The sequence below is a fragment of the Camellia sinensis genome, chromosome 1, assembly GCF_055761805.1.
Source record: "Camellia sinensis isolate YWXY chromosome 1, ASM5576180v1, whole genome shotgun sequence".
NCBI lineage: Eukaryota > Viridiplantae > Streptophyta > Magnoliopsida > Ericales > Theaceae > Camellia > Camellia sinensis.
In genome coordinates, this window is record NC_138961.1 from 118,556,966 (window position 1) to 118,629,054 (window position 72,089).

General features: G+C 34.5%; 1 protein-coding gene and 1 long non-coding RNA gene across 16 annotated transcripts; one reads left to right on the forward strand and one right to left on the reverse strand.

Annotated features, from left to right (window-relative positions):
• Positions 1-9,441: 9,441 nt before the first annotated feature.
• Positions 9,442-52,420, forward strand: LOC114289079 (arginine--tRNA ligase, chloroplastic/mitochondrial). 12 transcript variants are annotated; one of them, XM_082883146.1, is made up of 19 exons: positions 9,442-9,580; positions 33,526-33,893; positions 38,618-38,688; positions 38,974-39,110; positions 39,191-39,266; positions 39,408-39,509; positions 39,623-39,838; positions 40,285-40,365; positions 40,623-40,706; positions 40,960-41,064; positions 42,526-42,704; positions 43,076-43,160; positions 43,274-43,460; positions 43,622-43,691; positions 44,048-44,117; positions 48,922-49,011; positions 49,662-49,730; positions 49,862-49,960; positions 52,073-52,420. In XM_082883146.1, the coding sequence occupies exons 2-19, from the start codon at positions 33,776-33,778 to the stop codon at positions 52,181-52,183; spliced, it is 1,950 nt and encodes a 649-aa protein (XP_082739272.1). In that variant the 5' UTR covers positions 9,442-9,580; positions 33,526-33,775; the 3' UTR covers positions 52,184-52,420. The 12 variants fall into 12 exon arrangements, 11 of the variants coding, with proteins under 11 accessions (XP_082739272.1, XP_082739308.1, XP_082739312.1 ...); XM_082883168.1 differs by lacking the exon at positions 9,442-9,580 and adding an exon at positions 17,008-17,434 and having other exon boundaries at positions 33,526-33,954; positions 38,599-38,688; XM_082883169.1 differs by lacking the exon at positions 9,442-9,580 and adding an exon at positions 17,008-17,434 and having other exon boundaries at positions 33,526-33,954; positions 38,614-38,688.
• A 14,399-nt stretch (positions 52,421-66,819) lies between these two features.
• LOC114289078 (uncharacterized) lies at positions 66,820-71,334 on the reverse strand. 4 transcript variants are annotated; one of them, XR_014338039.1, is made up of 5 exons: positions 70,916-71,334; positions 69,222-69,536; positions 68,656-68,791; positions 67,314-67,418; positions 66,820-67,127 (listed from the first exon to the last, which is right to left on the reverse strand). It is a non-coding gene; the product is annotated as an uncharacterized LOC114289078 (long non-coding RNA). The 4 variants fall into 4 exon arrangements; XR_014338038.1 differs by having other exon boundaries at positions 67,275-67,418; XR_014338036.1 differs by having other exon boundaries at positions 69,198-69,536.
• Between the last annotated feature and the right edge of the window lie 755 nt (positions 71,335-72,089).

Consider the following 72,089-nt stretch of genomic DNA (forward strand, 5'->3'; position numbering starts at 1 on the left):
GTGATATAAAATGATACTATATGTAACTTACAGTATCAAAATGACATTTATAGTAATTTGACAATAATTTGCACATATAATAATTGTGTTATATACAATTATATAAGAAGTATCCGTTGAAAAGTATCTGACACATATCTCATACCCTTGTCCGACTCTCAGGTGTTCGACACGGGTATTTGATCTATTTTGAAGAGTTCGTGTAACACAGATTGTTTCTAAACATAAGTTCCAACAATATAAAATCACCGAGTACTACAAAATTGAAAGCAGAATTCAACCGAGTGTGCTAGCCATTGCGGAATCAAGATTAGTCATTGTTTGTTTATCGAGTTTCTTATTTTTGCTTTTTTGGGTACTCTAAAAAAAAAATTGTTTTTCCCGTGCCAACATTACACAAATTTTTTTTTAAGTCTTCTTTGGTTATATATAACCTAACAAGTTGGCCATGTAAATGCAGAACACCCTTTATGCTTGTTGCTAACTACTATGATACCTATGTTCAACTTGCAGCACTGATAGCAAAGGGAGACTTCCTATTCGAAAGGGAGAAAATACAAAAATCGAGTACAGAACAGTTCCTATTGGGTCGATTTCGGGTAGCAGAGAGAAGAGTTCCTATTCGAATAGCACAAAATACCAAAATGGAGCACAGAACAGTTCCTATTGGGTTGATTTCGGGTTGGGTGTGAAGGTATATGTGAATGAAAGAAGACAAACAAGGAGACAGAGAAAGAGAGAGCACGAACTAAAGGAAATACCAACTGGAGCAACAAACCAACGGTGGTGCTCGATTAACCCTTGCGGTTGTGCTCCAATGACAAAAATCAACTTCAAAAAAGAATTTATGCATCCACTTCCATGGCTAGCCTTCCCAAGAACTTAAATGATTGATGTTCGCCAAACTCTAGTAAATAAGCTTTGTTCTTTCAATATGATTTTTGCCCTCAAATATTTTTCTCTGTAAAACCCTATAGCTATGGGGAAATGGAACAACGGAGAGACGGGGAGAGAGAAAGACAAACAAAGAGAAAGGGTTCGAGATGGCAGAAAGACGGACGGGCCGAGGGAACTTACGCCTTTTCTGAACACTTATGGCATTTTTGAAAATTTTATACTTTTTCTGACAACTTACACCTTTTCTGACTTCACTTACACCTTTTTATGAAAAGTTACATCATTTATAAATTAATTTTGTTCGTAAAAGTTACACCTTGGAACTTACACTTTTTGTAAAAACAAAACTTACACATTTTCTGATGTCCCTTAAATCTTTTGTGGAAAAACATACGCCTTTTGTGGAAAAACATATGCCTTTTGTGAAAACTTGAATTACACGTTTTGTGAAGTGACTTACACCTTTTGTGAAAAAACATACACCTTTTCAGAAAATTTACACCTTTTATGAAAGAAATTTTTCATACAATTTACACATTTTTAAAACATTCACCTTTTCTGAAAACTTATATGTTGTAGTGAAATTATTTGCACCATTCCTCAAAAGTTATACCTTTTGTAAAATATTTTTATTACAAAAATTTACATCTTTTGTTCGAGCTTACACATTTTCTGAAAATGAATCTTACACATTTTGCCAATTTACTTCCATTTTTTGTGGAAAAACTTACACAATTTCTCAAAAATTACACCTTCTGTGAAATACTTTCTTTCTAAAAATATACATCTCTTGTTCAAACTTACACATTTTCTTAAATCTTACACCTTTTGCTGAAAATAGTTACACCTTCTCTGAAAAGTTACTTCTTTTGTGAAATAAACTTTGCATAAAATTTACACATTTTGTGAATCGAAGACTTAGACTATTTTTGAAATCATATACACATTTTGTGAAAAACATAAACCTTTTTTGAAAAGTTACACCTTTTGTAAAATAAATTTTTTCATAAAATTTACACATTTTGCTAAAAACATACACTTTTTCTAAAAGTTTACACCTTTTGGTGCAAATACCTACACCTTTTTCTGAAAAGTTACTTCATTTGTGAGTTAATATTTTCCATAAAATTTACACCTTCTATTGGAAGTCACACATTTTCTGAAAATAAAATTTACACCTTCTGTGACATTACTTGCATATTTTGTGAAAACATTTACACGTTATTTGAAAATTTACACCTTTTATGGAAAATTTGGTTTCATAAAATTTATACCTTTTGTGAATCCTTACACCTTGTCTGAAAGTTTAAACCTTTCAGTGGAAGTACTTACACCATTTCTGAAAAGGTGTAAATATTTTCCCCAAAAGGTGTACACTTTCAGAAAAAATGTAAGTTTTTTACAAAAGGTGTAAACTTTATGAAAACATATTTTCATAAAAAAGTGTAAATTTTCAAAAACTGTGTAACTGTTTTCACAAAAGATGTAAGTTATGTCACCAAATGTGTAACTTTTGTTTTTAGAAAAGTTGTAAGTCATAATAAAAGGTATTTCACAACATGAGTAACTTCTCAGAATGGGTGTAAGTTTTTAACAAAAGGTGAAAATTTTCAAAAAATATGTAACTGTTTTCACAAAGGATGTAAGTTCTGTCACAGAAGGTGTAACTTTGTTTTCAGAAAAGGTGTAAGTTCTAATAAGAGGTGTAAATGTTATGGAAAAAATTATTTCACAAATGGAGTAACTTTTCAGATAACGTGTAAGTATTTCCAACAAAAGGTGTAAACTTTAAGAAAATGTGTAAGTTTTTAACAAAATGTGTATATTTTATGAAATGTAGTTTTCCATAAAAGGTGTAAATTTTTTCACAAAAGATGTATGTTATTTGACAAAAGATGTATGTTCTGTTTTCAGAATGGTGTAACTTCAAATAAAAGGTGTAAATTTTTGTAATGAAATTATTTTACAAAAAGAGATAACTTTTCCGAAAAGGTGTAAGTATTTGAACGAAAATGTGTAAATTTCCAAAATAAATTATTTCACAAAAAATTGTAACCTTCTAGAAATACTGTAAGTGTTTTCACAAAAGATGAAATTAACTTCACAAAAGGTGTAAGTTACGTTTTTTCGCAGAACGAGTAAGTTGCTAGAACCCAATCAAACTGTATTTGTGTTGTTCATGGTTCGATATCGATATAGACAGACAGAGACGAAGGGAGGGAGAGAGACAGACCGATATCGATAGACAGAGACCGAGATAGACATGGTTCGACAGAGAGAGACGGACCTAGATCGACACAGACAAACCAAGATCGATACAGACAGAGATCGGCAGACGGAGAGAGAGAGAGACTGACATCGACAGAGAAGAGCCCGAGATGGACAAAGAGAGGCCAAGATTGATAGAGACAGAAAAATCCTTTGATTTGCACCAGCGGCGGTGGCGGTAGCAATGTCAGTCGACGGTGGGCAACAGTGGCCCGCGACAGTTGGGTGGTCGGTGGTGATAAAATTTTCAACGTATAAGTCGTCGATAAAATTTAGAGCTTCTTTGGGAACTTATATTTTTTGTAAAAACAAAACATTCAGCTTGATTCTCTCACAAAGTTTACACCTATTCCTAAATTTTACACCTTTTTAAAAATTTTCACCTTTTCGTGGAAATATTTACAACTTTTTTGAAAAATTACACATTTTGTGGAAAAACTTTTTTCATAAAATTTACACTTATTATTTGAAGTTACACCTTTAGTGAAAAACAAAACTTACATATTTTCTGAGGTCATTTACACCTTCTTCGGAAAAACATACACCATATTTGAAAAGGTTATACTTTTTGTCAAATAATTTCTTTTAACAAACTTTATCAAAGCATATTTTTCATAAAACGTGTAAATTTTCAAAAAATGTGTAATTGTCTTCACCAAAGATGTAACTCATATTAAAAGGTGTAAATTTTTTAAAAATTTTTGTTTCACAAAAGGAGTATCTTTTCAGAAGAGGTGTAAGTTTTTAAAATAAGGTGTAAACTTGATGAAAACATATTTTCCATAGAAGGTGTAAATTTTTAAAAAAGGTGTAAGTTTTGTTGGCAGAAAAGGTGTAATATCCCATAAAAGTGTAAATTTTATGGAAAAAGTTATTCACAAAATCAGTAACCATTCAGAAAAGGTGTAAATATTCCAACAAAAAGGTGTAACCATTCAGAAAAGGTTTATGTTTTAACAAAAGGTATAAATTTTATGCAAATATTTTTTCCATGAAAGGTGTATATTTTCAAAAACTTGTATGTGGTTTCACAAAAGATGGAAGTTATGTCACAAATGGTGTAAGTTTTTTTTTCACAAAAGGTGTAACTTCCCATTAAAGGTGTAAATTTTATGGAAAATATAATTCGTATAACTTTAAGAATTTCCCCCAAAGGTGTAAACTTTATTCAATCAGATTTCCATAAAAGGTGTAAACATTTTCAGAAAAGATGTAAGTTATGTCACAAAAGGTGTAACTTCTAACAGAAGATGTAAATTTCCTGAAAAAAATTGTTTCACAATCAGAGTAACCTTTTAGAAAAGGTGTAAACTTTCAGTAGAGGTGTAAGTTCTTGACAAATGGTGTAAACTTTATGAAAGCATATTCTCCATAGAAGGTGTAACTTTTCATAAAACATGTAAATGTTTGCAAAAATATGTAAGTTATGTGACAAAATGTGTTAGTTTTGTTTTCAGAAAAGGTGTAAGTTACAATAAAAGGTATAAATTTTATGAAAAAATATTTTCACAAAAGAAGTAATTTTTCAAAAAACGTGTAAGTATTTCCCCCAATGGTGTAAACTTTCAGCAAATGTGTAGTTTTTAACAAAAGGTGTAAACTTTATTCAAAAATATTTTCCATAAGGGGTGTAAATATTTTTACAAAAAATGTAAGTTATGTTACAAAAGGTGTAAATTTTCTAATTCACAAAAGGTGTCCACTAAGAGGTGTAAACTTTATGCAAACATATTTTCCATAGAAGGTGTAAATTTTTTCACACAAGATGTAAGTTATTTGACAAAAACTGTAAGTTATGTTCTCAGAAAAGGTGTAACCTCCAATAAAAGGTGTAAATTTTTTTAATAAAATTGTTTACAAAAGTAGTAACTTTTCACAAAAGGTGTAAGTATTTCAACAAAAAGATGTAAATTTTACAAAATAAATTATTTCACAATGTGGAACATTCCACAAATAGTATAAGTGTTTTCACAAGAGATGTAAGTAACTTTGCAAAAGGTGTAAGTTTCGTTTTTTCAAAAAACGTGTAAGTTCCTAAAATCCAATCGTTCAAATATTGGCAATGTCGGAGAGAAGCGGCGTTTTGGAGGGCTTGGTTTTTCTCTCAGTAGGAGTTCGTTTCAGAAGACCAGTTTGGGAGGGCTTGGAATACCGACTCCAATTCCAAATCCAACCAAGTATGTCAATGTTAAACAGAACCATTTTTAATATAGAGGAAGGGACAGAGAGAGAGAGAGACAGACAGACAGACCAAGATCGACAGACAGAGAGACCGAGATGGACCATCGACAGAGACAGCCAGATCGAGATAGACAGAGAAGAGACCGAGATGGACAGAGACAGACCACGATCGCTGGAGACAAACCGACATAGACAGGGATCGATAGCGAAAAACCGACATCGACGAAGAAGAGACCGACATCGACAGAGAGAGACCAAGATCGATAGAGACAGAGAAAAAAACCTTTCATTTGCGGCAGTGGAGGTGGCGGTGGCGGTGGCAATAACGATCGTCGTGGCAGTGGCGATGTCAGATGGCGGTAAGCACCAGAGGCCACTGACGCTTGCATGGTCAGCGGGGGTCAGGATTGGTGGTGACTATTCTCTGTGTGTGTGAAAGAGAACAAAGAAAGGGGTGGTGGGAAACAGAGAAGAAGCGGGCCGATGGTAATAAGATTTTCAATCTTTAGCGACTAAACTGTGATTTGTCAATAAAATTTATACTAAACTAAATTTTACACCCTTTTTTTGAAACGTTACACCTTTTTTGAAAAGTTTCTAAACTTATACCTTTTCATCAAAATACTTACACCATTTTCTGAAAGTTTATATCTTTTCGTCAAAACACTTACACCATTTGAAATTATTAATATATTATATTATTTAATTAATTTACCTGCCAAGTGACCCGTTTAGCAGGTCACCAATGTGTAAACTTTCAATAAAATGTCCTATAACCCAATACATAAAACGTGTAAGTGCAAAGTACTAAGGGTGTAAATGCCTTGCATACCATATGTAAGGCACACCTAAGAAAGGTCCTTTGGAAAATTACGTCTTACCATTGAGGCTTTCAATCACATAATAAATCAAACTTTTTATTCAAATTTAAAATCAAATTAAAAGAAAAAATTGATGAAGGGTTAGAAATGCTTAGTGTTGTTAAATTGAGGAGACTACCCATTCCTCTTTATTTCCTATTCCTTCCTAAACATTCTTAGCTGCTTCAATTATGTGACATTTTTTTCTCTATTTCAACATTTTGTCTTTTATGTTAGTATTATTATTCAAATTCGTTGTGTTACAATTGAACATTGTAAAAATGCTTAAATCATATTATTCTATAAAATTAAATTTAAAAATATAATTTGGATATAGCACGGGTAGAAAACTAGTTAAGATCCATATACAAGTGAAAATATTTGACCCACGAAACTCTTAGTGGAACGTACTTAGAAATGGCCACGGGATAGGTTTGTTGTTCCTCGCCCTCGCCCCATATCATTTGGGGGATGACCACGGGTAGGGGTGGGCAACGGTTTATCCGAACCGCTCAAACCACCCAACCCGCATATAAATGAGCGGTTTCGCAAACATAATGCGGGCAAATGCGGTTTGAAATATGACAAATTTACGGGTTGCGGGGGGGTCACGGGTTAAACCCGCAACTCGCAAAAACCGCCCGCACTTTAATTATTATTATTATTTTTTATATACCAATTTTGTAACTTTAACAGGAGTACCATTATGTTCTCTATGACACTAGGATCCTTATTTTTAAGTATTTCTCAACTTTCTTAATGCCGTAGAATTATCAATTCTTAAACTTGGTTTCTTATATGATTTTCATTGGTGACTCATCCACTTTTTTTTAATAAAATTTTTCTTCTGGTGGTTGATGGAACTTCTAGTTTGATTATTGATTATTGATTATTGAACTGGCAATTCTAATTGAGTACAACCTTTAATACATTGATAGACATTTTTTACTGCATTGATATACATTTTTTTTCATGGCAAAAATGCTAGTGTAGGGTCTCTTTGTTTTGGATACTTTCATTTAATGCATTGATATTCAATTTTTATTTGTAAACTCATCAGAAAATTATTGTCAAATGATCACAAATATATAAAATGAATTTGATGCCTAAATTCAATGGGGGAAAAAAAACTCAAAAATTAATTTTTAAAGAAAAAAGTGTAAACCGCAAGCTGCCCGCACATCTGCAAACCCTATCTGCACAAACTGCAAACCGCACTGCGGGCGGTTGCGAGTTGACTTTTTCCCAGACCGCATAGATGTGGGCAGGTCAAAACTGAACCGCAAACCACACAAAACTGATCTGCGAGCACCTCTAACCACGGGATAATGATTTATAATTAATGGAAGTTAAAAGATGTAAGATGAGAAATAAATTAGTGAAAATAATTATTAAATGTAACATTTTTAGCTTTAATTTTATCATATTCAAAAGATAAAAAAATATAATATATATACATATAAATATATGTAGTAAATATAATCGAGGCAGGGGCTATGGTGGGGCGAAGGCGGGGGAAGCAAAACCTAACCCTGCTCCACTTCGTCATTGGGGTGGGAAAATCCCATGCAGACGTAGACGGGCGATGCAAGAGCAAAGCAGAGTGGGGAACACATGCCAATCCCAATGCACCTTCTTAGAAAATAAATTTATTCTAGACAATTTATAAGTTCAATATGTTTCTCTTTCTCTTTCTCATTTTCTCTAATAGCATATTTTAAATACTTTTTTAATATAACTTTGAATTAAATTAATGAATTGATGTTTTCATATATATATTAATTATTAGAATACATTTTTTAATAATTAAAAGTTGAGTAATCCTACGAATCATGAAACTAATCTAAGGATGATTGCATAACATATAATAAAATACTACAAACTAATTTAAGAGTAGAAAATATTCATGATATTTCGTTCATAATATCTAGAATTATTATTAAAAGTTCAATCATTTAAAAACATTAGAAATATGTATGTAATTAGATATACACAATCACATTATATGATAAAAATTAAATTACATAATGATCGTATTAAAAATAACTTGTATATTATTTGTGTATTTCTAAAATAAATCTCTCAAACTATTTAATAATACAATACATTAAAATAAAACATTAATACCATTGAAATATAACGATGTGTGTCTTTGTGATGGTCTCACACTTTGATTTCTCAACCAAAGATTTGGACTAGTCCCCATGCACCCCCACCTACACAAACATTAATAGTAAGTTTTGTACAATTTTGTCGGGCTTCAAGTAATAGAAAATTCAAGAGAATTCAAACCCTAACACATTGCAATGTGGGTCTAGATAAGACAACAACTGCTTCCGAATTTTTTCAATCACTCACCCATGTTCATGGCAAGTGCACGAGAGAGCCATTGATCGAAGATAGCTTTAGCGATCCAAGTCTTTTTCAACCATCTCAGCGTCGAGCCTTTTGATTTAACTCAAATTTTTTTATTTTATTTTATTTATTTATTATTTTTTATTTTGTGTCTGCACGCGTGTGGAGTAGGATTTTGCTTTTGTTGATTGCATCACTACAAGAAATAACACTTTTGGCGACCAAATTTAGCTACTAAAAACAATTTGGTTGCCAAAAGCTATTGAATTAGCGACCAAATATTTTATTAGTCGGCAAAAGTAAAAGATTTAGCTACTAAAGCTTTTTAGTCATTGTAAATTGCTTATCGGCGACTAAAAAAAATTTAGTCGCTAATTATCAAACAATTAGCGACTATAATATTATTTAGTCACTAAAAATTGAATAATTGGCGACAAAATTAAATTTTAGTCGTTGTACAGTGACTTTTGGCTACTAAAATTATTTAGTCGCTGAAAGATGTAGCTGATAAATTTTTTTAATCGACAAATATAGTTTATCGGCGACCAAAAAATATTTTTGTCGCTAAATATTCCATCATTGGCTACTAAAAGAAATTTTAGTTGGCGATAGTATATATTTTAGGCTACCAAATTATTTTTGGTCGGCGTATTATACCTTTTGCCGACAACATAATATTTGGTCGCCAAATGTCGGAATATGTATTGAAAAGTTTTTAACGACCAGCAAAAATTAAGTTGCTGTATATGTTTTTTAACTCCTTATATTATTATATATTAACATTTCCCGACAAATACAACATTTAGTCGCTAAAGATCTAAATTTTTTAGAGGGATTTATTTTATATTCGCGCCTCACACATTTTGACTCACATTTTGCCTTTGTGTACCGCCACCGCCGCTCTCTCACACAGATCCTCTCTTTCACACAGATCAATAACCAGCAAACCTCACCACCGCGCATCCTCAGCACCGTCTTCCCCGTTCGCCTCAAATCAGCACCGCCACCGCAGCTAACAGGTTCGGTCTCTTTCTCACTCCCTTTCGGTCTCTTACTCTGTCGGTCTCTGTCTCGGTCGCACTCTCTCTCTCTCTCTCTCTCTCTCTCTCTCTCTCTCTTCCCATCTGGTTTTGCTCTAGGGTTGTTTATTCTACCCATTCAATTTAATTTTTTGTTCATTTCTGCAATGGGTTTGTTTGAAGTGGTTTCATTACTAGAGTTTTACGGGGTTCATGTTGTAAATGGGTTTGATGCCTTTTCCCCTCTTTTTCCTTTCTCTCTCATTATTTTCAAAGCCCTAATCCATTGATTATTTTCATTGAAATTTTCTGTCTTGTATTCTACTTGTCATTATTTTCTAAATCTGTTTATGTAAATCTGTGTATGAAATTTACATACACAGATTATCTGTGTATGTATTCTGAGATTGAGATTGAGATTGAGGTATTTGAATTTAAAATACTAGAAATTGAACCATTTTAGTTGATGTTGAGAATTGAGAAATAAAAGTAGTTTCTTAGGGCAATTTGGGATTGGAGAAAACATTGACACAACTTCACCTTTTGATTCACACCAAATAGGTGTTCTGGCTGAAATAAATCTTGATATAGATAAAGAAAATGTATAGAATATGATCATGAATACTTTGCTAGATTTTTGAGATTGGCATGTCAAGTCTCTAAATAGTTCAAATTAGTTTTGTTATAACTTTCGGTGACTAATATTTTGGTTGCCAAAAATATCACTTTTGCCGACTAACCCAACTTTAGTAGCCAAACGTTGATGTTTGGCGACCAGTAATTTAGTAGCCAAATATTTACCTTTTGCCGACCAACTAAAATTTAGTAGCTAAAAATTATCTTTTTGGCGACTACTTTCTTTGTTGCCAAAAGGTAACATTGCCGACTAAAAAAAATAGTAGCCAAATATTTCACTTTCAGTGACCAAACACACGTTTAGTCGCTAAAACTATTGCTGACAGGGTTTAGGCAACTAACTTGGCGACAAAAAAATTTAGTCGCTAAATGGTATCAGCGACTAAAAATGCGACCTTTGGCGACTAATATTTTGGTCGGCGAAACTATTATTTCTTGTAGTGCATGTTCTGCTAATGGTGAGATTGCTGGTAGTGGTCATGATCTTGTTTCTTTGTAGTTGACTCCTTTCCAATATGTTATTGGATTGGAGAGTATTGTTGTGTCATTTTGGGCCTTAATTCGGTCCCATCTCAATAATCCAAACTGTTCAATGTGTAGAACTCATCAATCACATAATTCCTGTAAAAAATGACAGTGATCTGATATCGAAAGCCACTTGATCAAATCATATTTCTATCACAATTTATTTTGAAAATTATGCATGCCATGGACAGAGTAATGTGATATAATGAAATATCTATCGACATTCGATCAGCGTAATATTTTACAAGAATAATGTACTTGACAAGCTCTATAGATTGAACAGTTCAAATTATTGAAATGGACTCGGATCACAACCCACAACAATTGAACAGCGCTCTCCAATCCGATAACAAACTAGAGAGAAGCTAATTCCTTTTAAAATTTCTTCCCGCACAACACAGAGGTCACAAGTAGCCATTGGATTGGTGTTTTTTTTTGTTTGTATTAGGTTCTTTCTTGTGTTTTGGTTATGTTATGTTAGTGTTTACTGTATTCCAAATATTTGTAATCTACTTTTCTTTTGAAGGAAAAATATACGGGCAATCATATTATCTAATGCGGAAATGGTTTGGATTAGATGCTTGAATTACGAGCCTCGTCTGAACAATCCCCCGTCAATTGAGAAGCTACTAGAGTTTCTCAATATTTATCCACACTCCAAATTCCTAGGCTTTCAAGATGGTAGCCTCAAAATAGATGAATAGAGAGAGAATTTATTGTTTTTGGTGTGTCTACACAACGTTGAGCATGAGCCCTTATATAGGTATATATGGCAAACCATGTGTACCTCATGGTTAGGCCACACCATGTGTACCCCATGTCCAAGGCCATGTGTCCCTCATGGTTTCTAAGACCATGTGTTCTTCATGGTTAGGACATGTGTGGATGGACCATGTGTACCATGTGGCCTTCAATGTTAGGTCACACCATGTGTACCACATGGTTTCTAACATCTTTCACTCATCCACACATCCACATCATGTGTTAGATGCTCATTTCTCAATCTCTCATTCAATCCACCCCTCATACAGAATAATGAAGTGTGCAACCTAACGAGAAGGTATAAGGTAAGAGTGCTATATTAAGTCACCATAAACTACCATAGCACGTCACTTAAAATATCTCATCTACACCCTAGATTCATTGGATCACACCAAATCAAACATTTTAAAACCCCTCACGAGTCACGAGTCATAACTCATAAACATGTTTGACCTCAACACTATATATGTACTGATGATTATATCGTGATCTCAAATCTGACACAATCACCTACGCAATGAGCTACAATACAAGAATATGATTTCCAACAATCTTCCCTAGCCACTCATGTCAATTCACTCAAATTTGACCGCTTTCTTAGACATGGTCCTCCGGATCGTATTCATCATGACCCTTGGATGACATACCATCAAGTCATCACTTCATGACATAGTTCCAAGTTCAAGGGTATAAAGTTGGCTTAACAGGGCTCACATAATGCTAGAGCAAGGATTCATCTAGCCACTCCCTTGAGTGGTCGACGGTAGCACATATAATATGATATGTATTCTACAGCAGAGCTCCCACTAAATTGGGTCTGTCGCTCTCTAACGCAGTGCGAATCTTAGTCTAGTCGCTATACAAGCGCCTAACCTGAGTTTCTTAACATATTCACTCATCAAGTGCTTATCTAATATCTCACATTCGGCTATATTCAGGCTTCATAAAGTTGTGAAAGTCTCATCTTAGCCAATGCTAAGGCGACATCTTATAATGATAAATCAGTTTGTTCACTTCTCAAGTTACAAAACATTTACCTCACTCGCTCTACCAGCGCTAGGGTGATCGCCAGTGTGAGAAGGCCGAGCTAAGCCTGGTGACAACATATACAATGTATGCTAATAGTATCAGTTACGCCATAAAACCACATGGATAGATAATTATGCATAAGATACACAAAAATACCTAATAAAGTCAATGAGATATCCACAAAAACATCAAATCCTACGAAGTCCTAAACTCCTAACATGAGTTTGGGAAACGTCTCTAGCAGTGGCTTTAGTAAGTGGATTAGCCACCATCCTGCTAGTAGAGATATGCTGTAGAACTACCTCTCATCGTGCAATCACATCTCGAATAAAGTGAAATTGAATGTCGATGTGTTTGGGTCTGCAATGATACTTAGGACCCTTAGAATATGCCAAAGCTTCCATTCTGTCAACATAGATTGTAATGGCTTTATCTGCAAAAGCTATGATCCCAAGGCATTGAAAGAATCTCCTCAACCAAACACCTCTTGTACTACTGTTGAATAAGCAACGTACTCTGACTCCATCGTGGATAAAGCAATGCATGATTGCTTAGTCGCTCCACTAAGTAGGAACAAATAACCAGTGGTAGACTTGCGCTCATTTTTATCAGCAACCCAGCCTGCGTCACTATATCCATTTAGGTCTCAAATCTCCACCCTGATAGCAAAGAATAAGATCTATCGTCCCCCAAATATAGCAAAAAATCCTCTTCACTGCTTGCCAGTGAACAAGTCCTGGGCTACTTTGGTAACAACTAACCAATCCCACTGCAAAACATATGTCTGGTCGATACACATCATAGCATACATCAAACTACCAACTGCACTCGCATAGGGAACTTTTGCCATGTGTTTCTTTTCCTCATCTGTCTTAGGGCAAGAGTCAATGGTCAGATTACGTCCCTTCTCAATTGGATTGTCAATGGGTCTGAAATAGTGCATACGAAACCGTTCCAATATCCTGTTAATGTAAGTCTCTTGAGACAAATCAAGAAGCCTCTTAGAGCGAACTCTCAGGATCTTAACTCCGAGCACATAATTTGCCTCTCCCATATCCTTCATTTCAAAAATAGAGGACATCCATTCTTGAGTGGTGACAATCATCTCCATGCCATTTCCAGCTAACAAAATGTCATCAACATACAACGATAGAACAAGGAAACTCTTTCCTGATCGTTTGACATACACACAATGGTCTTCCTCCATCATCTTAAACCTAGTTGAAATGATGGTTTTATGAAATTTAAAGTACCATTGTCTAGATGATTGCTTTAAGCCATAAATGGAACGTTTAAGGCGGCATACTTTGTGCTCTTGTCCATTGACCTCAAAGATTACTGGTTGGTCCATATAGATCTCCTCATCTAGTTCTCCATTGAGAATTGCAGTCTTAACATCCATTTGGAAAAGTTCCAAATTCAAATGCGTGACAATAGCTAGAATTAGGCGAATAGAGGCAAATCTCACTACTAGGGAGAATGTCTTATCATAATCTATACCCTCTCTTTGAAAATGTTCTTCCTTTTTGATCTCAAGTTCTTTCATCTTCTACAATGCTTGAACCCTTTTTACTTTCAATTTTTTTTTTCATTTCCTTCTCAGCAAGGTATTGGTTAAATGTCTCCAACAAATTGTTAAATTTGTGAACTTCAGCTTCAATAGCTTGACTTTTCCGAAGCAATTCTTTTGTAGATTTTCTACCCATAAGCCTTTTACTCCTTGCAGAGACACTACCTTCACCAATTGGATTATTACCAAGAGTTGGATTGTTACCAATACTTGGACTGTTATCGTTTTCAAGAGAAATGCAGTTATCCATAAGGGACTCGGGGGCTGAATCAAGAAAAAATGGTATATGTATCATTGACTTCACTGTGTTTATAGAAGCTAAATCTTGCTACCTGATATTGTTTTGCAAGACTAGCCAACAATGTTCAAAAGCAAAATGCTTGTTTGCATCTTGATGGTATAAAAGTTTTGCTTAAAGCATCTGTATCAATAAAATATTAAATTAATTAATTAGTTAATTTTTATATGAGACCAAAAAAAAAAAAAAACCTAACATAATAAATGAAAATGAAATTTTACTATATCAACTTGAGACGTCCCACTTGGATGTAGATTTTCGACTTGCACTAAGTACTCACGAAATTTGTTGCAACATTTCATGATTATACCCCATTGAAACGAGATAGACACTTATGTTCTTGAGCGATCATTCTGCAGTGAGCAATAATTTTCAAAAATTTCTCCCAAAAAATGAGCATGAGATTGTGAATTCCCAACAATTGGGTCTTTAGTAATGTGACACCAAGTTCTATAAATTGCCATATCTTCATTAATGCTAAATGATTTTCCTCTCTTTGTTTTTTATGAACCTTCTATAGTGATTGTGTGAAAAATAAAAAATAAAAATATAATTTAAGATGTTTTGCTGTGAACTCAAATTGAATTAAGGTGTTTGAATTTATACCACTACAAAAACATGACCCTTTTTTATAACTGTTTAATTTATAGCTGTTGGTGTCTTATATGTTTGAAAAAATAGCCTCTTTTTTTTTCTTTTTCTTTTTTTTACAAGATTGAAATAGAGCCGTTGGGCTTATGTTTAGCATTCCAAGACACATCTCACCGTTGGATCTTTACATAATCTATGAGATTTAGTTTAGATTTCTTGCGATTTGTTGAAATTGTTTAATTGCTTGTTGAGATTTATTGAAATTGTTTTGCTGAATCTGAGATTTGTTGAAATTGTTTGAGATTTTGTTGAGATCTATTGATTGTTGTTGACTGATTTTATAAAAAAAAAAACTTTGCTGAATTTGGGTAAATTAAAAAAAAAAAATTGTAAATTTTTTTGGTGAATTCTGATAAAAAAAAAAAAAAATGGTGAAACAAGTTTGTGTCAAATTTGTTTTGTTGGGAGGGAGGGAGGGAGGGATGGAAATGGCTGGTTTTGGCTGAGTTGTCACAATTAGCAGCTGCCAAAGCTTGTGACAAATCATTGGAGATACTCTAAGTAAACCCCACCAAGACTTAACAATACTTTTCAATCCAATATGAATTAGAGAGAAATAGCTCTCTTTGGCCATATTTGTTTGGCTCTATATAAGATGGAGGAGATTAAGAGTACGATGAGATTGAGTGAATAGATTATTAGTGTGGTGGCATTAGGTTAGAGATGTAAGGTAAAAAGTGTTTATTTGTATACCACCGGATTAATACTACTATAGATAGTATTAATATATAAAATTAATATTTTTTAATTTTTAGTATTTTTTTAATATTATAAATATATATATATATATATTTTAAAAAATATAAATTTTGCTTAAAAATTATTCAAAAATTCATTTATTCTCTCACTCAATTTCTAATTCTAACGCCTCTATGGAATTTGTAATCCTACCAATGAGGGGATTACTAGCTCAAAATGAATAGCTAATCCTCTCACTTGTCTCTCTAACTAAATACTTTTTAGGTAGATTGTACATGGGGGTGTTTGGCAAGAGTTTTTTTTTGGCTTTTTAGACTAAAATCTACAAAAAGACAAAATATCATATCAAACCCATAATCATTTCACTTTTTTTCTCACAAAAATCACATCTAACTACAAAAAATCTAACTATCTTCCCAAACACAAAAATTTTAGCCTACTAAAATAACCAAAAACTAAAATAGCCTATTAAAATAGCAACTTCCCAAACACCTACATACTATTAACTCGGGGAAAGTTTTGGCATCTGAAATTAAAAGTCAACTTTTTAATTTTTATGATTTTTTTGAAATTATAGCACCTTTTTATTTATATATATATATATATTTTAAAAAAATATTTTTAAAAATTAAAAAAATTAATTTTTAACTTAGGTTTTGTTTGACAAGTGGAGATTTTAGTCATAAAGTCACTAAAAAAAATCAAAAAGCGAACAACCTATACTAAAAAGTCAAAGATTCTCTTTTCTCTCTACTTTTTGCACATCTTTTCGTAAAAAACTAAAAAGTCATCCCAAACATACTCCCTCTGTCCCAAAATAATTGTCTCTTTTGGGGAATCTAACTTTTTTTTAATAGTACAATTATTGTACTTTTAAAAAAGTTAATTTTTTAAAATTACCCTTTGATAATACATTTTTTGAGAAATATTAATGCCATAATTGTACTTTTTATGTTATTAATGAATTTAAAAGAAGGGTAAAATAGGAAATTTATATTATTTTTGTACTTGATTTTTGAAAATGAACTAATATTTTGGGACAATAAAAAATGAAATAAGGGACTAATATTTTGAGATGAAGAGAGTACAAATTTTTTTATTTAAAATTACTAAAAATTCCTGTTCCAAACCTTAATTCTTAAATCTTTCTCGCAAAAAAAAGCCAAACAAACATGGCGTTTATTTGTTTAGTTGGTGGTGGCGGCGTATGCGAGGAGGGGATATATATATTGCGCAAACAGACATGTTTTGCTATACATGCATTTATAAGTTGCGGAATCGGGACACTTCCCATTAAACTCCCTTCCATAAACCAATTTCAAGTCCGCTCCCAACATAGCTGACACACCCCGTCTCTCTCTCTCTGCCACAGACAAAAAAAACACCCCTAGCTTCTCTCTCTCTCTAGCCACTCTCTCGAGCTGTGATCTGACACTGGTTTTCACTGTGAACCATTTAAAGAGAGAAAGAGTGTAGTACTTGTACTGTAGAGTGAGAGAGAGTGAGAGAGACGTTGTAATAGAAAAAAAGAAAGAAAAAGAACGTTGCAAAAGAGTAAAGTAAAGAGAGCAACAAATAAGTAGAGATAGAGCAGAGAAGGAGAAGAAGGCGAAGAGGCTTTGGACAGCAATGGCGAGAGGGTTCAGACTCAAATTTGCGACTTCTCTTCTCCTAATGCTTTTGGGTTTGTGCTACATTCCTCATTCTTCATCTCTCTCTCTCAATATATATATAAACACATGTTTATGTATTTATATATGATTGTATTTGTGTATATGTATGGATTTTGTGAGCATTTTATTGTTTTGGGCATCTGATTTGATCTTAATTTGTTGGTATCAGCATCTGATTTTTAGGGGAAGCTTATCATTGTTGAACAGAGTATGGAACTAATGTTAATGTTTTCTCGTTCACAATCTCAATCTGCTCTGTTTTGTGCCTAAAATCATCTTTTTTGGAACTTTGTGTTCCTCATTTCTACATTGTTGCTTTCTGGGTTCTTCTTTCACTGTACATACATTAGACTTATACATACATACATACATACATACATACATACATACATATGTGTGGTTGGTTGGGAGTGATGATAGTACATACATCTATGCATGTATAGAGAAGTTATTTTGGGGGTCTTGGACCAATGTTTCACACCATTTATGCTGTGACACTTGTCTTGTTGTCTCTCAAAAATCAACCATAATGGAAAAAGTCATGGGTCCCCGTATTTAAACCAATGGAAATGGAAGTAAAAATCAAGTTGGGTACCACATGCACTCGACTTAAGAGCACTATATAATTTTCCATATGTATAGCCCTACTTTACTCTTTGAAAAGGACAGGCTCAGTGCACGAGACTCTCGCAACTGTGGGGTCTGGTACAAAGCTTACCCACATATGGTATGGAGAAGCTATTTCCGTGGTTTGAACCATGACGCCCAGGTCACGATGGGAAAAAGCCATATGTGTGTATGTATGTTGGCACATAAATTTTAAACCAAATTTATGTTTAAATTTCAAATACAGTCAATGACACACATAGAGCCTACAATAAGATTGTTGTAGGCAATCACTTCCCAAAATGATTAATTTGCTCCGTTGAGGTATATAAATAAAACAACGTCGTATCTTAACGACGTTATTCAAGATGCTCAAATGACACGTGGAGCCTACGAAAAAATGACACCTGTAGAGCCTACAGCAAAGACATCACACAGGATGAAACCCCAAAGATCAATTCGGTTAATCAGATATACGATTAATCAGATAGCGCTATTATTCAAAATTTAAATAGCGTTATCATTCAATTTGAAATTCAAATATCATTCAATTTGAAATTCAAAATGAAGATGAAGCGTTCCTATCACCTGATGGCCCTCCATAAATATGAGGACCATCACACAAGACCAGGGGATTGGAAGATCGGAAGTGAAAAAGATCAGAGAGAAAGAGAAAGAAGTTGAGAGCTAAACAAATCGTTACAAGAAAGAAGAAGAGAAGGCTAGAGAATTCAAGAACCTACGCTAATGGCGATGAATAGGTAAAGGGTTCCAAACCCAAACTGTATTTTGTATTCGAGGGTTCAAAACCCATAATAATCGTAATAAAATATTTTCTTTTTTTAAAATTGTCTTTTGTTGTTTATTTTGTTCTTCATTAATCAGAGGTTTCATTTTGCATAAAATGTGTAATTAACGATCTGAAATACAGATCGGAAATAAGAACTTGCTATTCAAATAATCAACACTGTTTAGTCAAAAAGACTAAACAGTGGACATTTGTAACATAAAATTTTGAAATGTGTTGAAACACTTCATGTTTTAAAATTTGTGTCTACAAATTCTGGCACGCCCAGTGGGACTTATTTCTCCTCTCATCTTTTGAAGAACAAAATAATAATAATATATATATACAGTTGATACTTACTGACGTATTCTTTTGTTATAGGAATGCTGAAGCAACTGTTAGGAGACAAGCCTACACTCCAGTGGTTCTGAAATCACCAAGGTTGGAGATAGCACCCATCACCCAAGGGGCTCCGGAGCGAATGCTCTTGGCTGTCCCAAAGGTAGAGTCAAGGAAATCCTGGAAAGATGCACTTCTTTCCCCTGCCACCCAAGGGGCTCCGGAGCGAAAGCTCTTGGCTGTCCCGAAGGTAACTGGTGTGACGAAAAAAGTCACACTTCTCCAGAAAGCTGAAAGTTTGAGAAAGATTACTGAAGTTGAAGATTATGTGAAAGCGTCAAAGCAGTACGCAATTGTGAGGGCCACAGCCCGAACGAAGAGCTTTTTAATTCAGGCAAAGGAGGCTAATCAGTTTGCAACTACGACTTTTGTTACAGCTTCAACGGGGGCAACCAAAAATGTTGTGGCCCAACTACTCAAAAGGGTAGAAGACTCCATTAAAATGGTGGAGTCTGCCCAGAAGAAAGCTTCTGTTGAAAACATGGCCATCATTAGGGCCATTGGGAAGAGGGTAATGACCCAAACTCCTGTTGATGTAAAAAAGGCCCCTGTTGTTGAAAAAACAGTTGCTGCCTACGAACCGATAGTTCTGTTCAGAGCACAAAATCGGTCAAACCAAATCTCAATCAACTCTCAGGAGCCAAAGGAACACTCGTTGGCTCGACAGGGTTCAAATAAGGAACACCCGTTGGCCCAACAGAATAAGGAACACTCGTTGGCTCGACAGGGTTCGAATGAGAAACACCCGTTGGCCCGACAGAATAAGGAACACCTGTTGGCCCAACGGGATTTGAATCAACATCAATTGACCCGCTCTAAAAATTTAGGGACTGTTTTGAAAATTCATGAGGAACTTACAAAGGCACAAATGGTTCCTTCTATGCCCTTAGGGGCTCGACTTGATATGTCATCCGGTCCAGTTTCGAAAAGACAAAGGCAAAGAAGAAATAAGGCCTTAAAGAAATTGGAACTAAGAACAGTGGCAATAAATGTTATAGGTGCTATTGAAAGGGCTCTCTCGAAAGATGAACCCCAAAAACAAATTGAAAGTCCTGTCTTTGTCGGAAAATCCAAGGTGGAGGGGGGTAAGCAACCCTTGGGAAATATTTCTACTTTGGTTGAACTATCCATGGAGGGAATAAGAAAAGGGCCTGTGACAAGGTCCATAACCCGTCAGGCTCAAAACAAAGCATCGCAGTCAAATGCTTCAAATATGAATAATGTTGTGGGGGTTGATAATCCTTTATACGAACAAGATGATTCTATCTCGTTTGTTTCAACGAATATTGGAAACAATGAATTGAAAGATATCAACAAAGTCGCAGTTATGATGACTGAGGTTGAGAAAGAAAGTGAAAATTCGCAGGTCCAGCAAGACCAAGGTCTCAAGGAAAAAGTGGTGGCCCTACAGGAACAACTTGAGAGAAGAGAACGAGAAATGGCTGCTATGTTGGAGCAAATGCAACAGTTGCAGGCCCAAATGACAGGACTAGGAAGTGCACCCAAACAAATGACACAACCTGTTGTGGGAACATCTGTAGGCATACAAAGTACACTAGCCCCAGGGGGCAATGGTCCTTGTTACTTTGATCTAACCAGTAGTGGTATGAATCCAATGCTCATGGCCATGATTGATGATATGGTGAGGAGACAAGTAAAGAAAGTCAAAGAAAAAGATGATGAGAATTTTCGAATAATTACAAAACCTTACCCAGCATGGGTAGATGCTGTTCCATTCCCTTCTGGTTTTTCCCAACCAGATTTCAAAATGTTTGATGGAACAGGAGATCCAAGACAACATGTGGCTCATTTCCTTTCAAGATGCGGGTCAATAGCCCAGAATGAGGCCTTGTGCCTGCAGCTATTTGTCCAATCGCTTGAAAGTTCTGCATTTACTTGGTATGCTAATCTTCCTGAGGGGTCAATCTTAAATTGGGATTCCATGGTGAAGGAGTTCCTTAAACAGTTCTGCAACACACAAAGACGAGTTGGAGTACCAGAACTGATTGAGACCAAGCAACGTGACAATGAGTCTGTTACAGATTTCATTGCAAGATGGCGAGCTTTGACATTTGCTTGTCCTCAAAAGTTTACACAATTAGAGTTAATTCGGATGTGCCTTAACAACTTCCGACATGAGCTCTCTATGGCTCTTATGGCTCAAACTTTTGAAGGATTCAATGATCTATGCACTAAAGCTCATGACATGGAGCTGCATCTAGCTAAACGAAGGAGGCCTAGGGCCGTTGAAAGGGTTGAGTCCTCGACTGCAGCTACAATCGAAATCAGAAAGAAGGGTCCCGTTGTAGTAGGAGCTAAAAAGCCTAAGGAATTTAAAAAGGTGACTATGAAAGAGAGGTTGGAGAAGAAGTATTCTTTCATGGATGATCTGGTCGAAGACCTATTTGAAGATCTGTTGGAGCAAAAGTTGATTGCTCTCCCTGAGGTGAAAAGACCACATGAGGTAGGAAAGACCAATGATCCAAAGTATTGCCCCTACCATCGTTTGATTAGCCATCCGATAAAAGAGTGCTTTGTTCTGAAAGATAAAATTCAGGAACTTTTGGACTCTAAAATTATTGAACTCCCTCCTCAAGAGAAAGCATCTGCTAACCCAATCATTATCGACAATGATAATGAAGGTGAATGGGTTGTTTATCAGTCAAAAAGCATGAAGAAAAAACAAAATGCCACAGTGAAAGCTAGAAGTGTGGTTGATTCAACAACACAAGGGCCAAAAGTTTCCAAAAAGAAAAAATCAAAAGTTTCTAGGAAACAGAAAAAAGCCAAAGTAAGTAAGAGAAAAGGAAAAAAGCACCCAAAGAAGGAAAAGGGGGAGAAATTGGTCCCTGATGAGCAGTTAGAGCAAGGTCCTCTTGTCCCAGTCACATTGGAGGAATTTCTACCTTCAAAATTTCAATCTGTGGAGTTGCAGACATACTTTGATAAAAGGAGGAAGGAAAAGTTTACTTTGGCCCCTTGCCTAACCATCATTGTTTTGAGTGATAGCGAGGAAGATGAGGGTGAAATTGGTTCAAAAGTTAGGGAAGGGGATTGCATTACATCTCCTATCTGTATACCTGACTCACCAGAGTATACACCAACTTCTCCAGAATACACACCAGCCTCTCCAGAATACACACCAGCTTCTCCAGAATATACACTAGCTTCTCCAGAGTATACACCAGAAGTCTTTTCTCCAGAGTATTCGCCAGTACCACCAATGTACTATCAAAGCACTCCAGAATATGTAAGGGGAACAGAACAAAGAGACACCGGGTGTAGGTCCGACTCTGAGCTTGTAAAAAAGGCGAAAAAACGACTACACTTCAAGGATGATGAGGTGAATGGCAGGTGTATGTCGGATGATGAAGTATGGAAGCATTCAAGTAAACAAGCAAAGTCATCTCAAGTTGAGGATCCTAACGAAAATTCTTGAAGCTTCTTCTCATAATATTGGGCCTCAAATTCTGCAGTAGACAAGTTTGAAGAATCTGCAAGTTGGTTTTTCAAAGCAAAGCACTCAAGGAATATCTTAACCTTCTCATAAAAGGAGATGAAGTCTACACCCAAACTCTTCAAAATCATGAAAACGTTGTTTGCTACAGCAATCATGTCATTAACATCCGTCATTGCTTGGAGGGAAATAGTAAGACCTTTCTGAATATGGGTGGCTGCTTCGTTAGAAGAAGTTCCCAAAAGAAGGTTAGATGGAGCAAAGGGTGCTTCAAGTTCGTCAAATAATTTGTTAATCCCATTTGCTTCAAGTAAGTCTGCAAGAATTTGGGCCTCTTCCGAGGTATCAGAAGTAATTTCGTCTGTCTCTTCCAATGTGTCAGAAGTATTTTCTGTGAAAATAGAAGGAGATACTCAATGAAAACGCAGAAGGTAAAAGCAATATATATATATAGATGAATGAAGTATACCTTGGTGTACGGCTTGAAGAGACTTAGGTGAATGAGACAAATTCTGATTCCCATAAGTGGACCATGGATTTTGCAATGTGGCATGATCTAAAGAGAAAAGAGTTCCTTGAGTATGTATACATGATGAAATAAAATGAGATACAAGGAATGAATAAGAATACCCTTAAAGGTAGCCAATGGCATATGCGAGGCAGCTGGGGAAGTTTGAGGCGCAGTACCTAAGAAAATGAAAGGTATTAAAAAATAAAATAAAATAAAAAAATAAATAAATAAATAAAATTTTTTATACCTTTCTCTAATAGCTTGGGTGACTCGTTCGAAGGAGAAGAAAAAGCTACATTTGCTGAAGGCGATTTACTCATCTTAGTCGGTGTGCCATCTAAAAGAGGGGTGTAGTCATAAAACTTATCTTCACTCTCGCTACTTCCATTGAGAGAACAATCAAAAGATTTGGTAGGAGAAGGAATTTCAACACTCTTAATGCGAATACGACCCAAGGCAGTTAATTCATACCCATCTCCCTCAAAGAGTTCTTGAATCATATTCTCATCTTTATCTTCAAGAAAAGAGTACAAGTATGTGCGAAATTGATCCATTGGGGTTTTTGTCGCTACGGTGGGTTGGGAAGTTCCTGTGCAATCACTGATAGACATAGTCTCTGGAAAAAGCTTTGCGAGACAGGCAAATTGAGGGCCAGAATCTACTTGCTCAAAGCTAAATCTCATTTTAAGTTGAGAATTACACATATCTTCGAAAAGATGAAGGAGATCTGAAACCGAGTAACTTGACCGAGAAGGAGCAATAAGTGGTCGACTATTATCCATTCTTTGAGGTGATGATGCTTCCAGAACAGTAGGTGAAGATGATGACCTAGCTCTAGAGTAAGAAGGATTCTTCGTCTTTCGGTCTTTAATTGGCATATCCAGTTTTCTCTTGCGTGAAGATTTCGGCTGGGAATGAGTAACATATTGGAGCACGGTAAAGGAAGTTCCCAACCACCAATTGGCATAAGGCATGGTTACGTGAGAAGTAGATCGGGAGCCTGGTAACTCCAATGAGACTTTTGTACTGCAGCGTAGCATATGGCGCCAGTTGTAATAAAATTTAGACCACTCAGAGGGCCGCCGACAAGATACATTAAGCGGTATAGGGCATGCTTGAGAAAACCCAAATTGACGACCGTATCGGTTAGGGGAGTACGGTTCAGAAATGAAATTAAATCCCATTTTAAAAGTTAAAATCCCTTGCCTCAAAGATATAAGATATCCAAGGTGGAAAGGTGATATCCTTTCAGAGTCGACCAGAATGCCTGAAGGTTCACTTTCATGAGTAAGAGCCCTAAACTGACACTCCGTACGATAAGTTAGGAGAGAGTCCACAAATGGAAATTTATCAGTAAAAAACTGGGCAGCCGATTGGTTTCCAATAAACCCAAGATATGGCATGAAATGAATATCAGGAATCGGACAAATCGACTGAGGATCCCCATGAGAGTAAGTCTTGACAAAATATAGTGAAATCCATCCAAAAAGGTAATGTAAAGGACCCTGAATATTTTCCTTCCCAGGTGAAGATGATGATGCCATTTTGCCAAGACAATGATAGAGGTTATGCAAGTAGAAATTCAGAAAGGATGGGAGATGTATTTTGATGGAGCTTCAAGGAGTCCAGATGGCAAGAAGCAAGAAAATCCTAAAAACAATAAAGCTGGAATTGGAATTGTGTTTGTGACTCCAGACAATGCTATAATCACCCATTCTTTCGCCTTAAGTGAAGGATGCTCCAATAATGAAGCAGAATATGAAGCTGTAATTGCTGGATTAGAATTGGCATTACAAATTCCTATTGAAGAACTCTCAATTTATGGAGATTCGGAACTGGTGGTAAAGCAACTCCGTGGAGAATACATTGTTAAGAAAACAAGTCTCATCCCATATCATGAAAGGGCTGATCAATTGCTTTCGCAATTCAGGAAAACACACATTTTCCATGTGAAGAGAAGAACAAATGCTCGAGCTGATTCACTTGCAAGTTTGGCTGCATCACTCACCCTACCAGATAGCAAAACAATTACTATCACGGTAGGTGAAAGAAGGGTGTTACAACCTTTAAAGGAGGTTTCTGACTTGGTTCCAATCTTGGTCGTCACCACGAAAGGAGAAAACGAGGAGGATTGGCGAGAACCATTCGTGACTTACCTCCAACATGGTAGGCTACCTGAAGATAAAGTAAAAAGAATTGAAGTGAGACGCAGGGCTACCAAATTTGTCCTGTGGAAAGATGGAACGTTATACAAAAGGTCTTTGGATGGAATGTTCATGCGGTGTATAGCCAAGGAGCGTATTCAAGAGGTAATGGCAGAAATACATGCAGGTGTATGTGGGGCACACCAAAGTGGTCCTAAATTACATATGCAGCTAAAACGGTTGGGATACTATTGGCCGACTATGATTGCAGATTGCATAAATTATGCTCGAAGATGCCAAGTCTGCCAATTCCATGGGAACTTTCTCCACCAACCCCCAGAGCCTTTACATTTAACAACTTGTTCTTGGCCATTTGCAGCATGGGGTATGGACATTATTGGTCCTTTTGTACCTCCATCTTCAGCAGGATATCGATACATCCTAGCTGCAACTGACTATTTTTCAAAATGGGCAGAGGCTGTGGCTTTAAAGGATATAAAAAGCACAGTTGTCTCCGAGTTCATCCGAACCCATATCATTTACAGGTTTGGGATTCCAGAAAGTATCATCATGGATAATGGACAGCCATTCAGGAGTGATGCTTTGAACAAGTTATTTGCCAAGTACAAAATCAAAAACAACCATTCATCAAGATATCATGCACCTGCCAATGGTTTGGCAGAAGCTTTCAACAAGACATTGTGCAAAATTCTTAAGAAGATGGTGGATAAGAACAAAAAAGCTTGGCACGAAAAGTTACAAGAAGCTTTGTGGGCTTATCGAACTTCGCACAGAACTCCTACTCAAGCAACCCCTTATTCGTTGGTTTTTGGAGGAGAAGCAGTGTTACCACTTGAGGTTCAAATACCATCATTACGAGTGGCAATACAAGAGTCCTTAACAGAAGATGAAAGTGCAAGAGTGAGGTTGGCTGAGCTGGAGACCCTGGATGAAAGAAGGTTGTATGCTCAACAGAACTTGGAAATCTACCAACAAAGGATGGCAAATGCATTCAATAAAAGAGTGAGGCTTCGTTCCTTTAAAAAGGGAGACTTGGTACTAATGGTTAGAACACCCATAGTAGTCTCACGAAGAACCAAAGGAAAGCTTGAGCCCAAATGGGAAGGACCTTATGTGATTGAGAAGGTTTATTCTAATGGGGCCTATTTGTTGATAACGATGGATGGTGACAGAATCATTCCCCCAACCAATGCAAGGTTCTTGAAGAGATATTACCCTTAAGAAAGCCTGCTAGGTTGAAAGCCCGAAAGGGCGGCCTAGGCAAAAGTTAGGGCAAAAAAAAAAAAAAAAAAAAAAAAAAAGTCTGCTAGGTTGAAAATCCGAAAGGGCGGCCTAGGCAAAAGTTAGGGCAAAAAAAAAAAAAAAAAAAAAAAAAAAAAAAAAAAAAAAAACCACCAACGGTATTGTATGTGGATAAACTGCTAAAATACCTCACCGAAATCTAAGGTGATAAAACATTAGATACTCCTGGCCCGCAAGAGTATAAACTGTGTACGGCCAAACAAAAGTCAAACACCACCAACGGTATTGTATGTGGATAAACTACTAAAATACCTCACCGAAATCTAAGGTGATAAAACATTAGATACTCCTGGCCCGCAAGAGTATAAACTGTGTACGGCCGAACAAAAGTCAAACACCACTAACGGTATTGTATGTGGTTAAACTGCTAAAATACCTCACCAAAATCTAAGGTGATAAAACATTGGATACTCCTGGCCCGCAAGAGTATAAACTGTGTACGGCCAAACAAAAGTCAAACACCACCAACGGTATTGTATGTGATTAAACTGCTAAAATACCTCACCGAAATCTAAGGTGATAAAACATTGGATACTCCTGGCCCGCAAGAGTATAAACTGTGTACGGCCAAAATAAGATAAATCAATGTATTGTATTGAGAAATTTCATATAAACAAATAAATCTATTGTCTACGGCTAAAATAAGACAAATCAATGTATTGTATTGAGAAATTTCATATAACAAATAAATTTATCATTGAGTGAAATTTCATAAATACATTATGTTCGGATGAATAAAAAAAATAAAAGTGCATTCATTCATTAAGAGAAGCCTTAGCCCTTTCAAAGGCACGTTCACTATGTTGTCCATTCTTCTTCTTGTGTTGGCTCAAAACTTTCAGAGCAGTTTGCACGTCTTCTTCTTATTTAGAAACACTCTCGGAAGCTTGTGCAAAATCACACATAAAGAATGCATGTTCCGCTTGGGTGGATGACAATTCCTCTTCAAGTTGTTTGAGTAACTCTTTGGTTTGAATACACCTTTGATTAAGACCTGTAACGTGCTCATCCGACTTGATAATTGAAGCAAACAACTGTTCATGTTCGCCAGAAACCTTGTCGAAATGAAGCTTCTTCTCATGGTATTGGGCCTCAAAGAGGTTAGTTGAGGCAAAATGTCCTAATATAAAGAAAGTAACGAAAGCCCCTTGCCAAGAAATCAAACCATTGGAGTGAAAGACACAATCACTGCCAAGGTCTCAAGCCGTTGGGGTGACGGACACAATCACTGCCAAGGACTCAAGCCGTTGGGGTGACGGACACAATCACTGCCAAGGTTTCAAGCCATTGGGGTGACGGACACAATCACTGCCAAGGTTTCAAGCCGTTGGGGTGACGGACACAATCACTGCCAAGGACTCAAGCCGTTGGGGTGACGGACACAATCACTGCCAAGGTTTCAAACCGTTGGGGTGACGGACACAATCACTGCCAAGGTTTCAAGCCGTTGGGGTGATGGACACAATCACTGCCAAGGTTTCAAGCCCTTGGGGTGATGGGCACAATCACTGCCAAGGTTTCAAGCCCTTGGGGTGATGGACACAATCACTGCCAAGGTTTCAAGCCATTGGGGTGACGGACACAATCACTGCCATGGACTCAAGCCGTTGGGGTGACGGACACAATCACTGCCATGGACTCAAGCCGTTGGGGTGACGGACACAATCACTGCCAAGGACTCAAGCCATTGGGGTGACGGACACAATCACTGCCAAGGTTTCAAGCCGTTGGGGTGACGGACACAATCACTGCCAAGGACTCAAGCCGTTGGGGTGACGGACACAATCACTGCCAAGGACTCAAACCGTTGGGGTGACGGACACAATCACTGCCAAGGTTTCAAGCCGTTGGGGTGACGGACACAATCACTGCCAAGGTTTCAAGCCGTTGGGGTGATGGACACAATCACTGCCAAGGTTTCAAGCCCTTGGGGTGATGGACACAATCACTGCCAAGGTTTCAAGCCATTGGGGTGACGGACACAATCACTGCCAAGGACTCAAGCCGTTGGGGTGACGGACACAATCACTGCCATGGTTTCAAGCCGTTGGGGTGACGGACACAATCACTGCCAAGGTTTCAAGCCGTTGGGGTGACGGACACAATCACTGCCAAGGACTCAAGCCGTTGGGGTGACGGACACAATCACTGCCAAGGTTTCAAGCCGTTGGGGTGACAGACACAATCACTGCCAAGGACTCAAGCCGTTGGGGTGACGGACACATTCACTGCCAAGGATTCAAGCCGTTGGGGTGACGGACACATTCACTGCCAAGGTTTCAAGCCATTGGGGTGAAGGACACAATCACTGCCAAGGGATTCAAGCCATTGGGGTGAAAGGACACAATCACTGCCAAGGATTCAAGCCACTCATTGCCATTAGGCTAGAAGGGGCAATGATACCTGCAAACAAACTCTGACGCCTTGCGTGTTGCCTGCAAAAGAAATAAAAAGACATGAAAAAAAAAAAAAAAAAAAAAAAAAAGAAAAAAAAAAAAAAAAAAAAGGAAAGCATACTTGATATGGCCTTATAAGAAGAACAATTTCTGCTAGAAGGTAAAAAAAAAGAGAGCAGATTAAATTGTGAAAAAAAAGGTAGCAGGTTATACACAAGGTTCATAAGTTATAAAAAGATTCATGGAGAAGAAAATTTCTGCTGGAAGGTAAAAAAAAAAGAGAGCAAATTAAACTGTGACAAAAAAAAAGGGGTCTTTGGGCTAGAAAAAAAATCTGCTTGAAAGGCAGCAGGTTATACACAAGGTTCATATGGGTTATAAAAAGGTTCATGGAAATTTTCATGGGTTATAAAAAGGTTCATGGAGAAGAAAATTTCTGCTAGAAGGTAAAAAAAAAGAGACCAGATTAAATTGTGACAAAAAAAAAAAGGGTCTTTGGGCTACGAAAAAAAATCTGCTTGAAAGGCAGCAGGTTATACACAAGGTTCATATGGGTTATAAAAAGGTTCATGGAAATTTTCATGGGTTATAAAAAGGTTCATGGAGAGGAGAATTTCTGTTGGAAGGTAAATAAAAGAGAGCAGATTAAACTGTTACAAAAAAAAAAGGGTCTTTGGGCTAGTAAAAAAATCTGCTTGAAAGGCAGCAGGGTTTTTTGTACAAGTAAAAATAAAAAAAAATAATAAAAAGAAAAGAGGCTACAACTTTTGTTATGAAAGAAGGCAGTAGGTTATTCATCCTTTCAAGAAGGGTCTTTGTTGGGACTACTTGGGCTTAGGGTCTAGTAAAACGTGAAGAATGGTTTTAAAGAATCGTTAATTAGCGTTGGGAGGCCATAAATTTGTAATCAAAGCAGTCCAGAATTATTTCTGGTCCACAAATTGTCCCTTAAAATTTTGCTGGAGCAGAGGAAAAATTTTGTCATAAATTTTGCTGGAGGCCATAAACCCCTTTATAATTAACGGACACAAATTTATATCCTTTAAAGCAGTCCAGAATTTGTGGACTTAGGGTCTAGTAAAAATTTTTGGGAAGGGCCATCACATGGTGATATACATGCTGAAAGAAAATATTTTATGGAAAAGAAAGCATACCTGATTTAAAGGAGTTTGAAGAGATTCTTTTGTATCTTCTTTAAAGTATAAGAAGAACAACTTTGTTGGAAAAAGAAGAAAGATAATGGCTGGAAAGTTGCTGGAATTTTTCTGGAAAACAAAAAATCTGCAGGGAAAAAAAGGGGCTGCAGGAAAAAATATATGAATAGGTGTTATATAAAGCAAAAAATTCTTGCTTAAGAAAGGAGGTAGTGTTCTCCTAAAATACTTCAAACAAGCAAGAGTTTAGGTAGGATTTGAAATACTAAGTAAGAGTTTGTGTTGGATTAGAAATCCTACCAATGTCAATCCATCTTATTCCATTTAGACAAACTCCTAAAATATATATAGATATATATATATATCTGCTGTAAAAAAAATGGTGGCAAGTTGGAGGCCCACAAAAGAAAAGGCCCAATTAAAAAATGGTGGTCTAGAAAAGAAAAGGTCCATGATGGTTTAGAAAAATCCATGATGGCCTAGAAAACAATTTACTGCAAAAAAAAAAATATATATATATATATAGTGGCAAGTTGGAGGCCCACAAAAGAAAAGGGCCCATTAAAAATGGTGGCCAAAAAAAAAGAAAAGTCCAGGATGGTCTAGAAAAATCCATGATGGCCTAGAAAAAATCTGCTGTAAAAAAAATGGTGACAAGTTGGAGGCCCACAAAAGAAAAGGCCCAATTTAAAAAAATGGTGGCCTAGAAAAGAAAAGGTCCATGATGGTTTAGAAAAATCCATGATGGCCTAGAAAACAATTTACTGCAAAAAAAAAAAAAAAAAAAAAAAAAAAAAAACTAGTGGCAAGTTGGAGGCCCACAAAAGAAAAGGCCCAATTAAAACGGTGGCCTAGAAAAGGAAAGGTCCATTATAGCCTTTAAAAAAAAAATTGGCGGCAAATTGGAGGCCCACAAAAGGAAATGCCCAATTAAATCTTGGACCTTACTCATGACCCTTCAAAAAAAATAAAATAAAATAAAAGGTCAAGTCCATAAGAAGGACCCATGCAACAAAAGTAAAAGGGCCTTTAAAAAAAAGCCGTCAACCCAAAAATAAAAATAAAAAAAAATAAAATAAAATAAAAAAAAGGCTAGGGACCAAAACACAGAAATAATCCCATCCAAGACCTAAAGATCATCCACATAAAAGTGCCAAATTGTCGTGACTCGCACAGTTAAAAAAAATTCACTTGTGCAAGTCACGAGGGGCATTTGTTGGCACATAAATTTTAAACCAAATTTATGTTTAAATTTCAAATACAGTCAATGACACACATAGAGCCTACAATAAGATTGTTGTAGGCAATCACTTCCCAAAATGATTAATTTGCTCCGTTGAGGTATATAAATAAAACAACGTCGTATCTTAACGACGTTATTCAAGATGCTCAAATGACACGTGGAGCCTACGAAAAAATGACACCTGTAGAGCCTACAGCAAAGACATCACACAGGATGAAACCCCAAAGATCAATTCGGTTAATCAGATATACGATTAATCAGATAGCGCTATTATTCAAAATTTAAATAGCGTTATCATTCAATTTGAAATTCAAATATCATTCAATTTGAAATTCAAAATGAAGATGAAGCGTTCCTATCACCTGATGGCCCTCCATAAATATGAGGACCATCACACAAGACCAGGGGATTGGAAGATCGGAAGTGAAAAAGATCAGAGAGAAAGAGAAAGAAGTTGAGAGCTAAACAAATCGTTACAAGAAAGAAGAAGAGAAGGCTAGAGAATTCAAGAACCTACGCTAATGGCGATGAATAGGTAAAGGGTTCCAAACCCAAACTGTATTTTGTATTCGAGGGTTCAAAACCCATAATAATCGTAATAAAATATTTTCTTTTTTTAAAATTGTCTTTTGTTGTTTATTTTGTTCTTCATTAATCAGAGGTTTCATTTTGCATAAAATGTGTAATTAACGATCTGAAATACAGATCGGAAATAAGAACCTGCTATTCAAATAATCAACACTGTTTAGTCAAAAAGACTAAACAGTGGACATTTGTAACATAAAATTTTGAAATGTGTTGAAACACTTCATGTTTTAAAATTTGTGTCTACAATGTATATGACCTATCATATTTAAAAAAAAAAATAGCGTCACTTATCATGTCATATGGAAAACAAGGTGAAGAGTGTGGTGAAATATTGCGGAGAATATATAACAGCCTTCAAAAAAAAAAAAAAAAAGATTCAATGCTCAATATTATGTGTATTACTTGCATATTCAATAGTGTAAATACTAAATTTGAACTTCAAAAAAATGACTTTAACACATCTATTTACATCATTATCAATTAGGTAGGATCTGGACATATTGGACAGCAAAGTGCATTAATTGAGGTTGCATATTTCAGACCCTAATAATTGTCCATGATGTGTATGCTGCAGCACATCTAAGTGCCAGTCCATCAATTTATGTGTTTGATTATCAAAGCCTCGTCTTATGCTAATTTTTAGACTTTTCTTCTTATTGATATTCAAAGTCTGGTTTTTTAAATTAAAAAATTAGCTGTTGCCGTGTAACAAACTAACAATTTCTCACCTGATTGCATAAAAAGACACATCGTGACATTTTTCTTTGTGGCATTTTTGTTCCTTTGTGTAGTTTTGTTGGTGTTTCTCTAAGTGGTTATTTAATTTCAAAGGGGTGTTAACCTTAATAATCAGCAGTGTGGTGGTGGGTGGAGGAGGAAGGGCTAGGGTTAGATTCTTTATATTGATTCGAGGAAGAAGATGAAGACAAGGGACATACTTTATGGAGGTGAAATGTTGGCATGTTATCAAAGCTTTAATACAAACAATAGCAATAGATATAATATAACACAAACTAAACAAAACTAAACCTTTGTCCTAATCAAGTGGGCAACTACATGAATCATTTTTCGTCATTTCGCTCCATCAAGGGCTCTATGCATTCAAATAGCAATAGATATCTAATTCAATATTTCTAGTTGCCTAGAGAGGTTATCAATTTTATGTACTTTTCAGTTTTCAACATAGTATCTAGATGTCGAGACATTTATAGTGCTTGAAGAGGTAGGATATAGATTACATTCTCTGCCACTTGTTTATTTTTACTTTTATTCTTTTGGGACAAAGCATTATCAAATAGGTATATTTTGGAAATCATTACATTTGCAGATGTAGTTTATTGCTTTACGGCATGTATAGAAACCACGCTTTTGTCATCTCTCTCTCTCTCTCTCTCTCTCTCTCTCTGTGTCTCTCTCTCTCTCTCTGTCGTTATGATATTAAAATTCCTTTATGCTCTATAGATATATTGATGCATACAATTCTTTACAATGCAGATATCTGCAAGGGAAACAAAGTTGGAGTTTGCTATGGAAGAAATGCCAATGATACCCAATCCCCAAAAACCCTAATATGAAGCACAAGTAGTACCAGATGGAAAAAAGCAAACGCTAAAACTAATGGCTAAAACAGGATTAGCCAAAGTTGGAGTTTGCTATGGAAGAAATGCCAATGATACCCAATCCCCAAAAACCCTAATATGAAGCACAAGTAGTACCAGATGGAAAAAAGCAAACGCTAAAACTAATGGCTAAAACAGGATTAGCCCTATTTCTTCCTCCTGTTGCTCCTCCCCCTCAATTTCTCTCTCCAAATCTCAATCGCCTCTTTCTCTCTCCTCCTCCATCTTCTCTCTCCTCTTCCTGTAAGCCGCCATATCTCTGTCTACATATATTGATTGGTTTGTTTTCAAGCTAGAATCTCAAGTAATTTCTCTTCATATGTGTGCTGTGTTTGTGTTACCTATCTGTTTTTTGGAATCTATTGCTTTTACACAAGCATAAAAGGCACTAGTTAGTGTTTTTTTGTTACTGTAATCGAACAATGCATGTACTGTTTTTTATTTCTCTATGCCTATGGCACATGATTTTCTCTCGATTCAAAGTTTTTTTTTTTTTTTTTTTGCCATCCCCTGTTTTTGTCTGCAGATATTTTTTGGTTAGGATTTTGAGATACTCTAGTTTCTGATGTAGTTTTGAGTTGTTTTATTGAGTAAATATTAAAAAAAAATTCAAATTTGATGACATAATAATAAATAAAGTAAACCTTGTGTGATATCTAATCTACAGAAATGTATATATGATTTATATATATACATTTTGTGGAATCGGGTATTTGGTTTGGGCAATGTACAGTGGGTGGCTCCTAGAGGTTTTGCTCAAATGCTATTATTTGATTTTCAAGTCTTTGGAAGGTCGAAGAGGGCTAAAGTTCTTTGGAGTATTGTAGTCTTTGCAATCTCCTGGGTCATTTGGTTGGAGAGGAATGGGCGTATTTTTGAAGGAGGATCTAGGGATATAGATTATTTATGGGATAAAGTGTGTTATTTGGTGTCTTTTTGGGCCTTGGCAAGTCCTGTGTTCCGAGGGATTCCTCTCTTTTTGATTGCTTCAAATTGGGTGTCGGTTTGTGCTGTATAGTTGTTTAGTTTTGGTTGTCTTTTGGTGTGGTTGTCTTTTTGGATGTATTTTTTCTTTTTCTTCGTGGAGGATGCCTTATCCTCTCCTCTTTGGCCTTGGGCCTTAATAAAATTTATCTTTTTGTTGCTGATAAAAAAAGAAAAGAAATGTATATATGATTTTATTCAGAAAATGTTCTTTCTTCTAACTTTGGACTGCTAATTTTGTTTGTTAATGGTTGTTGTGATAGCTAGGTGAATCATAATTTGATATAGGTTTTTTTTTTTTTTATATGCTCTGAATTTCTTGTGGATTCTATTCTATTTCGTATGGTAAGATGTTAAAATTTATCACCTACTTCTACCACCTCACCTACTCCACTAAACCTAACCCACTACACCACTATCACCTCCATTAAACCTACTCCACTAAACCTAACCCACTACACCACTACCACCTCACCTACTCCACTAAACCTAACCCACTACACCACTACCACCTCCTCTCCACCTACTACTCCACCTACTACATACCTACCTCCTTTAAATCTTCTATATATAGGACTCATTGTAAACACAAAATACAACAATCAATAATACAATCAATATCTATACAATTCTCTATTTCTCTTTATACATTAAATTTTTCTACATGGTATCAGAGCAGGTTTAGAACCTAGTATTTTCGCTTCCCCGGCGGGCGGCAACCTCACCTTAGCCGCCCGCCGGACCTCAACCTATTCTGCTGTCATCTCTATCAATACATATAGCTTCCAGTTCGTCGCCACCAGAGGCGACTTCTCTACATACAAAGATCAACCACCTTCTCAACCTTTTAGTTCTACTACTGTGACCCTCTCTATGATGGTTTTGGTGTCTCTGCAATGTGGGCTGTTCTTACTATTGTTGTTGTCTTTGACTTCTCTGTGGGTGCAACACTTGGAAGGGGTGTAAATAGGGGTTTTGCAACACTGCTTGCTAGTACTCTTGGCGTTGGAGCTCATCGAATTGCTAGTTTTTCTGGAGAAATATGTGAGCCCATACTACTTGGGCTTTTTCGTCTTCATACTAGCTGCAGTAGTGACATTCATAAGATTTTTTCCAAGAATGAAGCAAGATACGATTATGGGCTGCTGATATTTATATTAACATTCTGTTTAATATCAGTATCTGGTTATAGAGATGATGAGGTGTTAGAGATGGCCCACAGGAGGCTATCCACCATACTCATCGGTGGTGCCAGCGCTGTGATTGTATGTGTATGCATTTGTCCATATGTGGTGCTGGTGTTGTCAAGGGCTTCCAGCCATCTATCTATCAGGAAAATAATGGTGGGGCCAATTTTGTGGCACATGGTTAGAACCTTTTCAGAGGACTACAATGATTTGAATGTTGAGCCTTCGTTTGGAGAGACCAATCTCGACTTTGAAGGCAGAGAGAGGAGCACTAAGGAAAGCACACCCATTCTTCTTTTATTTATTTAATCACACTCACCAAGTTTGTTTCACTCTCATTATCACATCCATACACACCGGTATCATGTTGTCTTCAACTTTCTTTTATTTATCATTTTAAAATACACCCTTATCATGTTGTTCCCCACCTTCTTTACTTTATATATATATATATATATATATCTCTTTTTATTATATTCTATTACTCAAACTCTCCTCCATTTGATTTTAAAATCACTTATTTTTTATTTATTTTTTCCAAATCACTTTTCCTCCTTTTTACATACCCCCACTTTATTTTTGAAACAATCACCCTGATATTTTTCATATAATCCATCTATACATATTTTTTTTATCTATTTTCTTTCTCCCTTGTTTTCTTTCATTTTATTTTTATTTTTTCAACACAACACTCCCAAAAAAAAAAAAAAAAAAAAAAAAAAAAAAAAAAAACATTTTACAAACTTGTCATTTCTTCATGCCGGGGATCAACCCCGATCAGCATTTTACACCAAAAAAAAAACAAAACAAAACAAAACAAAAAATAAAAAAAAAATAAAAAAAAAAAAACACACACACACACACAAAACAACCACATCCACAGGCGGGATTTTGCTTCTCTACTCTGCTGCGGGTCGCTTTTTCTTGCCTCCGTCCTGGGCGGCCCTTGCCGGTGCTACCTCTGTGTTTCCCGCACCCACTCCACTTGGCACGATCACTACTCCCTGCTCCTCCACTGCAGCATATGGCGGACCTCCAAATCGGAACATAACGGTGGCCTTCCGCTTCAGTTCCTTATTTTCCGCCTTTAGCACACTTATCTCTGCTCGCGCATCCTTATACATGCGTTGGAGCAGAGCCAGTTGGGCGTTTAACTGCTGCACCTCATTTGTCCTACTCTGCAGCCGGTGCGACAAGTTTGTGACCGCAGTCATGGTTTCCACACATGACTTCAAAGTATACTGATTCGCCTCAATATCTGATTGCGCTGCCATTCTTTGCTCCACAGACCGCATAGGAAAGGTCAACGGAGCAAACTCAGGGGCGTTTGGTTGAGGTTCAAGGGCAACCGCACCGGTTATCTCTCTTGTGGACTCGTTGAGGTCGGGAAAGAGAGTAAGCAGACCACGGGAAGAAGAGGCCATGTTCTGGGTAGCTGGACGGGAAGAAGAGGCCATGTTTTTGGGTTGCTAAGTGTTTCAGAGAAGCAGCGATTACCGATTGGTACTGTCAGACAAGGTTGGTTACAGAGTGTTTCAAGATTTGCAGCTCTTCGAGACAAGCTCTCTGAGAATGCAGAGGTTTCAACTGGTTTGTTATGCTTCCAAGCCTCAGCCTCCGCTTCGGTTTATAAAGACCCTGACGAAGAGGCCGACACGCGTTCTGTCGGTCACGTGCATCGCCGCGTGTCTGGCGCGCCTTTTGATGGCTCGCCGCTCGATGATTTCTGTCGGGCACATCTTTTGATAAAGTGGGCGCGCCTTTTGAGGGCGCGACTTTTGCGGGCTCGATATATATATCTACATGTATATCTTTTGGGCAGCCTATATACACACTCATACAGTGTCTTCTACATCGGTCCGACATGACCCTATAAACTGTCCCGACATTAATTCCGGTTAGCTCCTTTATGGGTCCGACAAGACTCTGTAAACTGTCCCGACATAGATTCCGGTTAGTTTCTACAAGGGTCCGACAAGACTCTGTAAACTGTCCCGACATTGATTCCGGTTAGTTTCTACAAGGGTCCGACAAGACTCTGTAAACTGTCCCGACATTGATTCCGGTTAATTTCTACAAGGGTCCAGCAAGACTCCGTAAACTGTCACAACAACTGTCACCACATTGTCTGCTACAACGGTCCGACATGACCCCATAAACTGTCTTCTACAACGGTCCGACATGACCCCATAAACTGTCTTCTACAGCGGTCTGACACCGCCATCCAGTGTCCTCTACACCATTATGACACCACCATACAGTGTCCTCTACAACGTTATGACACCACCATCCAGTGTCTTCACCAATGGTCTGACACGACCATACAGTGTCACCTATCATCTTTTATTTTTATGTATTTTCTTGTTTTGTAACTCTCTCCAAACTCAAGTTGGCTAGTTCCTATCCCCCTTGAGTTTGCGGGAGGCTGTTAAAATTTATCACCTACTTCTACCACCTCACCTACTCCACTAAACCTAACCCACTACACCACTATCACCTCCATTAAACCTACTCCACTAAACCTAACCCACTACACCACTACCACCTCACCTACTCCACTAAACCTAACCCACTACACCACTACCACCTCCTCTCCACCTACTACTCCACCTACTACATACCTACCTCCTTTAAATCTTCTATATATAGGACTCATTGTAAACACAAAATACAACAATCAATAATACAATCAATATCTATACAATTCTCTATTTCTCTTTATACATTAAATTTTTCTACATAAGATCAATATTAGTGCTTTTTGTAATTTTGTGTAGTTATTGTGAAACTAGACAGATAATCTGAGAGCAACATCTAGAAGATTATTATTGACAACAAAGGTCCAGACAGTATCAACTATGGCAACCGTAAGTTGATCTAACTTGCATATGCATTCTAATATATGTATATATACAGTCAGCATCCGAATATGGAAAATGGAAAATGGAAAATTGTAGTTGGTATTCTTCATATATGTTATGTTGTAGCATAACTGAGTTGTTTTTCAATATAATGCTTTTTGGATATATACAGTCAATATTCGAATATGGTAAATGGAAAATGGAAAATGGAAAATTGTAGTTGGTATTCTTCATATAGGTTGTGTTGTAGCATAACTGAGTTGTTTTTCAATATAATGCTTTTTGGGACAGAATGAAGAACATGTTGGGAGTCTTAAGCAACAGTTAGCAAAACTATTTGAAGCATCCCTTAGAACAACAGTCCCTGATGAGTTGGACGTTGAGCCTCTTGTTGCTGCTTGCAATCCAAGATTTGGTGATTACCAATGGTATTGCTCATTTATAGCAATGGAAACTCTTGTATGCCCTTTTTTTTTAATTGTTAAATTGGGAATTTCTTTTGGTGCAGCAACAATGCCATGAGCTTATGGACAAAAATAAAAGGCAAGGGTTCCGAATTCACAGGTCCCCAACCTACTGGAAAGGTATTGACATTGATCACTCCATATTCTCTATGTTGTACTTCCTGTCTCTAATAACTTAGTTCATCAGTAATGCTATGATTTTTGTATTCAATATTGAATTGATACTATTAAATGATAGTTTGTGCATTTTTCTTCTTTAAGGCTATTATGAACAATCTACCAAAATCAGAAATGGTAGACAAATGCAGTATAGCTGGACCTGGGTTTGTGAATGTTGTGTTATCAAAGGATTGGATAGCAAAGGTATTAGTTAATTTTTGACAGCAATGGATAGGAATGATAGGATCATGAGCTATCTTGGTATCTTCACTCAGTGTGAATGTCTTGTTTACTAAAACATATTGTTGCTACTGCAGAGCATCCAAAAGATGCTAATAAATGGTATTGAAACATGGTCGCCGAAACTTACAGTCAAAAGGGCAGTGGTTGACTTTTCTTCGCCCAACATTGCTAAAGAGATGCATGTCGGCCACTTGAGATCTACAATTATTGGAGACACTCTAGCCCGTATGCTAGAGTTTTCAAATGTTGAGGTTCTTCGGAGAAACCATGTTGGTGACTGGGGTACACAGGTAAGTGTGTGTGTGTGTGTGTGTGTGTGTGAGCACATGCATTCTGTATGTGTGTTTGTTTTCTCTCTTTTATCTTGAAATTTTATATAAGTTCTGTTAAAATTATTTAGTTTTTGATGAGGGTTTTAGTCATGGGTTGTCCCATTTTATAAGTTAACTTTTTCATTTGGATCAAAATAATTTCTTGGGTGAACAACAGTAGTTTGAAGTTCTTCAGTGCCTTTTCCTCCCCTAATATGTGGTGGAAGAAGGAACTCCAACAGACCCTTCTTGTATAATTCTATTAAGTGGAAAAATTATACTCTTTTAAATTTTTTATTGATTATTGCTGCTCTAGAAGGTGATAATATTATGGCCTCTTTGCTGTCTGAATTATGAAAGTCGATTTCGATAATTTTTTTGGTACTTTCCTATTATGTCTTAAAGATATTATTTATGTTTTGCAGTTTGGTATGCTAATTGAATTTCTTTTCGAAAAATTTCCAAATGTGGAGGTTGTCAATGATCAAGCTATCGGAGATCTCGAGGTGAGATAAATTTTTTGGAAATTAGGTCAAATTCTTGAATTTTTACAGATAGAATACTTCTTCATGTCACTTGAATATTTTTTATGCTACATTCAAGCAACAAAGTCCCTTGCTTATATTAGCAAGCAATTCAAGTAACTAGTTGCTTGTGCTGCTTTGAGCAACTTATGCCTTTGATTCAGTTTTTTTTCATTGAAATGAATCATGAAATTCAACGAAAGTGGGTATTATTGATTTAACTTGAATGCTGTTGTTAGGCATTCTATAAGGCATCAAAGCAAAGATTTGACAGTGATCCTGGATTCAAGGAGAGGGCACAACAAGCGGTGGTCAGTCTCCAGGTGAATCATTTACCTTTATGCCTTAAAGACTTGTGAGGTTGATTATAGTAATAATTAAATTTCTCATTTGTAAAAGAACTTAAAAGCTATAAATTTCAATTTTCTATTTTGGAGGAAATCTGATTTATATACTATAAATTTTGTTTCTTCGTTTTGGAAGAAAATTTGGTTACTGATTTTATCTCGAGGTTTCATTATGTTTCATCATTTATCTTATTTGGTTTCATTTCCTATGGCATAACTTGTATCACAGGGTGGGGAACAGAAGTATCGAAAGGCATGGGCACAAATCTGTGAAATCAGTCGAAGGGGATATCAAAGAGTTTATCAACGCCTAGGGATTAAGATAGAGGAGAAGGTACTTAACTAATATTTTTCTTTCTAACTAATGACAATGTCAAACATTAATTGTATTTTCCACACCAGTTTTCTGCACCATGGAGCCACTTAAAAAAGACACCAACTTTTGATTTCAATCTATAGCGTGCATGCTAAAAATAGAACATTCTTGGTTTATGGTTCACAGCCCCCTGCCCCACCAAGTGTATATTTCATCCGATTCAAATGTATCTGCTTTAAGTCATTGTCACTTTATATTTTGACTCATGTTATCAGGTTGGCCATTTTGTATGACTACTTGAACTGATGCTAGATTGATATCTAAGATCACAATTCTACAAACGCAAAACATTGTTATTTCGTCATCTTAGTTACTTCTTGTATAGCTGTAATAACTAAAAGATTACCTTAAATTAGTGGGCACAAGAACTGTGGCAAGACTAGACTATGAATCTTAGTTGAATTACATTATTGCATATGCAATGAGGACATTAGTATGGTACAGGCTTACAGTATGGGAGGCCAGAGGCCCATAAATGTAATTTATCATTGTTTATTCTTTTTTATTTTGGACTCAAGCAAATTACTCAATTCAATAGAACTAGTATTTTATATGCTAGTTTCAATCAGGAAAATTAAAAGTAAAGATATAGATAGGTGATGGGTTTGAGGTGGCATTTGGTGTTTTAGACAATGATTCCTTTGCAATGGATTTTGAACAATTGTAAAATTGAAACTTTATGGAAAATGTTATACATATATATATATATATATATATTTATAATTAATGGATTCTCATTCTTGAATGGTAGATGTGTAAGGAGTGAGGAATGCATCAGAACATGTTCAGGCTAGAGTGACTAAGTTGGTTAATGCTGATTTGTGGTTATGTTAACCATAAAATGTCTCATCAGTATGAAGTCAAAGTTGTGTGTTTGCCCAGTGATATTGTCTTTGACATTGAGAAATTCTTCTGCTTCACATCTGATACAGGTCAAGTGTTCAGCAGAACAGTACACTATAATGGCATATATCTATATATTTAATGTTTTCTGATAGAGAAATGCTATTTATCACCAGATTTTTTTTTCACCATTTTATTTCACTTCCCATGTTTTCCATGCAATAAAAGCAATGTGTATGGATAGTGTATGTGTAGGATCCACCATATTACAAAATAGTGGGACTTACCATGACCCATGGGAAACACATAGGGGGTGAAGACTTTTTGTGATATATAGCAACTCTCTCTCTCTGATAAGTCTTACATTATGCTTATTCCTGAATTTGATTATTGTTACACATGCTATTCAAAACCCTATTTGGAAGTGAAGTTGCAGGGAGTGTCAGATGGTGGCATGATTTGCCCTTATTTGAATTTCATATGAGCAATGAACATATCGTACTCATGAAATCGACTGTTCTTATGATTGAGTGGCAAAGTCACTTGTAATTATTTTGTTTTTTTTCTTCCTGTCAGGGAGAAAGCTTTTACAATCCATATATACCTGGAGTTTTAGAGGAATTGGACAAGAAAGGATTAATTGAAGAAAGTGAAGGTGCTCGTGTGATCTTTATTGGGGGGAAAAATATACCTTTAATTGTTGTGAAGAAGGATGGTGGTTTAAACTATGCTTCCACTGATCTTGCGGCTCTTTGGTTAGTGTTTTAAAATTTGGAGTTGATTAAAGTGTAAATTATATGACCCTTCTATATGTCATTCATTCTTGCATCTATACTTATCCATGTTTAATCTAGCATCTGATCTGCATGATTTATATAATGCATCTCTCCATGTTTCTTCGTATAAAGGTATAAATTATATGATAGAATCATCTTGTGGTTCATGTGATTGAAAAGAGATCTGTTAGATGGAATTTTATGACCCATTTTAAAAGTTTATCTGGGTAATATGTGACTGCTATTAGAACTTAAATGTCATGGTTGGACATGCATTGCTTGTGCACTTTTTGTTGGAGTGGTAGCGGAATGAGTGCATTTCTGTTAAACCAGCTGCTTTCAATAATTAGGTATCGTCTTAATGAAGAAAAAGCTGAGTGGATAATCTATCTTACTGATGTTGGCCAGCGAGAGCACTTTGAAATGTTCTTCACTGTAAGTACCAAATGTCATGTCCTGTGCTTCATGACTTTTCATGCTTTGTAGAGAGATGGGTAACATACCACCATGAGTTTGACGGCCTTCCTTTCTATCGCTCCTTCTATTAGGCTGCGAAACGTGCTGGTTGGCTTCCAGCTGGTGAGAATATGTATCCTAAAACTAAGCATGTGGGTTTTGGTCTTGTTCTTGGAGAAGATGGGAAACGATTTCGAACTCGCAGTACTGAAGTGGTTCGATTAGTTGATTTGCTTGATGAAGCAAAAAGTCGCTGTAAAGCAGTTCTTGTAGAACGAGGTATAATAATGAATGATCTGCACTTTAGTTGTTTTCTTATAGCAAGGCAGCGCTTTTTATGTTCCTCATATCTATGAACTCATACATGACATAACATCTCCTCTTTTTGATACATTAGTTAAAACTTAAGTTTTGATATAATCTCTTCAAATCTTGATCAGGTAAAGCTGATGAATGGACAGAGGAGGAGCTTGATCAAACAGCCGAGGCAGTTGGTTATGGGGCTGTTAAGTAAGATCCTCTATCCTCGTTAATTTTTTTACTTGGCAATGTTGACTCTGTTGCTTGTCCTCCTTTTGTATATTTTTCTTCTCTTTTCCATCTTAATAAAATCTTTCTTTTGTTGCTGTTAAAAAAAATGTTGACTGTGTTGCTGTTGTTGGATTTTGTCTTTCTAAACTGACAGTTGCAATGTTTGGGGTAAAACAATTTTGAATATGTTATATATGCATGTGGTGTATCCTAAAAAAATTTCTGTGACAATTTGTACACTAAACTGAGTCTAGGGGTATCGATTGGGTTGGATATGGTGATGTATTGTGATATGATTGATAGTACTTATCTTGTTAACTTTTTTGTCTTGGCAGGTATGCCGACCTGAAGAATAACAGATTGACCAATTACACATTTAATTTTGACCAGATGCTTAATGATAAGGTGCATTTAACGATTGCTGTTTTGGCAGCATGCAGTTGAGTTTAGTTGAAGGAGCTACTATTGTTTTTATAAATATTGGAGGAGTATTTTATCACAGCTTTTGTTTTAGGCATTTAGAACTAGATTGTTTAAGGCCCTATTGAGTTGTCATTGTGTTAGCAAAAATCTGGTTCAGGTCAAATCGACAGAGGAGATTCGACAAAGAAACCAAAATTTTACTAACAAAAAACAGATCAAGCAATTGTGGTTGGTGTTCTATGCCTTGACAGATTCAAGGATTTCTTTGGAGGTTATCAATAGAGAGAAACAAACTCAAAACTGAAATTGTATTGCTGAAATTGTTGCTTGTTACAAAGATTTGAACAAGAACAAAAAACAAAAATACAAAAAAATTAGAAAAAAGTTTACTGATTACAAGAACCAAAAAACCATCACAGAAACACTAAATTAAAACTACTCATTGAGAGAATAAACTACTCCTAGATATGTTAAAAGTAATCTACTCCTAATTGAACTCATATAGAGTGTTGATGATTGATTTTGTTCCTCCTTTCTTGCTTCCTCCTTGAGCCTATTTATAGGCTTTTGTCCACGATTTCCATTGCTCAACAATTGCTATTGGCAGTTTCTTTACCCATTTGAGTCCATGTGTTCCCATCATTTTAGCCACTTTCTTTTGCTCTTTCAAAGATTATTTCCTTCTTTCTAGCCGTTTCCTTAACTGCTCATAACTATCTATAATTGCTTCCAACTCTTTTCTACCCCCACACACTTTAACTTGAAACCCAAGACTTGCCAAGATCACCACCAAATTTCTTTCGACATACAACTTTAGAAAATAGGTATAAACAGCCAGCATTACAATAAAACAAACAACAACAACAATAATAATAATATCAAATATAAATATATATGTGGCCATACTTTTATATTAAAATACTTTATGGTTTGATTCGACAGACCATCGATAGACCAAAATCGACTGGTCACAACCAATGAGATTAAATTTGGCCATAATCGACAAGCCATAATCAATTAAATAGGATTTGGCCATAATCAAAAAGTCATAATCTACAGATATTTATTTTTTGGTGTCAACAATGCCCCCCTCATTTAAGGTAAAAATGAATTTTTCCTTAAATGAGATAAAGGACAAAAATTTAGGACAATCCATATTTACTAAAATTCATAAATTATTTTGGCCATAATTGACAGGCTACAATCGCTGGAAACTAATTTATAATGCAAACAATGCCCTCCAACTCTTAAAAATGAGTTCACTCAAATTTTTGAAGAGTTCTATAACCATTTTATCGAAACAGACATTATTGGGGAAATTAAATAATTTCTAATTTATATCCAATTGACAGTATCAATGCTGCCTTGGAGTACAGGGATGAAGATTCAGATGATTCTTTGGAGTATCATGATCCTTTGGGATATCAACATGAAGAAGAAGAATCTGACTCCACTCTCAACATAATCGCCATGATGGAGGAAATAGAGGAAGAAGCAGAGACAGAATACCCGCAGATCGCAAAGTTGAAAGCCTTGAAAAGCGGCAGCAGCCTCATTATCTTTTATCCTCATCATCAGCGGTAACCTCTCATTATAATCCTCCGCAGGATTCTATGATGGGTCCCCCAGGTTATCCACCAGCAACGGGACATGGCCCTTCAATCAATATTCCTGAAAGACCTTCTTATACAGGAATACGATCAAATTTCCGACGCGGAGTTAACAATGACCGGAAAAGCTGCCTTGGAGTACAGGGATGAAGATTCAGATGATTCTTTGGAGTATCATGATCCTTTGGGATATCAACATGAAGAAGAAGAATCTGACTCCACTCTCAACATAATCGCCATGATGGAGGAAATAGAGGAAGAAGCAGAGACAGAATACCCGCAGATCGCAAAATCCCAAAGGATCATGATACTCCAAAGAATCATCTGAATCTTCATCCCTGTACTCCAAGGCAGCTTTTCCGGTGCTTCCAAATCCTTCAGTGCTCCTCCAGTTGCGAGCATCATGTCTTTCATCATTTCGGATGTCACAGAGATTGCGAGCATCTTTCTCCACCATTCTTGGTAAAGAAACTTTCTCAAAGATGATTTGGGCAATTCTGTCACCGGCACGAACTATGAATTCCTCCTGATTATGATTGAAAAGAAGTACTTTCACTTCTCCTCTGTAATCAGGATCAATGACTCCTGCACCGACATCTATTCCAGCATTTTCATCTTCAAAACAGACCTGTGCACATTCATACATGGCCTTGCAAACACTTATCTTCTTTTATTATTTTCATTGGCTAATACTACATGAACCTACTATACCTTTATTGGCCATACTTAGCCAAATAACCATCGTTAATTATGCATTACATGCAATCAACAGAAAAATGTTCTCTAACAATTGTTGTTTTGTTAACCATTTCATTAAAATTGAGTTTTGGTGTGATCCACAAATCCAAAATAAATTTTGAACATCAAAAGCCATAGTATAAATTGGCTTTAAAACTTCATATATTTCATCATTTTGAATGATATCAAAAATGTTGAATTCATAAACAGTTGATTGTTCATCAATTTTAGTCATGTTTCGCTCAAAAACTTGCTTTTCTCCCCAATGATTTTTGTCTTCTTTTGCCAAAAAGGATTGTTGCTCATCATTGTTTTGTTGATAATTTTCAGCCATATTTGGCTTAAAATTATCCCCCCCATGTTCATAATTTTTAGCCATCTTTGGCTTAAAATTATGCTCCCCAAGTAAATTTTCACCATCATTTTGTGATAGATTTTTAACATCTTTCAGGAGAATGGGCTGTTTTTTAATTTTAGCCATTAATGGCCTATGAAAACTATCCAAAGTTATGTTATCTTCATGATTTGGTGTGTTCATCCCTCGAGCTATATTATTTTCATACCTTGGCTCTTCATGAATAATGGTTTGCATTTTGTGAGCCAACTTGAAATTAAAGATGGCATTCAGTTCTTCAAACAATTCTTGCTTTTCATGTGGAAGCATGCTTTCCAATAATTGCTCCATTCGAAGAAAAAGAGCATTTTTTATTTTTATGAATGAGCCACTAGTTTGGCCCAAGTCTGAATCTCCATGCATATCCGTTTGCTCCTTCTTCGTCATCACTCCAAATTAGACAGGTCCCACTAGGTGTGCCAAAATATGTTAGCAAAAATCTGGTTCAGGTCAAATCGACAAAGGAGATTCGACAAAGAAACCAAAATCTTACAAACAAAAAACAGATCAAGCAACTGTGGTTAGTGTCCTATGCCTTGACAGATTCAAAGACTTCTTTGGAGGTTATCGATAGAGAGAAACAAACTAAAAACTGATATTGTATTACTGAAATTGTTACTTGTTACAAAGATTTGAACAAGAACAAAAAACAAAAATACAAAAAGAACTAGAAAAAAGTTTACTGATTACAAGAACCAGAAAACTATCACAGAAATACTAAATTAAAACTACTCTTATAGAGAATAAACTACTCCTAGATATGTTAAAAGTAATCTACTCCTAATTGAACTCATATAGAGTGTTGATGATTGATTTTGTTCCTCCTTTCTTGCTTCCTCCTTGAGCCTATTTATAGGCTTTTGTCCACGATTTCCATTGCTCAACAATTGCTATTGGCAGTTTCTTTACCCATTTGAGTCCATGTGTTCCCATCATTTTAGCCACTTTCTTTTGCTCTTTCAAAGATTATTTCCTTCTTTCTAGCCGTTTCCTTAACTGCTCATAACTATCTATAATTGCTTCCAACTCTTTTCTACCCCCACACACTTTAACTTGAAACCCAAGACTTGCCAAGATCACCACCAAATTTCTGTTGGCATACAACTTTAGAAAATAGGTACAAACAACCTACATTACACCAAAATATGTTAGCAAAAATCTGGTTTAAGTCAAATCGACAGAGGAGATTCGACAAAGAAATCAAAATTTTACAAACAAAAAATAGATTAAGCAACTGTGGTTGGTGTTCTATGTTTTGACAGATTCAAGGACTTCTTTGGAGGTTATCGATAGAGAGAAACAAACTAAAATCCTATGATATGTTAAAGTAATCTACTCCTAATTGAACTCAGATTGAGTGTTGATTGATTTTTGTTCCCCCTTTCTTGCTTCCTCCTTGAGCCTATATATAGGCTTTTGTCTACGATTTCCATTGCTCAACAACTGCTATAGGCAGTTTCTTTACGCATTTGAGTCCATGTGTTCCCATCATTTTAGCCACTTTCTTTTGCTCTTTCAAAGATTATTTCCTTCTTTCTAGCCATTTCGTTAACTGCTCATAACTGTCTATAATTGCTTCCAACTCTCTTTTCTACCCCCACACACTTCAACTTGAAACCCAAGACTTGCCAAGATCACCACCAAATTTCTGTCGACATACAACTTTAGAAAATAGGTACAAACAACCTGCATTACAATAAAACAAACAAAAACAATAATAATAATAATAATAATAATAATAATAATAATAATATATGTGGCCATACTTTTATATTTAAATACTTAATGGTTTGAGTCGACGGACCAAAATCGACTGGTCACAACCAATGAGGCTAGATTTGGCCATAATCGACAAGCCATAATCAATTAAATAGGATTTGGCCATAATCAAAAAGTCAAAATCGATAGATATTTATTTTTTGTCAACACATTGTCATTCTTGTTTTTCGTGTACATTGTCATTCTCAAATTATAATAATGCTGCAACACTGTTACTGTGACTATTCCATTCATTTCTTACTTGTCTAAACTTATTGATGAGCAGGGAAATACTGCTGTCTATTTGCTGTATGCGCATGCTAGAATATGTTCTATCATCAGGAAATCTGGTAAAAACATAGAGGAATTGAGAAAGGTAAGATCTCTTCCATCTTGAAGCAGTTATAACTGAAATCTTTGTTGCATTCCATCCTTCATGTGCATTTATTTATTAATTTCTTGAAGTGACTTAGTCTTTCTCAGACATGCTAAAGCTTGGTCTTTTCTTTTTTTTTTCTTCTGTAAGCTTGCTAAAGAGACAGGTCATAGCCTATGTTTACATGTGTATATAAAGATTATAACCCTAATTTCTGCTGTTTATGGTTCTGTTGTTATTATATATATGTATATTTATCTATTGAAAAGGCCATTTCTCTTTGACATTTTCTTATGATACCTGGTGTGGGTAGCTAGTTCTGCATATTCTCCTTGGATTTTTTGGGGGACTATTTTAGTATGATTTCTTGTTTGAGTATTAACTAGAACTATTGCACAATGACTATGGAGAGAACTCTGAAAGCATAGTTGTAGAATATTTTGGCAATTGTAGGTTTTTGTGCCTCTTTGGATTTTTCTACATCTTTGTGTAAATTTATCAAGGTATTTTGTTTTTGTACGTCACTTACCCTGTATGATAAAAAAACAATTTCACTACTTTAGGTACTATAATCCTCTTCTCTTCCCTATCTTTTCTTTTATGTTTCTCTTCACCCCCTTTTCTTATTTTGTTTTTTTCTTTTGAGACAGACTGGAACAATAGTCTTGGCCCATCCAGATGAGCGTGCCTTAGGGCTTCATTTGCTCCAATTTGCTGAGGTAAGAGATGCATTCAAGAAATAACTGTCCCGTGCAGGTTTTCTATCTTTGATTGCACATTAGTTACATAGCTTACAGATGATGCTTGTAGTTATGATGGATGTTTATACATATGCTCTTTCACTTTTCAGATTGTGGAGGAAGCTTGCACTAATCTCTTACCCAATGTATTGTGTGAATACTTATACAACTTATCTGAGTTCTTCACAAGATTTTATTCAAATTGTCAGGTATGAGATTTACATCTAATTGTTCTTTCTTTGTTAATATATACCAAGTATAAACCCCAAGGGGTTGGCCTAGTAGCAATGCCTTAGGTCATGGGGGTGTACTCTCTCAAAGGTTTAAACCTCTTAGATGCTAACAATTCTTTTGGGTCATTAGATTGGGAGAAAACCTTTGAATTTACTGTGGTGCATTTGTGGAAAACTCCTTGCCGAGAGTTTGTGCACCCATAGGGATTAGTCGGGTTTTGATCCGATATCTCCAGTGCCAATCGAAAAAATATATATACCAAGTATAAATTAGATATTCTTGAGAAGCATGACTCTTCCTGACACTTGAGTTGAGAACATATATCCATACGTATCCTATTATTTATATTTTATTAGACCACGACAAGCTTTGGACATTTGGAGGACACACATATCCATCACTAGGAGGGGCTGCCGGGGGGAGGGGGGGGGGGGGATGAGGTAGGGAGGCAAGGCAGGATGTGTCAAGGTGGGAAGGGAATGGGGATGAGGCGACAGGGCTCGGGAGGGGGATGGCAGTGGCGGCAGGTGACGGATAGGTGAGGGTTAAGGTTTGAAAATTGGAAAAGAAGAGGGTATTTTGGTATTATTTGAAAATTGATGATGTAAATTGATCAAAAACTTAAAAAATTTAAATTGGGTGTGGTGTGAACTTAGAAGATGGTGTGTTCTAAGATGAATGATGGTGTTCAAATAGAAGCTCCCAAGTGGTCCTTGTACTCCAAAACAATTAACAAGCGCGTTTTTATGAACTCAACAAAGTTGAGCATTGCCCCAAACAAGACCAACAAGTGGTTTTATTGGCAATTTTTGTTTACTACATACTCTAGTTTTTGGAAATAATAATGTTTTTTGCTTACCAATGCAAACATATCAAGGAAACAGTACTTGATAATTTGAATCAAGAATGAAGTGATTAAACCCAAAAATTCAATCTATAACCAATATGTGGAAAGAAACATTGCTGATAATAGTGCTTCTTGGCTTGAGAGTCACCTTCTTATAGTTTTATATAGTTGGATGGAACGGAAGTTTGATCCAGATTTGTTTGGTTTTTTTAGATTTCTTAGATGACATTCTTCGATAGGAGTTGGTAATTATCCTTTTGAAGTTTTTGTATTTTTGCATCATCTTGATGCTCTTTCAATAAAATTTATTTATTTATCAAAAAAATAATAATAATTACAGGCTAAAAGTGGCAGTGGCCGTGAAATGCATAGTCTCTATAAAGATCTTTGATGACATCAAATCAATACCAATAGCCAATAGAAATAGGATTCTTTCTTTGAGTCTAGGACTAGTCAGGATACTTTAAAAAGTATTCTCTCTCTCTCTCTCTCTCTCTCTCTCTCTCTCTCTCATTATGCAGTGTCAAAAGCCATTAATATGTGGCCTTATCTTTTAATTGCAGTACATGTTAGATTTATCTGTTTATCGTGATTATGCTTGATTGGATTTAGATGGTTGGGTGACTGCTTTACAATGAAGAAACTAATGTGCATATTCAGACTGGTTAGAGAACACCTGGTCAACTATGCAATCACTATCCTAGCTATAAAGAAGACCATAGGCACCTAATTGCTGCCCAGATACAACATCGCGAGGCTGATTCGTGAGAAAGCTGACACTAGTTTGATTTTACACATTTAAGTTTGAGGTGGATTTTGCCTCTAGGAGTGGGATTATGGGTTCATCTATGTCTATATATATATATATATATATTTTTTTTGTTAGCTTGCTAGGGAAAATCAGAATTCCCACCCCAGAACTAGAAATAACAAAAGATAATAAATAGAAAGGTCATCACTTGAATATTGTGTTTATTATTTTATCAAAGAAAGCAATTTTTTCTTAAAAGAATTGTGTAAAATGAACATTTCTTATTCTATGGATCATAAGAGTGAAAATAATTTCAAATCATATTGACTAGTCTGAAACAGTATGTAATGGAAATAATTTATTTTATATCATAAATGAAAATATCTGGAAAGGATGAAAAGATGCCCCTATTGTTGTGAGTAGTAATTGAACAGGTTGGTTTGGCAACATCCTTGTGGATGGATTTCATGATTTTAAAATTTTGGGCAGGTTGTTGGATCAACAGAGGAGACGAGCAGGCTCTTGTTATGTGAAGCGACTGCAGTGGTCATGCGGAAATGCTTCTATTTACTTGGTATTGTACCCGTGTACAAGATATGACATTTCAGGAAGAGATTCGTTGAGCCAAGTATTTATGGTTCTTTGATAATTTTAGTTTGGGCAAGCAACTATAGATTTTATACACATTGTATTAGCATTATAAGAGGCAAAAGATTGCTGCGCCCATTCAGTCGAATGTCACTAAGATCTTTGATATTTTGTAATTTTTATTTCATGTTGTGTTGACGGCTTATATTTTGAATAGAAAAAACATGTTGCTTTCTCAATGTGTCAAAATTTGGATTGTGACTCTCTCGGGTCTGGATACAGAAAGGAGTTAGAAACGGCCGTTAGCCATGAATTAGGCACACACAACTGGGCGCACAAGAACGTGAGCAGCCTCATTCTGGTTTGATGATTTTTTTTTTTTTTTTTTAATTTTTTGTTTTCCAAAATGAAAATGATATCGGTTTTCCATAGGACTGTGCAAAAATCCGTTCAAACCGGTAATTCGGACTGAACCAGACCGAATCATACGGTTCGATTTGGTTCGGTTCTATTAAGAATTGGTTCGGTTTCGGATTAAGAAATATGAGAATCGTAAAAACGGTTCGGTTAATGGATTTTATGAAAAAATTGCGGTTCGAACCAAACCAAACCGAATTTTAAAAGATATATATATATATATATATAATATCAAGTTTTATTTTTATTAATTGATTTTTTATAATTTTAATGATATTAGGATGGTATATATATGTAATATTAAGTAATGCCTTAATATTATTAGTTTTTATCATGAGTTAAATGTAATTAGTGAGTAATTATTTTGCTAATATTAAAATTTATTCTTGTAAATAGAAAATTTTGAAACCGTAAACCAAACCGAAACCGAATCGTTTTTTCGGTTTGGTTCTGGTCCGATTTTACAAGTGTAACGGTCTAGTCTGGTTCTCAAAATCACAGAATCGTTAGGATCGGTTCGGTCCTTGAATTTTCTCAGAACCGAATCAATCCGGACCGTGTACACCCCTAGTTTCCATATGAGCAATGCTGCAGCCTGCAGGAGTGGGTTCTTGCTCTACGTTGAACAGTTTTATGTTGGGGGTGGTTTTCTCCTTTTGATGGTTATCAATGAATTGTTATTTATTTTATGGGTAATTAAACAAAAAATAAAAGAAGGATTTGTTACTAATATCTGTTTTACTTTTTATCATTTTTTTAACCCAATAAAAAGATTACATATAAAATAACTTGTTTTACTTCTCTCTCTCTCTCTCCCTCTCCCTCTCTCTCTCTCTCTCAATTCAACATCAGTGTATAGCTAAAGATATATATATATATATATATACATGTATACATTGTGCATTATTTCGAAAAGGTAATAATATTCGTACTGTTTGGATGTAATCATTTGAAAAATATTATAAGAAAGAGAAGCTGGTTGGTAATATATTTTTGGTAATACCAAAGTTGCTCATAAAAATACACGTTAAAAAAAAAAAAAAATTGCTCATAAAAATACAAAGAACAAAAATAAATCTTACATCTGTATTTCATTTTCATATACTTTACTTCTATATTCATTCAAACATGAGTTTCTTTTGTTTTCTCAAGTGGAGAGAGATTTATTTGGTTTTGAAGTTTCAAATATAGTTTGAGTTGTTTGTTTTTCATATTTTTTTTTATTAAACTATTTTTAATATTTTAATCAATTTTTTTTTTAAACGTTTAGATCCACTTAATTCATATACACTTAAAAAATAAAATATTTTTGAATTTTTTTTAAAAAATCAAATAAAATAAAAAAACAAAAACAAAAACAAAAACAAAACAAAAGTTTGGTACAATTTTATTTTTAATTTTATTTTTTTTTTTGTATTTTTTGATTTTTTAAAAATAATTTTTTCATAAATATTTTACTTTTTAAGTGCATTTCGATTAGGTACATTAAAAAAAAATAAAAAAGTAACTAGAATATGAAAGGAAATTACTAAAAATAATAAAATATGAAAAAACAAAAATTATATTTGATGAGTCAAAATAAATTTTTTTTTTCTAGCGTCTCACATTCTCCATGTGAAAGAATAAAAATTCAAAAAAGAGAGTGAGGCGAAAAATAAAATGTGATTATCATTAATTATTTTTTCTAAAGTAACAAGTGAAACAAATAAGTGCTTTAATCTTATTGATGATTCCTAAGTTAGTACTTCTACTAGCTCCATTTTGCATGATTGGTTCAATTTTATATTAGGAATATCCTAAAATGATATTATGGCAAAAAAGAATTATGGTAGATTAGAGCTAATGCACTTTGTGAGGGAAGATAAAGAATAATTAATTAATAAGAGAGATATTTTTGTTTTTTAAAGCTTTTTTTTTTTTTTTTTGGGAGGGGGGAGGGGAGGGCTCATATGTATTACCAACTGTACGATGCAGTATTTTTTTTTTTTTTGTGTGTGTGTGTGTTTTTTGTTGTAGAACATAGAAAACCATCATTGATCATAAGAAGTTTACAAATTTAGCCAATACATGAGCTGGTTTATTATAGAGCGATTTAAAAATCTCAAAATATAAGAATCTTAGGATATGATTGTGCAATCAAGGATCATTTGTCCTAAGATTTGTATAATTCTGTTCCAATGCATTTTCAGTTGTAGATCATATGAAGGAGGAGGTCATTGGTCAGTCCAAAGGCAGTCATTTTGGCCACTATGACTCTCTTACGAGCTTAGTCTAAAGGAGAATGTCATGCGATCAACTCTTCCCAAAGAAGAGTTATAGAGGCAAGCACTTAAGGTGTGTTTGATTGAGGGAATAAAGAGGGGGATTATTTACTGTGCGGATTGTAATCGGGGGAAGCATCCAATCCGACGTTTGTTTTTTTTTCAAAGTTTGGTTTTTTAAATTAAAAAACTAGCTGTTGTCATGTAACAAACTAACAATTTCTCACCAGATTGCATAAAAAGACACATCATGACATTTTTCTTTGTGGCATTTTTGCTCCTTTGTGTAGTTTTGTTAGTGTTTCTCTAAGTGGTTATTTAATTTCAAAGGGGTGTTAACCTTAATAATCAGCAGTGTGGTGGTGGGTGGAGTAGGAAGGGCTAGGATTAGACTATCTGGGGGTGGGGGGAGGGACAATTTTGGAGGAATTATTTACTGTTGGGATTAGGTGGTGAAATGACCATCTTGACCCTCTACTATTTAATTATGTATTATATGTAGTAAAAATCAATAAAATTTAAATGTCTCAATTTAAAAATAAAATAATTTTATTTAACTTTATATTGATGTTTTATTTATTTTTTAAAAATAATTTTTTATAGATATTTTATTGATTTTTTATTTTAAAATTTTGTTTATATTTTATTTTATTTTATTATTTAAATGTTAATAGATGTTTTATTTAATTTCATTGTTTAATTATCATTATTTTTAAAAAAAAATTTATTTAAAATTTTAATTAAAAAAATAACATATATTTTTATTGATATTTTATTTATTTAATTTAAAAAAATAAATTTTTTAATTGTGTAAAAAATAAAATGAAATAAATTTTTATTTAATCTAGCTAAAAATAATTAAAATATTAAAGATATGCTTAATATTGCTATCACTTAGTAAACAATTGAAAAAGGGTAAAATAGTCTTTTGTTCATTTATCATATCCAGTCCGTCTAACCAAACGTTAGATTCATTAAAAATAGTCCTTTTCAGACATCTAATCACATGAAAAAGCAAACATAAAATACATATCAAATCCAATCAAATAGTTTGGAGATTCACAGTTTCAGAACTCAAGTCCTATAGATTCTAATCCCTTCTATCCAGTCCGTCCAATCAAACACACCCTTAGTGCTTTGTAAGGGTTAGGAGACTAACTTCCACAAGCGCTAATCTAATAATTAACAACTAACTTTCGTCGATTAAAAAAAAAATCATATGAAAATCTAGTGACATGAGAATCTCGCAAAATAATTCAATGGTTGAGAATATATTAGAACACAAGAACAAAGAGATTTGGAAAAAATAAAATCTTATGCTTTATCATGTAGTTGAGAATACACTTAAACAAGAGAACAAAAATTTTAGGGACATAAGATTCCTTGCCTAATTAATGTGACTTAATGATCTAACATCTCATGCTAGACATAAAGGAATTCGAAACTAACTAATAATGATCTTCTATCTCAAAACTTCACTAATTTTTGTCCTAACTCATTCACAATTATAATATCATATTTTTAATTTTTTTTTTTTAAAATATTCACATAATCTAACAATTATGAATTAAATGAGACACAAAAAGACAAATTTTAAGATAGAGGATCCCTACCCGGCTGAACTCATTTCTTAGATTAGCCTCACACTCTCTCTCTCTCTCTCTCTCTCTCTCTCTCAAAAGATAGTAAGAAAAATGAGTTGAATTTTGTCTTTGTAAACTAACAGTTGCAATGTTTGAAGTAAAACAATGTTGAATGGATGTGGTGTATCCTAAAAAAATGTTCTGACAATTTGTATACTTAAAACTGAGTCTAGGGGTATTGATTGGGTTGGATATAGTGATGTATTTTGATATGATTGATACACTTTGGTTAAATTTTTTGTCTTGGCAGGTATGCTGACTTGAAGAATAACAGATTGACCAATTTCACATTTAATTTTGACCATTGCAACACTGTTACTGTGGCTATTCCGTTCATTTCTTACTTGTCTAAACTTATTGATGAGCAGGGACATACTGCTGTCTATTTGCTGTATTCGCATGCTAGAATATGATCTATCATGAGGAAATCTGGTAAAAGCATAGAGGAATTAAAAAAAGGGTAAGATCTCTTCCATCTTGAAGCCATTATAACTGAAGTATCTTTGTTGCATTCTATCCTTCATGTGCATTTGTTTATTATTAATTTCTTGAAGTGACTTGGTCTTTTTCAAACATGCTAAAGCTTGGTCTTTGTTTTTTTGTTGTGAAAGCTTGCTAAAGACAGGTCATAGCCTATGTTTACATTTGTATATAAAGATTATAATTCTAATTTCTGCTGTTTATGGTTCTGTTGTTATTATATATATATATATATATATGTATGTATGCATGTATCTATTGAAAAAGGCCATTTCTCTTTGACATTTTTTCATGATACGTTACCTTGTGTAGGCAGCTAGTTCTGTATATTCTCCTTGAATTTTTAGGGGGACTATTTTAGTATGATTTCTTGTTTGAGTATTGACTAGCACCACTGCACAATGACTTTGTAGAGAACTCTGAAACCATAATTCTAGAATATTTTGCCAATTGTATGTTTTTGAGCCTCTCTGGGTTTTTCTACATCTTTGTGTAAATTGATTTAAGCTACTTTGTTCCTGTACGTCACTTATCCTGTATGATAAAACAAACGTTTCACTACTTTAGGTACTCTAATCCTCTTCTCTTCCCTCTCTTTTCTTTTATGTTTCTCTTCAACCCCATTTCTTATATCAAATTTTTAGATGAGCGTGTCTTAGGGCTTCATTTGCTCCAATTTGCTGAGGTAATAGATGATGCTTGTAGTTATGATGGATGTTTATACATCTGCTCCTTCACTTTTCAGATTGTGGAGGAAGCTTGCACTAATCTCTTACCAGACGTATTGTGTGAATAATTATACAACTTATCTAAATTCTTCACAAGATTTTATTCATATTGTCAAGTATGAGATTTATATCTAATCTTTCTTTCTTTGTTAATATATACTGAGTATAAATTAGATATTCTTGAGAAGCATGGACACTTTTAATAAGGTAGTGCACCCATATTGAATGCTGACACTCATCGGACTCTTTCTGACATACTTGAGAACACATGTTCATACGTGTCCAATTATTCTTAATTAGTTGTTTTGCTTAGTTTACAGTGATCATAGAAATTGATACAACGATGGTTATATTATATATATTTTAGATCTTCACGTTCCTACTTACGTATTTGATTATTTTTTTTTTTGGTCAGTGTTGATATATCATTCATGTTCGTGAGCCAATTTTGGTTTGGTCTATAGTGTCTGCACTGTTCAACTTTTCCATGCCGCCGCAAATATACCAGTGTAAAATTGGCCCACACGGAACGGGACTGTTTTCTTTTAATTTTGGTTTACAAATAAAAATGTTGAATAAAATAAATTTTCACAAATTAGTAGGTGCAACCTGAGCAGGGTCAACCCAAATTACCCGAGCTTAGCTTGAATTTTTTTCATAACTTTGGCAAAATATTTTTAAATTTGGCATGGATTTGAACAAAATTCTAAAAACACAAATTAAATTTAAATGGGTTTTGGTAAAAATATCAAACAATTTGGATTATATATATAACATATAAATTATTAGTCATTAGACGATGTCAAAATAATAGAAATTGTTAAATTATATTAAATATATATTATAAATACAAGTAACACAATATAAAATCTTATATTTTTTTTTTCACGTAGAAATTGTAAAGACTGCCTTAGCGGCACATCGGTTCTTTAATTCTTATCTCTCTTATATCATATAAATTATTTGGTATGAAAATTAATTATTTTTTAAAAAAAATGTTAATAGATTCGAATTTTACAAATTAATTAACTTAGTTGCACAAAAAAAAAAAAAAAAAAAAAAAAAAAAACTCATTTTTTTATACAATTCAGGCAACTTGGGCAAATCAAGCTTAACTTGAGTCGAGCTTGGGCATATAATCTTAAGTTATAATTAGGGCTTGGATGAATCTGAGCTGATGTTGACACAACATGAACTAAATTTGAAGATCATCTCAACAAGTCTGAATTGCAGCCAACAAATTTGGAGTAGAGATGTGAACTCATATGTGATATAAAAGAGGTGGAATCATACAAGGACCCATATGTGTGGACTGCACTAGAGTGTCTCATATTTGTGATAAACAACAAACAATTAATTAAACGAGTGAGGATTCTCTACGGTGTTTTTTTTTTTTTTAAATGAAATTTGGTCAAAAATTTTTATAATAAAACTTTAATACATTAAAAATAAATATAAATTTTTTTTTTATATAAAAAAAAATATAACATATATTTCTATTACTAAAATATTCTTAGTGAGTAATTTAATATTTTTAAAAAATGATATAACTTTTGATCTAAATGTCAATTTTTAATAAAATTAGTATTTTTAAAATTCTCTTATCAAGATTTATCAAATAAAATGTATGTTGACTATTAAATTCTTTAAAAAAAAAATGATTACTATCGAAATTGACACAAACAGTAATATTTTATTCTATTTAACAGTGACATGTTACTAACTGTCACAGTAACACTTTACTATTTTCTTGAACATGACATCAATAACAAAAAAACAATATATGAACTAAAGAAAGTTCTATGAGTTCCTTCACTATGAATTCACAAATAAATTAACAACAATCAACAGACAACTTGATTAGAATTTAATTGAATGAAGATTTGCAACTCGACAAGATTCTCTTGCTTTGCAGCTCAATGAATCTCTCACTACTACAAATTGGAAAACGATTGAAGAAGGAGAAGAACGAAAAGAAAGGAACGACAATCACACTAACAAATTCAATTCAAATCTTTGTCAATAGTATGTTTTACAAATCATTAATCTTCTTCTTACTTACGAAAACTCCTTCGCTTTTGGCTCTTCTCGGGAAGGACTGGTCTGCCCGGGTAACTTATGTCCAAAGCGTAGCTAAAGCAACAAGCAATGACATTGATCATAGAAGAGGCAATAAGCAACTATATATATGGAAAGGCAAGTTTATCTAAAAAAAATAAAATAAAATAAAAAATATATATAGAAATATATTTATGTGTCATCCATCAAGAATTCCCCTCCAGTTGAGGGGGTTTATGAAGCAAAAAATGATGGGTTGTCCTTTTCATAAAAAAGAGCCCAATAAAAGGGTTTTAGCCAAATTTTCTATCTTTTTTTAGAGTGACTTTTTGGATGGTTGAGATTTAATTCTACCAAAATTAAAAGTGCAGTAATCATTTTACTTTCCAACTCTCAAAGTCCAACAGAGTTGTGGATTGCGAAAATGTCCTTTTTTTTGGTTTAGTATTTTCTCTAGGAATTATCTTTGTAATAATCTTATATTGGTGATTTAGGAGTCTAAAACATAATAATAGGATTCATATTTTTACCATGTTTTGTTTTTGATGTTATGTGTAATATTGCATTGATAACTGACATGAGTGGCGAGATTTATTAAAATAATACAATGTTGACCCAATAGTTTTTGTTGTAATGAGCTCTTGTTTCTTATTATTATAAGGATTATTTTCTATGATGAATGTTATTCTTTTAAGTATGTATGCTATAATTATCAATTTCGTATAATTCTTATATTTACAATTAATCTTATACCGATTTGATTAGTGAAAAAGGAAAAAAAAAATGATTAAATTTAGAGATTCACCTGCTATAGCATTAACGGGTGATTATTCGGTAGTTCGAGAATATGACTATGTGGTGCTCCATAGTTGTATGATTGGTGGAAAAGGTGGAAGATTAACTATTGAGAAATTATAGAATGTTTCCGGAGTACTACATGTCTGTACTTCTTAACCAATCATCATTCAATATGCTCCATCATGTTCTTCAATCACTCAACACAATACCCCACCTACCCACCTTCTCCACCAATCACAATGTTGTGGAATATCGCATGTCTATACTCCGAGATTACAGAATAATTACCTCTAACTATTTGTGTGGGGTGATTGAGGAATATAAGAGACATAATAAATGGTGATTAGTGAGGGAGTATAATAATGTGGTACTCTGGGACTATTATATAATTTTCTAACATTAGCAATGGCAAAGACTAATTCCCCTCCCCCCCTCCTTTTTTTCTAAAAAAAAAAAAATGTTCTTATTTCAAAGTTTATATATCAATATTTGTACATAATTCAATAATTATGAGTATTTTGAGATATGAGACCAAACATTTTTATTTATGTCCATTTTTAATTTTTTTTTTTTTTTATAAATGAAGTATCATCTTGATGAGTGTATAATTAAATAACTAGGAAATTACTTAATTGTAAAAATATAGAGGTGAAAATATGTTATTGAAAATTGTAGTTTTAGTTGCACCAATACACAAATCTCATTTTTTTTCAATCAATCGGTAATAGGTTATTTACAATATGATGAGCATTATATATGAAGAATTATAATCAAATTACTATAGAAGTCCAACAATAAACCCAATTAAGAGCCCCGTAGTGAAAAAGAAAACAACTAGCCTACCATCTAATGAACCTAGCACATAAAGAGCTCCATAATAAAAAAAGAAACTACTAGCCTAACATCTAATGAACCTAGCAATGACCCTGTGACATGGAGGCAACTTGAGCATTTGCAAGGGAAATGTCGGGGTTTTAACTATTTCCATGAATTAATCTAACAACTAATAGTTATGACTTTTATCAATCAAAAAATATTATTAAAAAAAAAATCGATGAATCTAAAGGGAAAAAAAAAAAAAAATTATTGAGGAAGAAATAAAAATACAAAGAGCCCTATTAAAAAACAGAAATTATCTATTCTTGCATTTAGGCCTTGTTTGGGAACAGGTTTTTTTTAATAACTTTTTGATTTTTTGACTAAAATATTATGTAAAAAAATTAGTATGTTTGGGATGACTCTTTAATTTTTTATGAAAAGATATGCAAAAAATAGAAAGAAAATGAAATCTTTGACTTTTTAGTATAGGTTGTTGACTTTTTGATTTTTTTAGTAACTTTTAGACTTTTAAACTAAAAAGTGATATCACCAAACGAGGCCTTAGTAATAATTAACCTCCTATGTTGCTAAAGCCTACAATAGTGGCCAACTAAACTAACCCAATTAGTTATACAAACTCGACTTGGACATAAAAATTTTGTTATTATTTTCCCTTCTTACAAATTTGCAATTCCTCTTAACCCAAGTTTGTCCTAGTGAGTGCAGCTGAAGTCCTTAGACTGCGTTTAGTTTATAAATTTAGGAAGGAATTTGAAAAATGAAAAGGGACGAGGCATGCGAAATGCGAATGAAATATAACTACACTCACATTTCACTTGTGTTACACAAATTCATGAATCAATCACAACTTTAGAATAAATGGTCCTCAAACACAATATTCTATACAAACAGGAAAGAAAGTGTTATTGCACACACCTCCAGCATTATATTCTCCATCCCCATTTTTCCTGAAATTGTTCTGTAAGTTTGCAGAATTACTTCCTAGATTCATTTGCTTTAATTAGTTAGTTTTGAACTCTTTGTTTCTAGAATTGAAGTTTCACATTTTGGTTCCGGCCTCTGTTGTACACACACTAAGTACACACGAGATTGTCCAACATAAGAAATCCATGAATCCCAAAATCAGCATATTCCTTTGACAGATGCATTTCCACCATCAAACCAAGCAACTCCTCACTATGTTCCTCCGTTCAGCCACCATGCTTTTAAATTGACTACTCAACAAATATGCAGTTTTTGCATATACAAATGCAATATGAAGCAGGGTTTCAATGGAGTAACATCTGATATGCAATTTGACAAACATCCCATATATGCATCAATCGAATACAACCAAGTTCCAACTCCTATAAAAAAAAACACCCTATACTCTTCTTCCCCAGTTTAATCAACCATTAAATATTACTTTTACTTAAACTATAACCCTCATATTCCTACTCTTTCAATGTTGTATAACAAGTCATCAACAGTATAGTACCCACTTCTAATCTTTTGCTTTCGTCCATCTAGCAGTTCTCAACCTCACTAAATCAAAAACAGTTGACCAAGTGGTTGGGACGCTCTTTAATTGATAGTTTCCATCCCATAGATTGAAACTGATTTGAACTATTCAAGTTATAGGATCTTATATGTAAATCACCAATAAAAAAATCATTTTATTTCGATAATTCATAACTATATAATTACATCATTTTTGTTATAAAAAAATAAATGATCTTTTTTCAAAATCATATTATGAGTTGTCCCAATTGACTGGGCTTATGAGTCCTATATGGAAAAGGCGTTAGTTCTAACCTCACGGGGGTGTACCAATGATTAAAAATTTCATTTAGCACTCATATTTGAGGCCACCCAACTTAGGTTTTTGGCCTAATGATTGTGTAGCATTACTTTATAGTGTGAGATTGTGAGTTCAATTCCTATTAAGAAGAGTTGGGGGATTCTATTTATACTCAAAAAATCATTAAGTACTCCAAATTTTTAAGTACACCTTGTTGAATTATTGAAAAAAAATTATTTTGCTCTCATTACACCCTATTATTTTTTCCAAATTACCCTCAAGGTAAACCCAAATAATAAATAATAAACAAACCAAAAAAACTAAATTATTTCAAAAAAAATTCAATACAGAAAATAATTCTCAAATATAGAAAAAGAACCAAACTTATAAGCACATAAGCATTATAAATACAAAAAAAATCAAACTTTTACATAAACATTATAAAAACTTTTAATAACAAAAAAAAAAAAACTTTTACATTATAAATTATCCACAAAAATGTTTGTGAAAAAGTAAAAACCAAACTTATAAGCACTTAAGCATCAAGCATTAACAAGAAAGAGTAGTTCTCAAATAATGTATTATTTAAATAATAAAATAAGAACAACACCAATAATATGTTATTATTAATCTAACTACTGGGTCCTTTAATTTTTGTCAAAAAAACGATATAGAAAATAATCGATGATACTCTACAAAAATTGTGAAACCCCTTTATATGAATACTTACTTCTTTTTTGATGGGTTGCTTCAAAAAACTATTTTGATTATTACTCTGATCTATTATTTGATTTTGTTGAAACTTTCTTCTGGGGTTTAGGATTTCAAAATAATAAAAAAACAATAATGATGATGATGGTGAGTTTTGATAAGGTGGATTGGAGTTTTAGTGGAAGGAAGAAGAAAAAGAAGAAGAAATAACTTTGATCTCTTAGGAAAAAAGATACAGAGATTTGAATAGGAATAATTGATTAGAGTGTACCATGAGATTTTTTTATTTTTTTATTTTAAGGTTTAATATAGATTGTTCTTATTTAATAAATTCATATTAGAATATAATAGAAATTAAAATTTATAAATTTAAATTAGGCGTACTGAGACATATTTTGAGTTCAAATAGAATTCCTCCATAAGAGTTTGATATCGTTTGTGATGTTTACTTCTTGCCCCATTATAGTTGTTTATTTCTTCTCAAATTTGGGCTTAGCATATTATTGGGCGGGCTATGGTTGTTTGGTTTAGTGCATTGTTAGACTTTAATTATCTAGTTTAATGTAAGATTTTTTTAAATTTATAATTAATCTCTTACCGATTGACAGAAAGAAAAAAATAAAATAAAGGTAAATTATCAATAAGTCATACTTTTGAGACTTTTATTACCCATTAAATCCTATTGATAAATTTATCAAGTGATAAATATATCAGCCTCTTTTATTTTTATAAATAAATTTATAGTGATACATTTATCAGTCAGAACATGTAGATAATTAAGTTTAATTAATAAAACTGATGATAAGTGCCCCAAAAAATAAAATAAATACTTGAAGACTTGGTATGATAATTACCCTATATTAGGACAGGGAGATTACGAGGTGATTTGGCAACCCACTAAACAAGTTACTTATTTGTTACAAGTTATCACACTCTCTCTATTTTTTTTTTACAATTCCATCTTTTTGTAAAAAAAAAATGTTTGCTGTTTTCATTATATTTGTTTGTTTTTTCGTTGTTCTGTTTTGAAAATTCTTTCTAATAATTAAATGGAAAATGTTTAGGTGTGCAACCCAGCATAAGTTTTTACAATTGTGAAAACATTTGTAAGTTACTTCATAATACTGTGTAATTTAAACACAAATTCACATTAGTTAATCCACAAAAATTTGAAAAATTGCGATTTAGCATAAGTTCTTATAAACATATGTAAATCCTCTCACAAAAACGCATAACTTAAATATAAATTTCTGTAAATTAACTCGTAAAAAATTGAGAAATCACAAATATACTTAAGTCACCTCACAAAATCGCATAAATTAATACAAATTTACATAAATTAACCCATAAAATGTATCGTAAATTCTCACAAAAATATGTAATTTAAGTCACAAAAATACATAAGTGAATGACATACCGTATGCCTTGCACACTTAATTTTTTCTAATTAAATATATCATATTTGAATTGTCATTTTCATTTAATGGACTTCATTCTTACTACTAAAAACCGGAGCTTTTGCGACAGTCATAAATGTCGCAAAAGGTGCACATGTTGTCACAAAAGACTTTTTGCGACAAAATAGCAACTGGAAATGGAGAGTGGCAGACGGGGGTGTGACAAGAGATATTTGCGACAGTTACAAACCGTCGCTTTCTTGTAGCGACGGTTAGTCAATAGTTTTTACGATGGTTTAACCTGACACAAAAAAGTGAGAAAAACATCTCTTTTAACAACGGTTTAGGATGCCGTCACCAAAAACTCTTTTAGAGACAGTAGTTAACATCGCAAAAAATATTATTAGCAACAATCTTAAACGTCGCAAAAAAAAAAGAATTAAATCAATAATGTATTTGCGACGGTTTAAACCGTTACTAAAGATGCCACTAATATGTATATGTGACAGGTTAACCTGTCGCTAATAAAATGCAAGGAAATGATGATTCCATTAGCGACGGTTTACCACTGTCGCAAATTTTTATTTCATAAAATAAATATATATTTTATTAATTCATTCCCTGTACAAATTATTAATACACATCCATATTCATATTCACAAAATCATATATACAAATAATTATATATATGTATCATGTAATGATACAGTGTCAACCAAATATTCTTTACAAAAATATATAAAACATCCTCCAACAATATTAATATTTTTTGATAACTCAAAAACTCAAATTTGTATCTAAAATAAGACCAAAGTATCGACAATACAAATAAAAAAACATATATATTAACAGCTTATTTTAGTATCAACAATAAGCTCTAATATCGATATGCGAAAATATTATCACGTACTCAAAAGGATAGCATTTGCAACCAAAAAAAAAAAAATATATTTATAATATAATTACAAGTCATTTGTGCCTAGCTAGTCGTATGAGTTAAGTTTTGTTGACATCCAACGCCGTTTGAGCAGTAGTATTTTACAATTGGTAGCTTTGGAAAGACCAATGCATAGAGAAGAATGCAGAGGAGTTCAAAAAATGCGGAGATAGCAAAAAATAAAACTGTAATGAATCGTAAGTAATAAAAATTAGTAAACTAGTATTACATGCTATCATAGTACTCTATCTCAGCATTCTTTAAAATAGTGCAATTGAAATGAAAGAAAAGATATTGGTGTTGTATGGAATTAAAGAAAGCATGTCCATGAGAGAAATCGATTCTATTATCATGAAGTAAAAATTTTAATTCATTTTGCAACTCTACAATCCAAATCAGTTTGATCATTATCTTACCTTAACATCTATGTTTTTCCATTGTGAAGTTCACTACAGATATTCAATTGGATTATGTTAGCTACCAATATTCGGGACAAAGATTTCATTAATTTGAACAAAATGGGGCACAAGGAAAATACTTGGTTTGGAAACAGAAGTCAAATAGAGTACAAAATGCATCAAAATCAACTACCTAAAAAGATTGACAATGATAACCTATTATTTGTAGTTTAGGTGGAAAACAATAACCATAAATATTTACATATAAAAAATAAAGAAAAACCTACCTAAACTTAATCTCTGTTACGTTCATACTTTAAGTCATTGGCTTAAATGTTGACATAAGCTTGATGAGTTTCTCTTTCACAAAACAGTAACTAGAAAATTGTAACCCCAATATGTAGCAATACTTATTGAATCATATTTCCTACAAAATTTATGAAAAACAGCTAAAAGGATTTGAACGTACTAGCTCCCTTGCGCAGGCCATCCTTGGAATTCTCAAATGCTGCTTTTGTAATCAATCTCAAGCCAGAGGTTAGATCCCCCAATGCAGCCAAACCAGCAACAATAGACATGAAGAATAAAAAAACAAGAAAGCTTATATCAAAACTTCAAAACTAGATCAGATAATAAGCTAACCACAAATACTAACTTGCATTAACTCGGGTAGCATGAATGATAGATCGCTAACCATTCCACCCTGAACATGAGCATCTGCAACTCCAAAAGCACAGCTAATCATACATATTCCAATATAGGTCCCAATTCCTCCCTTTCCAGATGTAGCTAAATCCAGCTGTGGCAATACAATGAAAAATGGAATCAAAGTGGACTTGTATGCTTAATAATTTGAATTTGAGTTACTAAAACATGTTATTACAAAACCATATGGTTAAGGAGTAAGTTGAAGATGTAATACATATAATTATGGTACTTACAACAAGAACAGCAAGAGCAATTATGAAAAAAATGATATATCCAAATAGGTTTCTCCTGTTGCTACTTGCAAACTGAGGACCACTCCCACTTGTTTTTTAACTGCCCTTCTCTGAGAGAGTGTGGATGAATATTAAAACTAAGATCAATGTGGCTTGGCTTGTGTTAAATTGGACTGGGCTGGTGTCTTATATTGCTAAATCTGTTAAGGGTCATTCTCTTGGCTCTATTATTTCCAGGCTTGCTCTAAATTGCACTATTTTCCTCGTTTGGGTTGAGAGAAATAATATAGTTTTTACCAAAGAGAAAATTCCAGAAGTTCTTGTTTTGAACATTTTTAAAATGGTTAGATTTAGAGTGCTGTCTCTGAAGAATTTAAAAAGACATTCAAATGATTCATGATTTTTAGCTACTTGGAGACTGCCCTCATCTATCCTTAGGGGTGATACTCCTTAATGTAGGCAAGTGTGGCCTGGAAGTGCATGGGAGATCAAAGAGATGCCTGGAAAATTCAAGAAATAGAAAGCTTTTTATTTTGGTTTTAAAGAAAATATACTAGAGGCTTGAACAAGGTTACATAATTTCTAATATGAATCAATAATTCAAACTTTCTGTAACTCAACTTGACAAGAGCTTATCTTAATCATGTGGGATCAACTACGTGGATTTATTTTCTCAAATCATTCAAGCTTTTTACCTCCTTTTGATTAATAAGGAGACTGATCAAAAAAAAAAAAAAAAAAAAAAAAAGAGGTACCCGAATAGTTAAAATACCATTGCAGAACTCTGTACCAAGAAGAAGTCAAGCAGTTACAACTCCATGTGTCAACTAATAGAATATCTTTCATTATAATTTCAACCCATGAAAATGTTGCTGTAAACATGCTTCCTAAACAAGGTAGCAACAAAATGGTGAGCAACAAGCACATGTACAAGAACAATGGCTATGTACTCCCCAATTTCCACAATGGGCAACCTATACTTGACATATAATCTATAGACAGGTTCAATGGTATGACAAAGGTATAGAATACCAGATGCAACAATAATACAAGGGTTCTCATCAGTAAGTATTAAACCACAAAGAAGATGAATACCATCAAGAAAAAGATCAAAATGGCAAATATTTGAATCCTGAGCCACCTGTTTGATGATATCTGGTTTAAATGCCTTAACAAAGCACTATGAGCACTTTCAACATTTGTCAATGACTCTTCCATGTTATCATCAATCCTGATCAAACAAATAAGCAGTTTCAATACAAGAAAACATGAATTTAAAGAAAAACAAGCAAGCAAGATAGTTATTCACTGTAAATAACAAAACTATAAGCTCCAATCAGGAGCCACATGCATTTAAGTTTCTTGCATAAAAATCTACTTTTTTTCACACTTCAAAAGTTTAGACAGATCAAAGTTCACAAGTTAAAATAATCATCAGATATTCATGTAAAAAGAGCAAACTTGATAGCCAAATGCATGAAAATCCCACCAAGTTCTGAAATTGTGGATTCCACATTTTGAAGGGCTACTGCTCGATTTTGAAGGGCTACGACTCGACTTTTGGCAAAAATTTTTTGAGGAAGGTTAAGGTGCATATAGTCCTATCAAAATAAACCATTACAAAACACAAAACAGACCCTTATAGAGGCTGACTTTGCTACCTCGTGTGCAGCTTGCACTACCTGCCTAGGTACTTCAGTTATACATACATAATCTATAGATGACAGATGTCCATTCAGATGTACTTCAGATTCCACTCTATCTACTGCATTCCCTTCCTTGAGCCTCCTTACTAACACCTGACAATCTGTTAGGATAGTAACTGACATCACTTTGCTTTGTATGCACCATCTTAACACTTCAAAACATGCTCTAGCTTCTGCTACAATTGCTGATCCATGATATCCAGGTTGCCCCTGCTTTGGCTGAGTGCTTTAACCATGCTCCATCGATTAGAAACCTGGCAAAAATTAGATCTGGAGGCCAATGCACATTGTTAGTAACAACATAATAAGTATCTACTATGCCTATTGCATCACATTCCTACAACAACATTACACCCAAAATTCAAATTAAAACTTCAACATTTCAAAATTATTTTAATTAATTGAGCTTTTCCACCATAACAACTTGTGGAAACTTCATCCGTAAGGTTGTCCCTGGAACAAAGCAAAATGAAGATCATTCAATCTTAACCACAAAAAAACTTCAATCACTTCAGCACCATCAATCCCCCCCACTTACTCAGCTGTTTTTCCCCCATTGCTAAGCAAACCACTAGCTGCTTCGCCACCATCAACACCTCATCCTCTCTCTCTTTCGCTCGCTCTCTCAAAGCACCATATTAATGTTCTCTTGCCACCTGAAAACACACCCTCTTACCTAAACTTCATTCTCACCATCTATCTCACCCTACTTCATAAAAACCCAATTCTCTCACACCACAAACCCACATCACTCTTCTTCATTTTCACTTGATCAAGCCACTCTCAATGCTTCTGTTTTCTAGTAATTAATTAACCATAAAAAAGAAAAGTAATTTGTCCTGCATGTCACATGATCTATGAGTTAGTTGTTGCTATTTGAACTAAAGATGGACCATTGACTAATGACTCTCACTGGCAATGTCCTACTTGAAAAATATGAAGTTTTATCTAAAGGTAATTGTACTCACTATTACATCATTACTAGTTTTCAACTAGAGTACATTGCATTGACACTTTAAGTTCCAACAAAATCAGAAGTTCAATGCTTGTCTTTCTAAACCTAGAAAGAGCTCCTTTTCCCGGAACATTTTGATGTAATTTGTTTAGATCAAAATTCTAATCACAAAATTCAATCTGTTTAGATCATAACATTATCACATACCAGAACATTTTGATGTAATTTTCATCTTTCCCACCTCCTAAAGTACAATTTGCACCGAGATGTAACTTTGTTGCAAGTTTCAATTTTTTTATTTTAAAACACACACAAAAAATAAATAAATAAATAAAAAATAAAGACAAATTCCATAGTTTTTCTCAGCAATTAAAAATTAGTTGACTTTAAAATTTTAGCAATTGCACGTTCCAAGATATTAACAGTCAAATTGAAGGCAAAAACATTAACTTCACATCCATCACACCTTCAAATCAAAAACCCTTAAACAATCGCTAGTTTGAAGAGCCAAGAAACCCCAAATCATCACTATATTTAGAGACAAACCCATCTGAAATCAAGATTATAACTAAAACCCAATTGATGAAATCAAGATTATAACTAAAACCCAATCAAAATTTAACAAAAACAAACAGTATAAACAAGACTGATCAGAGTTCAATTGGACAAATAGATCAAAAACCGAGAAACCTACCTCAAAAACAAGTTATAATCAGACGCAAATCAGCCATGGACAGGGCTCCTCGAACAGAGATGTACCTGTGGGGAGAACATGGGTGAGGCAGCGATGGCAATGAGGCCATGGATGGGCAAGAGAAAGAGACGGAGGTGGTGCTGGCGCTAATCGATGTCCTAACACCGATTTTATGCCATCTTGTGCAGAGGTGGCGCTGGGTGGAGGTGGAACTTCCGGCTGCGGTCAGTCACGCTCGCTCTCTCTTTCTCTTCTATGTGGCTTTTGATGTATTAACAGCGAGAGCGAGAGGAAAGACAAAGTGACCACTGGGCACAAGAGAGAGTGAGAGATTAGGGCAGAAGACTGAAGGTTTTTTTTTTTTTTTTTTTTGGTCATCCTATAATAGACTACAGAAAGTTTGGGAAAAGAAGGAAAGAGGGAGGGACGGGGGTTGGGCGCGAATTTAGGGATGAGGATTTGTGACGATGTTAAGAACCGTCGCAAATGAATGAGCAAAAATAAAATATTTTGCGACGGATTAAAAAAGCGCGTCGCAAAAAAGAAAAAAGCAAGACAAAAAAATTTTGCGACAGGTAATGTACTGTCGCATATAATATTACTTTTAGCCATGATTTTAGATTTTCCGTCGAAAAAATTAATTTCACCACGGTTTTATTTGCTGTCGTAAAAAATAATTTTTAAACCGTCGCAAAAGATTCCGTATCATATACCCCTTTTCATTATAAATATTTATATAAAAAAAATGGTTCGGCAGGTTTAAGATAAAATTTGTTTTAGAGCACGGGTGCAATAGCAATCACTATTTTGCTCATATATTCAAAAATACCATTGTCAAATTATTTAGTTGTATATCATTTTTATTCGGGATGAGCAACGGATATATTGATTCGTCAAAATTGACTGAATCGAATCGAATCGATCCGCCGCATTTTGGATGGATGCGTGATGACGAGCGGACGGTTGCGGATTGATTTTCCCTAATCCGCCAATTTGGCGGACGGATGGCGGATTTGAGATTCCTTTAACCGCAACTGAACCACCAAACCGCGAGCACCCCTAATAATTTATAAGACTTTGTGTTTTCAGTTTGTTTAAATATTATGTTTGTATTTTCAATTAAAAAAGAGTTTAAATATTATGTTGAAAAAAAGTTTTCAACTTAAATATCTTT

Coding starts and splice junctions, on each gene's coding strand:
- LOC114289079 (XM_082883146.1), top strand. CDS start 33,776: ATGGCTAAAACAGGATTAGCCCTATTTCTTCCTCCTGTTGCTCCTCCC. Junction 43,161..43,273: donor ACTTTGAAATGTTCTTCACT/GTAAGTACCAAA, acceptor TCCTTCTATTAG/GCTGCGAAACGTGCTGGTTG. Junction 43,692..44,047: donor GTTGGTTATGGGGCTGTTAA/GTAAGATCCTCT, acceptor TTGTCTTGGCAG/GTATGCCGACCTGAAGAATA.